Source organism: Ochotona curzoniae, unplaced genomic scaffold, assembly GCF_017591425.1.
Source record: "Ochotona curzoniae isolate NIBS_2020 unplaced genomic scaffold, NIBS_Ocur_1.0 contig_605, whole genome shotgun sequence".
NCBI classification, from domain to species: domain Eukaryota; kingdom Metazoa; phylum Chordata; class Mammalia; order Lagomorpha; family Ochotonidae; genus Ochotona; species Ochotona curzoniae.
Genome location: NW_024466491.1, coordinates 2,939,144 through 3,006,467, shown reverse-complemented (window position 1 = coordinate 3,006,467; position 67,324 = coordinate 2,939,144). Strand labels below are relative to the sequence as shown.

Sequence of the window (67,324 nt, the reverse complement as noted above, 5' to 3'; positions counted from 1 at the left end):
TCACGACCTGTCACGGAATCCATATGGAAAATTTGCCATCTGGCTCCCCAGTGCTGGTGGTAACTTTTTCTTTCTTTCTTTCTTTCTTTCTTTCTTTTCTTTCTTTCTTCCTTTCTTTCTTTCTTTCTTTCTTTCTTTCTTTCTTTCTTTCTTTCTTTCTTTCTTTCTTTTCTTTCTTTCTTTCTTTCTTTCTTTTTGAGTTCATTCTCTCTCTTTTTCTTAAAAAAAAAAAAAAGATGTGCTTATTTTTATTGGAAAGGCAAATATACAGAGAGGAGGAGAGACAGAGAGGAAAGTGTTCTGTCTGCTGGTTCACTCCCCAAGTAGCCACAACGGCCAGAGCTGAGCCGATCCGAAGCCAGGAACCAGAGGCTTCTTCCTCTGGGTCTCTGACATTGGTACAGGGTCCCAAAGCTTTGGGCTGTCCTCCACTGCTTTCCCAGGCCACAAGCAGGGAGCTGCACTGGAGGTGGAGCAGCCGGGACAAACCAGCGCCCGTATGGGATCTTGCCGCGTGCAAGGTGAGGACTTTAGCCGCTAGGCTACCGCGCTGTGCCAGGCCCAATTTGAGTTCTGTTAGTGTCAAAAAGTTTCTCATTGATCTCAAAGATAGAGAGATGAGGCTGGGCTCCAATCTGCCTGGTCACCCCTGCCAGCAGCCAAGGCTGGGCCAGGCAGAAGCCAGGAGCTCCATTTGGGTCTTTCCAGAATGGAAACATAAAGCTAGGGGCAACTCAAACCTAGGCACTTCTCCGTGACATGGTGTCAAACGGCCACTTAACCCGCTGGACGCAGCACCGTCTTTATGGAGGATTCAATCCGGATCAGAAATGCACTTTGCACTGCATGTTTTCCTGTTGGAACTCTCACCAGCTTTTGTCTTCCTGGACATTGGAATAGATTTTAAAAAATCATGTATTGTAAGGGTGTGCAAGAGAGAGCTCTTCCACCTTCTGGTTCATTCTTCAGATGGCTGCAACAGCCAGGGCTAGGGCATGCTCAATCCAGGTCTCTCCCACTTGGATGGCACAGGAGCCAGCTCCTGCTTTAAATCCCCCAGCGTGGGCATCAGCGGGAAGTTGGAATGAGGCTGGAACTGGTCTACCAGTACGGAGCACCAGGGTCCCCATTTGATGGCCCTCCAGGAACACAAGCACCCATCATTAAGTTCTTTTCATTTCTTTGTTTTTAATGCTGTTGTCACATGGTGGGGTATGCTGGGATGTCTCAGGGGATCGGAGCAGGTAGCCCGTGCTGCCTTCCCCAGAGACGGTGGCCGCTCCACTGGTCTCCTCCTGGCTCTCTGGAGGATTCAGTGAGCTGCTGGCTGCCAGGCTGCCCCCCCAGGCTGCCGGGCTAAGCCCCTCGGAGCAGCAGCATCTTTAGTCTCATCGGGTACAATTTCTTATCTTGTCACGGTCACGAGCGGCTCCAGGTGCGCCTGCCAGGGCGGGCTGGCTGTCCTGCGGCGGACTGGGGAATGGTGATACTGAGGGAGAGGGGAGGCTCGGGTTTCAGGAACACCTGGACCAGAGCTTTCCCACCCCAGCGAGTCTTAGGGATTGAGGACACAGCCTGCTTGTCCCCTCTCACGTGGTTCCCTGGCTGACCCACGACGCCTCAAGCAAGGAGCTGAGCTGATCTGAAGCCAGGGGTCAGGAGCTTTTTCTGGGTCTCCCACGCGGGTGCAGGGTCCCAAGGCTTTGAGAGCTAGTCTCATGTTTAGGGTATAGATTGGGCAAATGAAGTTGTTGCTTGTGATCCCCATCTCGGAGTGCTTGGGTTCAAGTCCCGGCTGCTCCACTTCCCATCCCCTACTCATGCGCCTGGAAAAGCAGTGGAGGATGCCCTGGGAACTTGGGCCCCTGCACCCATGTGGGAGACATATCAGTGTCGCTAGAGGTATGGGGGACCGGTAGGCCCTGGGTTCTGCTGCTGGGGTTCAGACGCGAGGCGTGCCTGGGGATCAGGGAAGACACCCCCCACCCAGCCAAGACAGGGGCTGGAGGGCAGTGGTAGTGATTCTGGATCAGGATGGGTTTAGGGTGAGGGAGCAGGAGGGGAGGGGGCTTCTCTGTGGTTCTGCAGAGGGGTGCAGGCGGGGGGGGGGTACTCCTCCTCAGCCATTTGAAGGAGTTCCCAGCCTCAGGGAGGGTCTGCGCGTTTGGCAGCCCTCGCAAATGTACGCTTCCAGGACATGAAATGAATGCATTGCTGAGGCCGTTAGATGCAAGGTCAGAAATACTTAAACGGAGGCACCAAATGTTTTTTTCTTCATCCAGAGAGAGGCCCAGCAGCCAGTGGCCCTCCCGTAACCATGGAGACCGAGCCAGCTGGGGGTGGGGACGCTGGTGACACAAATGGTGATTCTCTGGCTGGATTTTTCCAGCACGGGCTGCTGCTGCTCACCGCACCACAAGGCAGCCAGCGTGTGCGTGTGTGCGTGTGTGCGTGTGTGTGTGTGTTCATACACACACGTGTGTGTCTGTCGTCTGACCGGGAGGAAGAATACTCTAAGCAAGGGCAATGACAGGCATGTCTGGCTGTGTCCCAAGGCACGCGTGATCGCCTGTGTCACGGTGCACCTGCCTCCTGCCGCGGGGGGTGTGTGTGCGTGGACACGTGGCTGTCCCTGTGTGGCCATCATGTTTGACTCTGCGTGTGGTACCTGAACATGACAGCGTGTGTGGCAGTCTACACACATGTTTGTGCGTGCGTGTGTGTATCCCACACACGTTCTGTGCCTTTGGTGGCCAGGCGTGACCACGCCTGCGTGGTTGTAAATCCTTGAGGTCTTTGGTGCTTTATTTACTCATTTAAGGAGAGAGCTCATGCTGACGCTTTCTTTTTAAAAGATTTGTTTATTTTATTGGAAAGGCAGATTTACACAGAAAAGGAGAGACGGAAAGATCTTCCACCCGCTGGTTTGCTCCCCAAGCGGTCACAGTGGCCAGAGCTGAGCTGATCCGAAGCCAGGAGCCAGGGGCTTCTCTGGGTCTGCCACACGGATGCAGGCTCCCAAGGCTTTGGGCCGTCCTCCACTGCTTCCGCAGACCACAGGCAGGGAGCTGGGTGGAAAGTGGGGCTTCTGGGACATGAACTGGTGCTGGTATGGGATCCTGACACATGCAAGGCCTTTGAGCCACTAGACTACTACGCTGGGCCCATATTTACGCTTTCTTTCTCTCTGAAATTCCTACAACAGCCAGAGCTGGGCCAGAAAGCCAGGAGCCAGGAGCCAGGAGCTCTGTCTGGCTCTCCCACGAGGCTGACAGGGCCCCACACATCTGGGTCATCCCCTCCTACTTTCTGGGTGCTTTGCAGGGAGCTGGATTGGAAACAAACCTGCCAGGACTTGAATTGGCACTCCTGTTGACAGCTTAATCCTCTGTGCCACGGTAATGGGCCCTGATTTTTAAAATTATTATTATTATTTTTTTAAAGCAAAGTTTTGCCTGGCAACCTGGACAGATGCATCCCATCCCCCGGTAGGGCGGGTGGACAGGTGTCCTGCTGTGTTTGAGGAGGGGGGAGAGCAAGCAGGTGCAGGGATGGTAACAAGCAGGTGGCCGCCTGGTGACCCCGAAGGCGCCTGTGGGTGTGCAGCCCGCGTAGGCTCCAGGCTGCCCGGTGCACGTGAGGGGCTTGTCGGCACCGGCAAGCAAATGTAATCAAAGGCGTGCAGCCGCGGGGCTGGAGAGATAAGCCCTGGTGTCTGGCTCTGTGAACACCTGCCGGCACTGTGGGGGGTGGGCTCCCCAACCCCCTTCTCCCCACTCCCTGGGGCCAAGGGTGCCAAGCAGGCAGGGTGGGGAGGGAGACAGACGTGGGAGATGCAGAAAGAGAGAGATCTGGGCTGCAGAAGAGGGGATGAGACAGACATTCAACAGCGCAGGGTGATGGAGATTGCCAGAAACAAGTCAGACAGACCCCGGGAGCGGACAGGGAGATCAGAGGGGTGTGAGAAGGCCTGAGCATGGATACTCGAAGCTTCCATCCCAACACGGGGTCCTCAAGGTGCCAGGGTACCAGGGGGTACTGACAAGGGGTGACATGACAGAATGCTGGCGTGGTAGCACAGCACGTTGGGACCCTGTCTGTGACACCAGCATCCCATGTGGCCACTCGATCAAGTCTTGCCTACCGAATTTGTGATCCAGCTCCCAGCCAATGACCTGGGCAAGCAGGGGAAGATGGTCCCTGCACACATGTGAAAGACCCCCGTGGAGCACCTGGCTCCTGGCTTCAGCCTGGCCCAGCTCCAGCTCTTGGCACGCATTTAGGGGAATGAATCGATGAATGGAAGGTCTCTTTCTCTTTGCTTCTCAAATAACAGTTTTCTTTGGAAACCATGTATATGGCTCATTTTCATTTTGGCTTTTTTTTTTTCTAAAGATTTGTTTATTTCTATTGGAAAGGCAGATCTACAGAGAGAAGGAGAGACAGAAAGATCTTCCACCTGCTGGTTCACTCCCCAGGTGGCCTCAATGGCTGCTGGAGCTGAGCCCATCCAAAGCCAGGAGGTTTCTCTGGGTCTCCCACGTGGGTGCAGGGTCCCAAGGCTCTGGGCCGTCCTTTCCCAGGCCACGAGCAGGGAGTGGGATGGGAAGTGGGGCAGCTGGGACATGAACTGGTGCCCATATGGGATCCTCACGCTTACAAGGTGAGGATTTAGCCATTGAGCCATCACGCCATGCCTTTTTTAAAGTCATTCATTTACTTGGAAAACAGAATTGACAAGAGAGGTCTTCCATTCACTGGTTCACCCCCCGCCCATGGGCAAAGTAACTGGGGTGAAGCCAGGCCGAAGCCAGGAGCAAGAACTCCACTGGGGTCTCCCATGTGGGTGCCAGGGGCCTGAGTATCTGCTGCATTCTCACACACATTTGCAGGTGGCTGGATGGGAAGTGGAACAGCGGGACTTGAACCAGTGCTCCTGTGGGATGCTGGTGCCCCAAGCTGCACCTTTACATGCAGCGTGTACAACGCTGGCCTCAGGTCTGTGTCTACACTGGGTCACTGTGTGTGTATGTACTGCAGGTTCTGTCACTCTTCCCTGGCCCTGGGGTCTCCGAGGGCAAGCACCTATCAGGGAGAGGGGTGTGGGAGTGAGCCGAGACTGGGCACAGGGCAGGCTGGGGGTGGGGGATGCAGGCCGGATAAGCTGGGGGCTGCTGGCTGGCATCTCTGGGCTCCCTGCGCTGTGGGTGTGGGGTTTCTCTTGCTCCACGTGACACCTGCCACTCTTTGTCACAGCCCGGGACAACAGGGGAGCGTGACCACAGTCCCTGCCTCAGCCCATGATCCCTGCCCCCATCTGCCCGAGAAGGCCCGGCCAGTCCCACCGCAGAGTTCAGTGTCGACCTCCTGGCATAGGAAGGCACAGGGAGCCCCTTGGCTGGCCCCAGTGCCCAGGGCAGGGGACTCAGGGAGGGCTGGGGATGAGTCAAAGAGGGGAACGGGAGGACAGCCACCCAAGATGGCAGCGGTTAATCAGAGGGAGACAGGGGGAGAAGATGGGAGATCCCTAGTAGGGGCCACAGATAATCCTGGAGGGCTTCCAGGAGGTGTGGCTGACTTGCTCGCACCTTCTCCCATCCTGGTGTGGACCCAAGCGGCAGCAGCTTAGGAGGGTGGGAGATGTAGCCCAGTGAGACCCTGTGGATGAGGGAGAGGTGCAAGATCCTGTGAACGTGCGAATTGTCCAGGTCTCCCAGTTCAGGGGTGCCTGGGCACACGGCAGTGCAAGACAGGACCCTGCCCCCCCGGCTCTGGGCTTGATGGGGGGGTGACTCTTGGCCACAGCGCAGCCATGGTCCCCACGGTGACACCCTCCTTGTCCACAGGCAGCCTCATCTTCCCCTCCTCCTCTCTCGCCAGCAGCCCGGCGGGGCCCGTGCTGCCTCTAATTGGCTTGGTAGAGCTGAATGTTCTAGACTGGCGGAGCCCCCGCCTCCCTCCCCCCCACCCGGTTGCTGCAGCCACTGCCAGCCTAGATGCCGTCTTGTTGATGGTGGTGGTGGGGCAGCCATTGTCTGCAAGCAGCTTCCCCAGCCTGCCGCCCCTCCCCTGGCTCCACAGACAATCCTTTCCCCTCCTCCTCTTGCTCCTCCCTGTGACTTGGTCTCATTCGCCGCCGTGGCCAGTCCCTCTCTCTCTGTGGGTTCTCTGTGGGTCTCAGCCCCACTCCACTTCTGCCCAGGAGGTGCTGGCAGCCAGGCCAGGCCCCTCAGCTCTGGGAGCGATGCAGGCTGGTCTAAAGCCGAGAGCCGGGAGCTCCATCCGGGTCACCTACGTACGTGGCAGGGACCCAAGCCCTTGGGACCATCCCCTGCCACTTCCTAGGGCAGGCTTCAGCGTGAGCAGGGAGCTGGGACCAGGAGACAAGATCTGAACCCAGATCCCTGGTCCCCAAGGGCTTGGCGGGTGGGCCACGCCCTGCACTCCAGGGTCAATATTGCGGGTTCCTTACTCACGCCTGGCTCCAGCCAACTCAGGGCTTCCTGGGGACAGACCTAACAGCCCCCGCTAACCCCACACCTCATCATGCGCCTGCTGTGTGACTGAGGCCTCGTGGTGCTAGCCCATCCCTCCACCCACTGGACTTTGCATTATCCAAAATTCAGGAAGTGGCCTCATTGTGCAGGGAGCTGGTAGGCAGCAGAGGTAGGGAGGGCCCCCACATCCAATGCCCACCACGACCGGGGCTGAGCCAAGGCAAAGCTAGGAGTGCCATCCGGGTCTCCCATAGGAGAAGCAGGTGCCCAGGTTCTTGAGCCATCTTGCTGGGGGCTCTTCGTCTGTCCCTGGGGGCTGCTGGGGGCTGGAGGCTGAGGGTGTTGTGGAGCTGACATTTTCTTGGATTTTTTTTTTTCCAACACATGCTTCCCAGCCATTGCGCCCATGTTGTGGGGAGGAGCGTTTTTTTAGGCGTGGTGAGGACACCCACCCCACGGGGCCACATTCCACCTGGGGTGGCCCAGACTGTCCCAGCTCCCTGCTGCTGTGCAGGCTGGGAGGTGTGGGGTACCCCTTTGCAGGAAACACAACCCTCTAGTCTGGGATCCCTGCCAACTTCACCCCTATCCCGTCACCTACTTCCTTGCTCTCCTTTCTTCTCTCCGCTCCCTCCCCACGACCCCGGTTCAGAGCTCCAGGATGGAGTCCAAGCTTGGATGTGTGGAAGGAAGCCGGCAGGGACAGCTGGCCAGGGTCCAGGGGCCCATGTGTGCCCGGCTGCGCTCCTGCTGACCCCTGGCGGGCATTCGGAGCCACTGTTCCGGGGAGGCACCTGCTGGAAGCCACAGTGTCCTGTTAGGGGAGTTGGTCTAGAGGTGGGCCCCACAGGGCATGTTCTGGGCCTCCTGGCAGGATCTGAAGGACCCTGCTTTTAATAATATTCAGTGAGGGGCCCAGCATGGCAGCCTAGCAGCTAAAGTCCTCTCCTTGCATGTCCCGGAATCCCATACTGGTGCCGGTTTTAATCCCAGCAGTCCCGCTTCCCATCCAGCTCCCTGCCTGTGGCCTGGGAAAGCAGTGGAGGATGGCCCAAAGCCTTGAGACCCTGCACCCGCGTGGGAGACCCGGAGGAAGCTCCTGGTTCCTGGCTTTAGATCGGCTCAGCTCTGGCCACTGCAGCTACTTGGGGAATGAATCATCGGAGGAAAGATCTTCCTCTCTGTCTCTCCTCCTCTCTGTATATCTGACTTTCCAATAATGAGACCATGACGCAGGAAAGCGCAGGTTTTGGGGGCCTCCCCAAATGGAAGATTCTCCTCCTCCACCAGGAAGCCCACCTGGGCGGCTTTCATCTCCCTCTTTGGTCATAATAAAACATGGTGACACTCAGGGAGACGGTTTGAGAGTTGCGACAATTGCAGAGAGCGCCTGGGGGTGGCACGGGGCTGTGGAGAAGCTCTGGGAGGGCAGGGAGGGAGCTAGGGACAGCAGGGGCATGGCCTGTGCCTGGCCTCTGGGAGCGGGAGCAAGGCGGGGAGGGCAGGGAGGGAAGGGTGGACACCCCCGTGGGCCTCCGCCACCCCTGCTGTGGGGTACCATCTGCCTCCCACACCCTACCAGAGACTGCTAGAGCCCCAGGGTGGAGGTCAGGCGAGACCCCAGGCTGCCAGGTGGAGATGGGTCTGGAGCCCCCAGATTGCAACTGAGGGGCCCCAGCCCAGTTGCAGGAGGGAGGGATGGAAGTTGGGGTGTATGTGTGTGTTTGGGGGGGTGTGTGGCTCTGGGAGCTGACATTCTCTCCACCAAGGGGGACCAGTGGAGGCGGAAGCTGCTGGGAGGTCGTGGATGGAGCCAGTGACCAAGAAGGAGCGCGCACGACCTGGAGTGACTGCGTATGGGATTGTCCGTATCCGTGTATTTGTGATGCACAAGGGGGCCGCGGGCACTGGGACTGCTTGCTGTCTTTCTGCCTCTGTGCCTGAGCCCCTGGTGCAGCGACCACCGCCCTGGAGAGGCTGGGAAGAGAGGAGCAGAGAGGAGAGAAAGCCAAGCTTTGCTACAAAGAGCAACAGGTATGCCACACTGTGTTGGGCCTGCAGCCACAGGGGGCTGTGATCCCGGAGGGGTCTGGGGGTCAAGCCCAGCTGCCTCGGCTCCTGATTGCAACTCCCTGCTGGCTGCACCCTCCTCCGACACAGCAGCCACGGCCCAAGAGCGTGCATGCGTCCCTGCCACCCACCCCACATCAGGGAGACTCAGAGTCCCCAGCTCCACCTGGGGCTGGGTGGGAGATGGGCGTGGGCGCCGTCCGCCTGACTCTCAAATCAACATGTCAAAGAGAAAGATGAATGAATATTTGAGGAATAGTGGTCGCAGGTGTCATATCTGTCTCCTTCCGCCTCTCCAACTCTTACAGATACAAGAATCTTGAATTTTTTTTTTCCTTTCACGCACCGTGCCACAGCTGCAGCCAATGATACAGTTTAAAAAAAAAAAAAGATTTCATTTTTAAAATAGCTTATTTGGAGGTCGGAGAGAACGTGCCCCCGTGGATTCAGTCCCCAGAGGGCCGACGCTCGTGGACTTGGCTTTATTTTTTGCATGCAGCCCCCCCCCATGCTTAGCGGAAGTCCCATTGATTGACGGCAGCCGACCACGTGGCCATCACTAGTTGCCCAGCAACAAAGCCCGCCCCTCACGGGGAATACGTAGATCTGAGGTGAAGCCGCTTTTTATTGGTTTCCGTAGTGTAACGGTTGTGGCGTTCGCCTCACACGCGAAAGGTCCCCGGTTCGATCCCCCTGCGGAAACACTATTAAACGTGTCTCCACGTTTCCTTTTTCCTTTGAAACTATAAACACCCAGTTTTCCTTCCAATTTTGCATTTACTTCTCGTCTTTTTAGAAAAAAGGCAAATTTCAAGACACTACTGTAAAGTCCGGAATTGAAAAGCTGGTAAAGAGTAACATTTAAAAAATGTAAAAGGAAAAAAAAAACTATTGCAGAGGTTCTGCGTTGGCCGGGAATCGAACCCGGGTCAACTGCTTGGAAGGCAGCTATGCTAACCACTATACCACCAACGCCTCCTCTGCCGCCGGTTCTCCCAGCTCCCTGTATACAAGGCGGGCCTTTGGGCTGGGCGATACCAAGTGGCGCGGGGGTGTGTGGTTCTCCCTTGAGTCCTCCCTCCCACCGGAAGCCGTCGCCCGCGGGCCGGTCCACGCCGGCGCCCTCCCCCTCCCCCAGAGCCGTCGCGCTCCTTGGTTGGTCCCGACCTGCCTGCGTCCAATCCCGGGCAGCCGCCTGGGGCCGCTCGACTTCCGGGTCAAAGAGAGGTGGGAGAGAGAGAGAGAGAGAGAGGAGAGGAGGGAAGGGGGCGGCCTGGAGCTCCGGCGCGTCCCCTGTGTCCCTCCCCACACACACACCGTCCACGGCCGCTGGCCACGGGGCCTGCAGCCGCGAGCCTGAGGCGCCACGCCGGCCCCCGGACGCCCTGCGCAGCGCCCCGGTGAGCAGCGCCCGCCCTGCACCGGCCCCTCCCGCTGGCCTGCGCCCGGCCTGCACGCACCCCGACCCCCCTGTGCATGCACGCCTCCGGGGGGTCCCCCCTCCGAGCCCGTGCACCTCCGGAGGTGGGCTGAGCTGGGCTGGGGCTGGGGTGGAGACGAGCGCACCCGGAGGGACTCCCCCACACCCCGACTCCCCCCCCAGCTGCAAACCTGCACACTGTCCCCCTGTCCCAGGCAGCCCCCCGTCGTGTCTCCATAGGACACCCCCCCACACTTTGCAGAAAAAAAAAAAGATCCAAGGGCAACTCTCTGCACTCCCCTGCCCTCCAGGCACCCCCACTCCTCACCCCTTCCCAGAGCCCCACACCACCAGCCCTGGGTTGCAACGGAGCCTTTTAGGTGGCCCCGGCCTCGTTCTGCACCCCACCCACCCTCCATCCCTTGGGACCCCGTCTGCCTCCCCCGACCTCCACAGCCAGAACGCACCTGGCTGGCTCTCCAGGTGCTGGCAAGGGCGCCCAGGTGGTGCAGGCTTGTGTGGGTTAGACACGGGACCGGGCACCCCGGGTGGAGGTGCGGGGCCTGCAGCTGGCTTTGCAGGATGGTGGGGGGGCGGGATCCGGCTGTTGGCCGCCACACACACGCGCTTACTCCAACTGATGACACATTTGCCCCATGAAGGTTGGTGGTGGCCTCGCCCGCAGCCAGAATGATCGCTCTGTGCGGCTTCTAGGTCAGTGACGCTGGGGCGCCCCGGTGTAGCCCCCCCAGGGAAGTGGGTGGAGAAGCTGGGCAGGAAGTGGCATCCCCGGGGAGGGGGGAGGCATTGGGGGTCGTCACCCGGGAGGACCCTTTTCCCGGAACCTGCTGGAGGAGGCACTTCCTGTCTTGGGCTTCTGGGACGGAGTGCCGGGAAGGCTGTGGGAAGGACAGGGGGCCGGCGCTCAGTCCACGTGCCGTGGGGATCCTGGATTCCGTCCCATCCCAGCTGTTGCCAGCCCTGTCCCTCTCTTTGTGGGAGGGCCGTGGAGATGGCCCTGACCTCCGAGTTCATGGCAGGTGTGGGGCGTGAGTTCCGGGGCTGCCTTCTGTCACGGCATCCATGCCACAGCTGGGGTGGGTGGAGGTGGGTGGGGTATAAGCCAAGGTGAGGGTGGGTCTGGCATCTCCTCTCACCCTCACCCACTCTGCCCTTCTCAGTGACCCTGGAGAGTCCTGCACCCCATCATTGCCCCCATTGAAGCCCCAGGAGTCGGCACACGGGAAACACCTCGCTGAGGGGGGGCCCTGGGCTATACCACCGGTTCCTGGGGTGGGGAGGCGTGTCCTGGTCCTTGGGTTGTAGAAAAGGGGTGAACTCAATGGTTTGTCCCCCACATAACGAATGCAGGGATGGGTCATCCAGCCGGTAGGGTGTGAAATAGCTTCTTCAGCCCCACCCACCGCGCCCCAGGGCCGACCCCCTCCCCCTCTCCATCCCACTCTCCCGCCAACTGGGAATCCTCCCTTCTAGGGCGTGGCTGCTGTCCAGGTGACGGAGCGGGGTGACAGGCAGCAGCCATGGGGGTGATATGGTTGCAGGTTAGGCAGGAAAGGTCACCCCGGGAACCGAGCAGGGCAGGGCAGGGCCGCCCGGCAGGAGATCGACCCGGGCAAAGGCCAGGTGGTGGTGGTGGTGGTGGTGATGGTGAAGAGGGAGGAGGCCGGTGGGGCCGGAGGCCGTGGATGACGGTGAGGGAGAGGAGGTCGCCGAGGCTGCCACCAGGGCGCGACACTCTGGAGGTGTCTGTTAAGATGCTGCTCGCAGGGGCATGGCCCTTCACAACCCCGGTGCTGGAAGCCTTCCGGCTCTTGGGGATCACCAGAGGCTGGGAGGCAGGAAATGAGGGGGGGTCCAGGAGAGTTGGCTGGGCCGCGCCGCACCCCCAGACGCATCCCTGGCTCTCGCAGGCGCCCCCTCCCGAGGCCAGCAAGCGGTTCATGCGGAAGGTTAAGAAGCTACGACTGGACAAGAACAGCACAGGAAGTCGGAGGAGGTAAGGGGAGCCCTCCACTTGCCCCCATGTGGCATGGCCCAGGGCACGGGGTGGCCACTCCACCAGCCCGGGGGGTGCCGGGGGCTGGGTCGGCCTCTGGGACCCACCTGGCCACCAAGGGGTGTGGGGCAGCGTCCCTCGATCCACCCACTCCTGGCCAGGAGCACCCCAAGTTCCTTGATGTGGCCCAGAGACCACCGCAGGGCTGGCTGAGCAACCTGATGGCGCGCGTGGGTGTGGGGTCCTGTGGAGTGAGGCTGCAGTCCCCACAGCGGGGGTGACCCCAAGCCTTCTGCGGGCATGGTAGGGCTTCTTACCCACAGAGCCCAGCCCAGTGTATTTTGTTTTGGGGCCTGGCATCTCCATGGGAACCCAGGATGCCCAGCCCCCTCTGCTGTGAGCCAGGTGGCAGACGGACGGGGCCAGGTTTGCGGAATCATGCGACGCAGGGATGTGGCCGCCTCACCTGGGGTACCACGTCTCCTGCTGGCTGCCAAAGGCCTCAGGGCAAGGCTGGCCGTGAGAACTGAGGGAGGCCGCCCAGGGCACACAGCGCACCCAGTCTGAGGGTGGGTGGCCGCTGCCTGCAGGGATCCCGCCCTGCCTGGCTGTGGTCTGCTGTGGCACGTTGGCCTGACTTGGCAGCCCCGGGGTTGGCACGGGGGACCTTCTTGGTGGTCACTCCCTGTCTTGGCAGGACCGCTGAGTACCATCCGGTGTGCCCAGACCATAGGCTAGCCTGTAGCTTCCTGTTTCTGCCCCCCTGGCCACTCTGGCTGCCCCCCGCTACTTCTTACAGGCCCAGGCCTCCCGCCCACGCCGAGAGGCCTGTTTGCCACCAGAGCGTCCTGCCGATTGGCAGCAGGAGCGTGTAGGTGGATCAGGTTAAGTGCCTTGGAGTGGCTTTCCTGTCCCCAGCTGTGTAAACTCCTCACTCTGGCCGAGTACGGCAGGGCAGGTTGGCACTGGCTGAGCAGGGAATTGCTTCCTTGGGGCCACGTCCGTCCGTCCGTCCGTCCACCTGCTGGCCTGGCTGGGAGAGGTGCCCGCAGGGCCCGGGAGGGAGCTGAGAAATGTCTCGCCTGGTGGCTCAGCTCCTGGACCGCCTGTCAGCTTCTTGGCAGCTCTGCGGGGATCAGAGGCAAGGGACTCTGCTGGCTCCCTGCGGGGGTGGGGCACGCGTGCCGGGCGGGGCCGGGTGGCAAACTTCTGGGAAGGGGGGGGTGCCCGTAGGGCAGCGTGGATCTCAGCCTCTGGGTTCCATGCTGCCAGCCGTCTGCAAAGCTGTGTGGGTTCCCAGCGTCCAGGCGCCCCTGGGCCCTGCCCAGCTCTGCACAGGGTCAGGATACCCCACGTGGGACCATGGAAGGCCGGCCTGACCCCAGGGTCCTGAAAGTGTTGGGGACCCTGTGGGAGGGGAGCATGGGGCTGAGCCGGCCATCTCTCGTGCCCTCACAGGGCAACAAGGCCGGCCATACTTTCCCACCCCAGACCCCCACCCACCCCCCAGCCCCTGGCGTTTCCAGAACTGGGTCACTGGGGCCGTTGTGTTTAGATTTCCTTAAAGCAAATATTTGCCTGACCAGTTGAATCTGGTCAAGAAACGCTCTGGTGGCGCCGCTGGGAGCAGGGGGCCCGGCTGGGAACGGCTGCCCTCAGGGCCGCCTCCCGGGTGCATGGCCGATGGTGGCCAGGCCCCTGTTCCCGTCCCCCGGGGCCCCAGACAGGCTCTGTTGGCTCGGAGTGTCAGAAGTGGCCACGGCATCTCCTGGCTGCACCCCAGCCGCCAGGTGGGGTCTCTCCGAGCCTGTCTTTCTCCCCAGGGGTTGAGCGAGGGAGGCGCAGCCAGTGGGAGGGTCTGGGGACAGCATGGATTGACAGATGTCAGGGAGTAAGACCAGCTGTGCTGATCGGCTCCGCGAAGCAAGGGGCCAGCCAGCCAGCCAGTGTGCCAGCGGGAGTCCCAGTAGGTTGCGAGCCTGGCCAGTGTGTAATGGGTGATCAGAACAGAGCACGGAGGGGACAGTGGTGCTCCCAGGCCTTGTCCCGCATGGTTGGGGTCTGTCAGAGGTTCCCTGCCTCTCACCGGCTCCCCCCTGTTCCCCAGCTTCTCGCTGCGTTCCGACGGCGCTGAGAGGATGTCGGTGGGGGCCGAGCGGGTGGGCGCGGGCGACATGGACCCGGCGGCCGTGCGCTTCCAGGTGCCCAAGCACTCGTGGGACGGGCTACGTAACATCATCCACGGCAGCCGCAAGCACTCGGGCCTCGTCCTCAACAAAGCCCCCCACGACTTCCAGTTCGTGCAGAAGACGGACGAAGCCGGCCCCCACTCCCACCGTCTCTACTATCTAGGTGAGCGCGCAGCACCGCAGGGGCGGGTGGACGTGGTCGGTGGACGTGCGTCTGGGGCGACTGGTGCCACGCCCACATCCCCACCCACCCAGACCGAGACCAGCTAGCCGGAAAAGGCCCGGCCACCAGTGATGACAACCAGGGCGGGCGTGACAGGGCACAGGGCAGTCCCGCCCATCCGCGGTGCCGGGTGTGGACTTCAGGGCTGGGCACGTGTTGCCGCTGCTGGGAGCAGGGCCCACCCTGACTCATCTCCCCACCACGTGGCCCTGGCCGGGTGGGGCTGCACAGGCCCAGTGAGCGTCCAGGGCGGCTGGCTGCAAGCAGGAGCTGGCCGGGGAGCCAAGATCCGAGGAGGGGCGCCCCGATGGTGTAGCAGGCGCCGTGGGCACCATCAGGGCAGGGGTCCAGGGTGGGAGCCGGCCAGGCTGGCCCTTCCCGAGCAGTGTGCCTGGAGGTACTTGGCTGAAGCCGGGGGTCATCTGGGACTGTCCCTCCCCTTGTCCCCAGACCTGGCCCAGTGTCTGGGGTGGGCTGGGCTGGAGTAGGGGACCTTTGTGGGGCCCGAGCTGGGGCTCTTCACCCCGGAGGCTGCGGAGGGCTGGAATTGCCTTCCTGATCAGGATTCTACCCAGACGGAAGGGACACGCGTGGGGGCAAGCACAGGACTGCCACGGAGCAGCAAACAAGCACAGGAATATGATTTTCAAAGTCAAGTTGGTGTGTGTGGTGATGGCGGAGGCCTCGTGGTCCCCAGGCGCTGTTCTGTGCCAAATCTGGTCTGGCCGAGCTGGGCCCGAGGAGCCGCAGAGCCAGGGGGCCCCACCACCAGAGGACGTCCCAGGGCAGCACACAGTGGCCCTTCTTCCCTCTAGTTCCATGGCCTCCCGGTCTCTGCTGTGAGCAGCCTGAGGCCACCAACAACATTTAGTGTATTCCTGGCATGCTGCTGCAGCCATTGCCTCTGGAAAGTTCCAGAACATTCCATCACGCCAAGAAGAAACCCTGTGCTCTCGAACACGCCCGCCTTCTCAGCCCCGGACACCCCACTCCTCCGCCTCCCGTCTCTCTGCATGTTACCATCGCAGAATCACCCCCACGTGCCTCTGGGGTCACTGCTTGGGCGGCCCAGTCGTGTTAGCGTCTGACGAGGGGAGTGAGGGCGTGCTAAGCGGCCAGAGCACGTGTCCATAGGACCACAGCTGCCGAGCCGACGTTCCAAGGGCCAGGAGTGCTCAGGAGACAATGTGGTACCTGACCCGGGCACCTGTACAGCTGGTACAGCCTTGGCAACCCGGCATAGCAGCCACAACCAGGTTGCTGTGGTCATGTTGACCAACACCGAACGGCCTTGATCGTCCCCCAGTGTTGACCCCTGGGCAGCTTGTTCCTACACCCAGTGCCCAGGGACACCCAAGAGTCGGTCACATTCCACCTGCTGATGCGATGCTCACTGGCGTGGCCCACTGTGCCCGCTGCCATTGCCATCACCTGGCGGGGAGCAGCAGGTGTGGACAGCACAGCTGCCCAGGGCGGTTGCTGATGGTGTCAGATCGTCACGTGACGTCACCGGTGGCCCCCTGTAGAAAAAGATTCAGTCGGCAGCCCTCGGGCTAGTCGGTTCTGTCCCGCCGCCTCCAGGCCCACACGTGGGGACATGAACGGGCACTGGTGGCCCAGAGCGGGGGTGGGGGCCCGAGGGATGCCAGTCTGTGTCCTGCGGCGTCCAGGATGGCCCTGCCCCCTGGGGGGTACCGAGGCAAGAACGCTGCTTGCAGCCCTGGGTTCCTTGCAGCCTTCATTGGGTAAGGGACATGGAGAGCTGGGCCCCAAGACTTGGGGAGTGGGGCCCCCTGTTGCCCTCCTTCTGTGGCCTTGGGACCGTTTTCCCCCACAGCTTGCGACACATGACGGCCCAGGGTCACAGGATGTGCGTTGGGCTCAGGCTGTGGGTCCCTGGTTTTCTGGGGGCGCCCAGCAGCCTGTGGGACGACCTAGGAGCCAAGCCAAGGGAAGGCCCCGCCACACGGAGCCGCTCACGGCCATCCCCACAGCTACAGCCTTGCCCGTGTGTCCTGCAGGGATGCCCTACGGCAGCCGGGAGAACTCCCTCCTGTACTCCGAGATCCCTCGAAAGGTCCGGAAGGAGGCCCTGCTGTTGCTGTCCTGGAAACAGATGTTGGATCACTTCCAGGTGAGCCAGGCGCTCCCCGGGCAGGGCTAGGGGGCAAAGGCCGAGCTGCCCGGCCCTCCCCGCACACCCAGCATCCCCTACCCACTGCCACTGCCCGTGAGGCTCTGCCCATGGGTGTGTGATAAGGGCCTTAGCAGCAGCATCGGTGCCCTGTGTGCCAGGGCACCAGGGCTCAGCGCTTTAATGGGCACGGGCTAATGATTGATGAGTGGTCTTCCATGCTGCTGCGTCTCTGGCACTTTCTAGAAGTCGTGGCAAGAGACCCTCCATCTGCTGGTTCACTTCCCAGATGGCTGCAGTGGTTCCCGGCCAGGCGCCAGGAACTCCATCCCGGGCCGCCATGCGGACGGCAGGGGCCTGTGCGTTTGAGGCCTCCGTGCTACCCCCAGGGCCATGTGGTACCAGGAAGCTGGGATCAGGAGTGGGGCCAGGCACCTGATGCTTGGTCCTTTCTCGATCATGAAGGCCCCAGGGGCCGGGACGACATACCCTCAGTCCAACTATGCCACGTGAGCCCGCATGGCTGCCCCACCATGGGTTCGTGGATGGCACCCACCCCTGCCTTGGCAGAAAGCTCCAATGCCGGCAGCCCCCATCACAGAAGGTGCCAGGTAGAGGAGGTTCCCAGACAGTGATGGGGAGCAGGCATAACACGCCCCCCCCACCCCGGGATTCCCACTGTAGGGGAGGGAGGCCACCCCAGGCCTGAGGATGTGTGCGTAGGCACTGAGGCCCTGCCCGCGTGTGTCTGCAGGCCACGCCGCACCACGGGGTGTACTCGCGGGAGGAAGAGCTGCTGAGGGAGCGGAAGCGCCTGGGCGTCTTCGGCATCACCTCCTACGACTTCCACAGCGAGAGCGGCCTCTTCCTCTTCCAAGCCAGCAACAGCCTCTTCCACTGCCGCGATGGCGGCAAGAACGGCTTCATGGTGCGCCTGCCTGGGCGCTGCGGGGAGCTGGCGGGGGGCTGCGAGGGCGTGTGTGCGCGCGCAGCGCGGGCGAGGGGACCGGGCGTGATGGCGCGCGTGTGCGTGATGGCGCGCGTGTGCGCGCGCGCGCAGTGCCCCAAGCTGGCCTCTGCCTCCCCAGGTGTCTCCCATGAAGCCACTGGAAATCAAGACCCAGTGTTCGGGGCCACGCATGGACCCCAAGATCTGCCCTGCCGACCCCGCCTTCTTCTCCTTCATCAACAACAGCGACCTGTGGGTGGCCAACATTGAAACGGGAGAGGAGCGGCGACTCACCTTCTGCCACAGGGGTGAGCCCGGGGCGGGGCGGGGAGGGGGGTCGGCACCTCCCAGGTACCCCCACCGCGCTGCCCATCCGGGTGTGCCCGTGTTCTCCCTGGCTGTCCACACTCACCCGGCCACTGCTGGACCCCGACCTCAGCCCTCCCCACGACCTGGACTTCCTGTCTCCCCCGACTCCCGTGGGTGGGCGAGAGGCTGGCTGTGAGCCGCCCCTTCACTGTGACCACCCCCTCCACTGTGACCCCCCCATCCCCGTGCTCTGACCTGGTCCCAGGAGCCCACTCACCCCTCCTCCCACCCTGCCCTTTCCAGGCCTGTCCAATGTCCTGGATGACCCCAAGTCTGCAGGGGTGGCTACCTTCGTCATCCAGGAGGAGTTCGACCGTTTCACGGGATACTGGTGGTGCCCCACAGCCTCCTGGGAAGGTACAGCCCTGGCATTTCCTCCTTGGGGTTGACTCCTCAAACAGCAGCAACAGGCAGGAGCCAGGAGCTCCATCCAGGTTCCCCAAGGTGTGTGCCCGTCAGGGAGCTGTAGGCCCAAGCTGAGCCCGGCCGTTCCCATGGCGGATGCGGGGTGGACCCCTAGTGGCATCCCAACGGCAAGTGGGAAACCAGTAGCGCCAGCAGGAACGGTGCCTCTCGCCAGTTCTGGGGTGGCCGGAGGGCAGCCGGCCGAGCTGCCTGCACAGCTGCTGCAGATGCCCCCATCCGAGCCGCCATCCTCATGCACGCTGCTGGGTCGTGTAAGTCGTTGGGCGGTTTGCCACGCTGCCAGTCGGGCTCCAGCTTTCGAAGCCCTAGGACCTCCTGACCGTAGCCACGTGGCACCACAGCCGGGATGACCTCCCACATCTCCTCCGGGGTGCCCAGTCCTACACGCCACCCACTGGGGGACTGAACCCCAGAAATGGGATTTGCTCGGGGCTGGTGGGGAGTCAGGTGGCTCAGGGTCGGGCGTCCACAGTAGCACCCTCTGGTTGTTCATCGCGTCCGTGTGCTGAGCTCGTCTTCCCGCGCAGACCCTCCTAGCAGGTGGCTCGGGGTCTGTCTCAGTGACAACACCCCCCACCCCATCGTCTGGTGCAGCCATGTTCTTGAGTCCCAGGGTCGGCTCTTTGGAACCACAGGGCAAAACGCGGACCCCTTCTGCCCCGTGGTGGCACCTCCCAGGCTGTCCCCTGCTTGCGGCGGCTCTGTCCCCGTTCCTTGGACACAGGTCAGGGAACCAGGACCCAGAGGGGAGCCCGGACTGGTGGCAGGCTTAAGGGGCAGCAAGGGCCAGAGCCCAGGCCCTCCCTTTGGGGACGCAGTCGTGGTAGCACCAGAAAGGAGCAGAGTGAGGACAGGGCTTCCGGCCCACCTCCCAGGAGCCTGAGCAGTCCCCGCGCCCCCTGCCAGGTTCCGACGGCGTCAAGACGCTGCGGCTCCTGTACGAAGAAGTGGACGAGTCGGAGGTGGAGGTGATCCACGTGCCGTCGCCCGCCCTGGAGGAGAGGAAGACGGACTCATACCGCTACCCCAGGACAGGTGTGTGCCCGGGCGCGGCCCAGCCAAGCCGGGGGCCTCAGGAAGGCGTGGGGAAGGACAGAGCAGCGGGCCGCTTGTCGCCTGTGTCAGTACAACGCCCGGGTTGACGGAAGCCCAGCCTGCACACAGGAAGGCCCCCAGTCCTCGGCTCGAGGTGTTTTATTTTCACTTTATTGCAACAGTAGAGAGATGATCCCACGTGCTGTTTCGCTCCTCATATGCCCAACAGCAGCCAGGGTGATGTCAAATTCAGGTCCGGTGCCCAGAACACGGCCTGGCTCTCCCACGTGGCTGGGTGGCAGGATCCCAAGACTGCTGCCTCCCGGCGTGTGCGTCCCCAGCAAGCTTGGGTCTGAAGCTGAGCGGCCAGGGCCCAAGGTCAAGCCCTGTGCTGTCGAAAGTGGGCAGTTTAGCTGCTGCCCCAGGTGCCATCATGAGCCAGGGCAAGGTGTTGGCATTTAATGGGACGTACGTGTGCCCCCCTGTCTGTGCCCCCTGCCTCCTGGTCCTGACCTGCTCTGACACGCGGAGGCGCTATGAGCAAACTGGCTGGCTTTCTGGGTGCGCGGCCATCACAGCTCACGCTGGATGGGGGCGGGCTCTGCGCACCCATCCGCACATCTGCCGGACGAGCCCACAGGCACCGGCCTCCTGAGGGGTCCTGGCTTGGCCACGTCACCTCTAGACCCCCCCAGGACAAGATCTGCTCTTAGAGACAAAGCAGGCCTTGCGTGCCTGTTGAGTGTACCACCCCAGCTCCCCGTCAGAGCGCCTGCCTGTGGGGTTACGTGCCTAGGGCAACGCCTCTACTCCAGCTTCTCCCGCCGACCCCTGCTTCTCCCCTGGCCACCGTGCCTGTCCCTCCCTCCCCTGGGTGCCATCAGGCAGGCGGTGCCATCCAACCTGCTCTGGTTTCTGCAGGTAGCAAGAACCCCAAGATTGCCTTGAAGCTGGCTGAATTTCAGACCGACAGCGAGGGCAAGGTGAGGAGGGCCCAGGAAGCTTCCAGAAGCTTCTGGAACTTCCAGAAGCAATGGGGACGGGCCGTTTGGGCCAACTGTGGGATCTTTCCACGGCAGGTTCCTTTACAGCAAGTTCAGCATGCCAGCACCCCAGCACCCCAGCACCCCAGCACCCAGCGTCTGTCTCCCTTCTTTGAGCCTTGGGACTGCTTCTCCCAGGAGAACCCAACTTGGGACCTAGGATCCTGTCCTCGGATGGGCCATGTCCCACCCCAACACGAGTCAACTCCCTGGACCCTCCTGGGACAGGCAGGCTGCTAGAGCCTTCTGTGTCACCTCCGTGACATCAAATACTTGGGTTCTCCCCGCCCAGGAAGGCAGTGTCAGGGGCAGGGGCTGACATGGTGGTGCCATGCCAGCCCTGGGAACTCAGAGAAGCTGCAGCCTATTGGCTGTGCATTCCACCCCACCGTGGGGACAAGCGTAGACGGACGCTGCCGCCTTGGGCACTAGCTGGCCCTGACTTGTCCAATACCCCTTGCCCATCCATGGGCTTCTCCCTGGCTCACAGCAGGAGGGCGGCTTTCCCTATCTTGGGGGGGACATCAGGGGGTGTCCGTGTCTTCTGCAAGGACTCCTGTTGTCTTAGTGTGGGGTCTTCCCTAACCCATGTGGTCACCCTCATGGATCACCCCGTCCTCCGATCCTAGGATTTTAAGACTCGAAGGGTGTCAGGGACATAACATAGCCCACCTCCCACCAGCCTGGCCAGGCTGCGCGGGGCAGCCACGCTGAGATCCACCCCATTCTCTTCCTCCTCCTCCTCCTTAGATCATTTCAACGCAGGAGAAGGAGCTGGTGCAACCATTCAGCATGCTGTTTCCCCGGGTGGAATACATCGCCCGGGCCGGCTGGACCCGAGATGGCAAATAGTGAGTGTCTAGCTGCAGCAGCTGAGCCCTCGCGGTGGGCTGGGGCCGTGCCACCTGCTCCCGGGGACACAGACCAATGGCCTCAGGATATGGTAGCAAGCATCCCCGCACACCCGGGGCATCCCACCTGCAGCCTGCAACCTGGGCCCTCGTGGTGGGCCAACGCCATGCCACCTGCTCCCGGGGACACAGGCCGCTGTCCCCAGGACGTGGTAGCAAGGGGCATCGCCCCTGCATAAAGGGCTGGCGGAGGCTCCTTCATCAACTTCTCACACCTCCTGCCTCCAACCAGGGAGAAAAACCCCCTTTCACGTCTCCCCTAGCCAACCAGTCCCCGGCGGGCCAGTATGTAACCCACTGTGGGCTGTCAGAGGGTTTGCAGATGTGGGAATCCAAGGACAGTGTCCTCGCCTGTGAAAGCAATGTGAAATTCACACACTGGCATCCACAGGCACAGGGCCTGTTGTTGGCACGGCAGCCCACTGGCAGCCGAGAGCCGTGGCGGAGAACGCCGTGAGCTGTGTACCTCATGGCCGTGGAGCCGACCCCAGGGCACCGCCCACCACCCAGTTACACCTGAGAGGAGGGGTCCGGGGTGCCAGCCTGGGGAGCGTTTCCAGACTCGGCACTCCACGTGGGGTTCCCCTGGATACACATCCGTTTACACTGTCATGCGGTCATGTGTCCTTTGCATCCGGGGAGCGTAAGTTGAAGTTAGAAAGTTGTCCGTCCTGGGGCTGGCGTGCATCCCACGGGGCAGTGCCTGCTCCAGCTCCTGCTGTTGTCCACCCTGAGCCTGGCAGCTCAAGGCTCTGCCCGCCTCCTCTAGCGCCTGGGCCATGCTCCTGGACCGGCCCCAGCAGCGACTGCAGCTGGTGCTGCTACCCCCGGCGCTGTTCATCCCGACCCCGGAGAGCGAGGAGCAGCGGGCCGCGTTCGCCAGGGCCGTGCCCCGGGACGTCCAGCCTTACGTCGTGTACGAAGAAGTCACCAATGTTTGGATCAACGTAAGGGGGCCGGCCGGGTTCGTCCCGCATGGCACGGGACTGGGCTGCGTACCCCGCGCCTGCTCACGGCTCTGCTCTCTCCCGCCCCGCCCCGCAGGTGCACGACATCTTCTACCCCTTCTCGCAGCCTGAAGGCCAGGAGGAATTCTGCTTCCTCCGTGCCAACGAATGCAAGACTGGCTTCTGCCACCTCTACAAGGTCACAGCCCTCCTGAAGCCCCACGGCTATGACTGGGCTCAGCCCCTCCGGCCCAGTGAGGGTGAGCCAGGGCCAGTACAGCCCATAGGCCCTTTCTGCCTCACCCTTGGAGGCAGTGGGGGGGTCTTCCAGTGTGGGAGTGGAGAGCGGCCCCCCCCCAGCAGTGAGTGGGCTCTGGGGTGTAGGGGAGTGGGGGGGCAGGAAGTTCAGCAGGGGAGAGTCCCCAGGTGAGGGGCCTGCCTTCGGAACAGGGGGTCAGGCTTCTTCCTGTGCACACGTAGAACCCAAAAACGGGCAGCAAAGAGGTGCCCGTGACCGCTGCCAGAGGCCCTGGGGTGGGCCCGAGCCTGGCGGGGCAGAGGAGCAGCCAGGAGGCCCACGTGGCTGGAGGTGGGGGAGCCAGGGATGCAGGAGCAACAGGCATGACGGGACAGGACAGGCCGCCAAGGGACGGATTTGAGCTAACCCTGAAACAGGATGCTGTGCCCATGCTGTTGGGGCCCCAGCCAGGGGTGGCACGCTATCCCCGTGGGTGGGAGTGTGTGTGTGCCCTGCCAGCTGAGGCCACACCGTTTCACGGCGGAGTGGGCTGGCATTCAAGAGCATCAAGCAGTGTGGATACCCAGGAGGTGTCCGGCAGCCTGCTGCTCTGAGAAGCAGGCAGGAACTTAGGCGTTCACCCCAGAGTGGGCCACTCCCACCTAGGGATTTGGGCTACTTCTCCATGCATCCTCTGTCGGCAGCGCCCCAGTTCCCAGCTGCCCGGGCCTCCCACCACGAGCCTGCCACCAGTCGCACAGATTTGGGTCAGCAAGAGGGAATGGATGTTTTCCGCGTGCGGGGTCGGGCAGGCCTGAAGGCCACCCTGAGGGGTCCGTGGTGTGGGAGGGATCAGAGGCTGACGCAGGGGCCGCCTGTTCGGGGAGCTAGGTGACCGTGTGAGGAGCAGGCCCAGCCGAGCACATCCAGGCACGTATGCCCACAGGGAGTCACCAGGGCACCCTGAGGGCAGGAGCCGAGCAGAAAGGACTGCCGGGCATATGGCTCGACCCAGGTCTTAGGCCGGACCCGTCTGGACGTCAGCTGGTGAGGCATTCGGGCAGAGGTGACCAGCCACGGCCGCTACCGCTGCTGTCACTGTTGCTGGGACGTTGGCAGAGAGGTCGTGGAGCCAGCCCAGGCCCTCCTCGTCCGCTGTCCCACAGGCCTTGCCAACCCCGGCCTGGGCAGCAGATCACCTGGCTACCCCAAGGTCACGGGCCAGAAGGTAGCCTGGCTATCGGACATGCCATACACGTTATCTGTCATTCAGCTTTCTCTAAAATGAGCAGATTCCAGGAAAAAAAAAAGGCACCAGGCCTAATCTAGCAGGTCCCTGAGCCCCTCTGGGGACTGGGGACTCCATGCCACCGTGTGCCAGGTCCCCTGACCCTCCGTCTCTTTCCTTCCTTCCAGATGAATTCAAATGCCCCATAAAGGAGGAGGTGGCCCTGACCAGCGGCGAATGGGAGGTTTTGGCAAGGCACGGTTCCAAGGTACCAGAATTCCTGCAGCCCTTGCCACACGCACACGCACATGCAGGCAGACACATGCGCACACGTGCGCTCTGCATCCGGGAGCCCCCGGGCCAGCTGGAGATCAGGTGCAGGGGCTGGCCTGAGGCCCCCCGCCTTAGGTCGTCCCCTTCCCCGCTGGAATTCCTAGGGTCCCTCCCGCACCCTGGGAGAAGGGCGGCTCTGGTCACTACTCTCTCCGATGCGGGGTTATGGGGGGCTCAGGCGGCCCCTCCCCGACGTGGAGTGTGAATAAGATGTGACCACAGCCTCCTCGGCGAACGCTGCGTCTCACACGGGAGGCGGGGGTCCCTCACCCGGCTTGCTTCGTCCTTGCCTCCCAGCAAAACCTGCACATTCGTGGTCAGAAGTTACAGACAGCGAGGCAGCTGCCCTCGGCAGCCTTGAGGAAGATGTTGGGGGAGGCAGGGGAGCTGGCGGGAGGGACGACTGGGTCCTTCCCCGACATGCAGTCCAGTTGAAGCCGCTTGGCTCGGTGACCCTGGGAGGGCAAGGCGACCCTGTCCCAGCACCCCCACGTGTCCTGTGTCCCAGCAGCCCCAGGTCCAGGCATTCCTAGGACGTCTCCACTTGGCGTGTGCATCTGCAGCAGATTCCCTGTGCAGTGTGTCAGGGTCCGACTGCCACATGCACGGCAGGCAAGAGGAGTCCCGGGGAGACACCCAGGGCCTTGCTCACCTGCTGCGGGGTGTCACGCTGTATCTTAGGCTCACAGCTCTGTGCGGGAGCCGGGAAGGTCAAGGTCAGTCACGGGAAGGTTTATCGGTGGCCAGTGGACCCCAGCCCCCCGATGGCACACACACACACACACACACACACACACACACACACACACACACACACACACACACACACACACACACACACACACACACACACACACACACACACACACACACACACACACACACACACACACACACACACACACACACACACACACAGCCTGGCACTGGCTCACCCACGAGTTGGAGTGTGCAGTTCAACTTCTACCCTGAAGCCAAGAAGCGGGCAGAGATGGCATGTAGGAGAAATCCCGGATGAATAACGCTCCCTTTGTGCAACTGCCCAGCCCCAGGCCGCCTCTGAATGGACGCTGGCCGGGGACGAACTACTGCCAGGGTTAGGGTTAGGGTCCAGCGGCCCCCAAGTGCCTTGGCATTTATCCTAAGAATTGGATCATTCCAGATTGTTCCAGATAGCACTGTCCCCTCCTCTGAGCTTTGCCCCAGCCCACCAGTCAGCTCTGCCCTCCTCAAGGGGACCCCCAGTAGTCCCCCACTCCTCCATGCTCAGGCGTCCAGAGCGCAGTCCACGGCAGATCCCACGGGCCACCACAAGCCACCCGACTGGACTCGGCCTCGCTCTTCACTCTACTTTTTTTGAAGCCCACGGAAGGGCGAGGGGTCATGAGGCAGCTTGACCCCCTGAGCCGCCCTCCCCCCCCGCTGCCCCACTGCCCGCCTGCCCGCCATGAGCCTGCCATGGTCCTTGGCGCCTGCCCCTCTCCAGGGTCACTGGCCACCCCTTGAGTCCTTTCCGGTGATGACATGTCCACATTGGACTATTTCTCCTTTGGGCTTTGAGGGGTTCGGGACAGCCCATCTTGAGGCCAAAGGGGCACCCTAGGGAGTTTCCAAGGAGCCAAGCGCCTGTGTCAGGGGCGTGAACTGACCGACAGCCGCAGCAGGCCTGGGCACCCCTGTCCTCCCCTTGCCAAGGCCAGAGGTGCTCCTGGCGTTCCTGGTCCACCCCACGTGGGTGCAGGGGGTCAGTGGGCGGGCAGGGACAGTGTAGGCCTTGCGCGGGGCTGCCTCACGAGGGGCCCCGTGTACACCTGCAGATCTGGGTGAACGAGGAGACCAAGCTGGTGTACTTCCAAGGTACGAAGGACACGCCGCTGGAGCACCACCTGTACGTGGTCAGCTACGAGGCAGCCGGCGAGATCGTGCGCCTGACCACGCCCGGCTTCTCCCACAGTTGCTCCGTCAGCCAGGTGGGCCCCTCCCTGGCATGGGCAGGGCGGGGGGGGGGGGGGGGGGCAGGCGGTATTTTTTTGCAGAGCTCTGGGTGGCGTTTGGCCTCTGGGAACATTCCAGAAGAGGACAGTGCCCATCCCTGGGGCCGGCGCAGGTCTCTGTCAGCAGAATGGAGTGATGGGTGGGGCTTGAGGTCGTGTGTGTGTGTGTGTGTGTGTGTGTGTGTGTGTGGTGTGCACGGGTGTGCGTTCAGGGCTCGTGTAGGGATGGAGGGAGGTCAGGCCCTGCTGCTCAAGGCCCACCCCGCCCCGCCCACAGAACTTTGACATGTTCGTCAGCCATTACAGCAGCGTGAGCACACCGCCCTGTGTGCACGTGTATAAACTCAGCGGCCCCGACCACGACCCCCTGCACAAACAGCCCCGCTTCTGGGCCAGCATGATGGAGGCGGCCAGTGAGTAGCCGGGTCCCCGAGAGAGCAGGGAGGGAGGGAGGGAGGGCAGGGGGCGGTAGGTGTCATTGCCAAGCAGACTGGGCCAGCTCCCTGGGCAGATCGAAGCCCACCGTGGTGCTTGACCCTGGGGGTCCTGGCGGAGCAGCCCCAGTTGTTGAGGTGGAACAGGGCTATATCCCTGGAGGCCACGGGATGCCCGCCCCCTCCGGGTAGTGGGGCTGCGCGCTGCAAGCCGATGCCACCCACGCTGTGTAGACACAGCCGCTCTCTCTCCCGCAGGCTGCCCCCCAGATTACATACCCCCCGAAATCTTCCACTTCCACACGCGGTCGGACGTGCGGCTGTACGGGATGGTCTACAAGCCACACTCCGTGCAACCCGGCAGAAAGCATCCCACCGTGCTGTTTGTGTACGGGGGCCCGCAGGTGGGTGCCTGTCCTGTGGCCCCGTGTGCCAAGTCAGAGCCCGGAGGTCAGGCCTCCCTCCCCTGTGCCTGACCATGTCCGTTCGGTCTAACCGCCTGTGACCCTTACCCCGCAACGCGCACACACACACGACCCCCAGTCCCAGCCCTGTTCTCTCAGGCCCCTCTGGGTGGCCATTTCGGCCAAGGGCCCCAGGCCCGATCCCCTCCAGTCCGGCCTGGCTCACCAGCCCCCCCACTGCAGGTACAGCTGGTCAACAACTCCTTCAAAGGCATCAAGTACCTGCGACTGAACACGCTGGCATCGCTGGGCTATGCCGTGGTCGTCATCGATGGCAGGGGCTCATGCCAGCGGGGGCTACGCTTTGAAGGGGCCCTCAAAAACCAGATGGTAATGGCTGACACGACGTGCCAGGCGTCAGACGGGAGGGACGTGGGGTGCCCGGCACTCGGGGTTCAGGGAGGCGACCCTGAGCCAGGCTCTTGGGAGACACACGTCCCATCCGTGCCGCCTACACCCGGGAGAATGTGGTCTCTACACGCACCCCATGTTCAAGCCACAGCCACAAGGACTGCAAAAGGTCCAGTGGCTATGGGTGCTAGGCTGGCAGCGACGATGGTGAAGGCTGACCATCACAGCCTGGGCCGCTCAGAAGGAGCAGCAGTCTATTCTGCAAGCCCAGGGTGCCAAGGCGGTGCCAAGCCCCGGGCGCCCTCAGGGTCGTGGTTGGTGTCCATCGAGGGCTGTTCTCTACCTGCTTGCCAGGGCCTGCTGGCTGCCCCTATGTGGAGGACAAAATCCAGAAAAGGCCGCTGACCTGCCGAGCCCTGGAGCTGGCCTCATGCCCGCCCTGGGCCAGGGCTCGTGGTCGTGTCACTTGAGCCCCAGTCCGATGCAGGGCGCCTGCTGTCTCCCGGTTGTGACGGAGGGACCTTGGCTTTCTTGGCATTCCAGCCAAAAGGGGCCCTGGGTGGCGGTGAGGGGGCACTCAGGGAGAAGCCTTTACCACGAGGACTGAGCTGGGGCTGAAAGTGCCCGGCTTCTCCCCCAGGGCCAGGTGGAGATTGAAGACCAGGTGGAGGGCCTGCAGTTTGTGGCTGAAAAGTACGGCTTCATCGACCTCAGCCGCGTCGCCATCCACGGCTGGTCCTACGGAGGCTTTCTGTCCCTTATGGGGCTCATCCATAAGCCCCAGGTGTTCAAGGTGGGTCCGGCCTGCCCTGTCCCCTGGCCCCCGCTGCGCGCCCCCTGTCCTTCATCTGGCTCGTCCGTGAGTCCTAGTTGTTTAAGGTGCCCCCTGCCCCAGCCTGGCCCGGCCTCCCAGCCGCCCCCCACACCCGTCCTGGGGCCACTCGCAGCCCGCCCCCCTCGGGGAGGTGCCTGGGCAGGGGTCCTGCCACGTGGCTGTTTCTCCCTGCAGCAGCCCCCCGGGGCCGAGCCCCCCTCCTCATTGCCCGCCACCGCCGACCCCAGGATGACATCCGGCTGCACAAAACCCCACCGGCAGCTTTGTCTGGGAGGCTGAGCCTGGGACCCCGGCCTCGGATGGGCAGAGGTGGGGCATGCTGTGAGCGGCGTCGGGGGAGGGGCCCCCCAGGCCGGTGGCGCTTTGTCCGGGCACTGCGGGTCGTGGCCATGAGGAGGAAGAGGAGCAGGAAGGAGGTGGCCGGGCCCTCCGCTCTGGCAAGCACCTCCCTGCCCCCCACGACACCCTGTCCCCACGGGACACACGGTCTCAGAGCCCCCCTGTCCCACGCCACCCCCTCTCCACCTGCATGACCGCAGGCCAGGTCCCCCGGGGGTGGGGGCCCCGAGGACCTGATGTCCCGCATATCCTGCAGGTGGCGATCGCGGGTGCCCCCGTCACTGTGTGGATGGCATACGACACGGGGTACACGGAGCGCTACATGGACGTCCCAGAAAACAACCAGCACGGCTACGAGGCGGGCTCCGTGGCCCTACACGTGGAGAAGCTGCCCAATGAGTAAGGCACCGCCTGCCCCCAGCCCTCTGCTGCCTCCTGTCCCCTCCCAGTGTCTTCCCTCGCCCCCCCATCTCCACCTACTACACCCCCTGAGAGATACCCTGCCTTCCTGCCTGCCTGAATACGGCCCTACTTTCACACCCTTTGCCATATCCCAACCTCACACCCTTCATCCCAACTTTGTCTTCCAGACCCAACCGTCTGCTCATCCTCCATGGCTTCCTGGACGAAAATGTACATTTCTTCCACACAAATTTCCTTGTGTCCCAGCTGATCCGAGCCGGGAAACCTTACCAACTCCAGGTGGGTGCCCCTGGTGCCATAGGCCCCACCCCATGAGCCAGCACATCTGGGCCCCCCGCCGGTCTGGCCAGGCAGTAGGGAGAGCAGGGCTGCTTCTGCTGCACTTGTTGTTCCAGGCTGGGACTTCAGGTGTTCGCCCAGCTCCCCACTTCTCCCTGGGCTCCCAGTTCTTGAGCACCCTCTGCCTCATGCTCCTGTCCCCCCCCCCGCCCCTCTCCCCGAGCCTTGGGTGCTAGGGGCGCCATGTAGGGTGTGGGCCAGACCCTCCCCGGCTCACACCAGGACACCACTGCCTGCCACTGGATACCAAAAGCTGGGAGGAAGATCCCAAGGTGGCCTGAGGGAGTCAGCAGCCATAGGCTCAGATGGCTCCTGAGGGTGGGATTGTGGAGTTGAGTGAGGGGGGGAGCTTCCAGTGGGGGAGGAGCAGGGAGGCGGAGGCTTCAGGGGTAAGGAGGGGGGGCTCTGGTGGGGAGGTGGGGCCTGTGGCTGTGGGCGGGGCTTCCTGCCAAGGAAGTAGAAAGGGCTGCTTGGCTGGGTTTGGGGGAGGCCCTCAGCCACAAAGGTCAGGGTTCTAGGGAGGGTGGAGGCTCAATGGCGTTCACCCTTACCATTTTGAAAGAGGGGGTCCCTGGGGCTTCAGGACAGAGTCCACAGGTGGGAAAGAAGGGGGGCTTTGGGAGCGCCCTTCCTTCCAGCCCTGGCTCTGTCCTGCGGGGTGCATCCTGTGGGCTTTAAGCCATTGAACGGGGGTAGGGGTGCCAAGCTTCCCGGGACTGTGGGTGGGCAGGAGGGGACGAGAGCGGAGGCTGTAGTGGGCTTCTTGCCTGTCCCAACAGCCCCACTTTATGGTCAGACACAAGACCTGCACCCCTGCAGGGTGTCGCTTGAGTCAAGTCCTAAGGGTATAGCTGCCACTCTGGGCTTGACGGCCCTGTGGGTGATCGGAGGACCCAGAAACGCTGCACGAAGCCAGGGCTTGAGGCGCAAGAGCATAAGCCATGCGTGCAGTGTGGACATGTGGGCGTGGCCACTGGTAGACCCGAAGGCCCAGGGATGCAGGCTGCCACATCCCTGGTCCCTCACCCTTCATGGGTTTGAGAGAAGGAGGTTGTCGGTTTCCAGTTTAGTCTGGTACACGTGGGCAAGCCGTAGCTCTGTAAGCCTGGACATCCCCCCTGTTCCCCTATGGCTCATGCACTCCTAACCAACGGGGCAGGCCCAGGGGGTGGTCAAGCAGGTGGCAAAAGTGGGATTCGAACCCAGGGGAAGGGTGGCTAGCCTAACGGGGCGGGGGGGGGGCACAGCCTAAGCCACACCGCCCCCTCCACTCCACACAGATCTACCCCAATGAGAGACACAGTATTCGCTGCCCGGAGTCGGGTGAGCATTATGAGGTCACGTTGCTGCACTTCCTGCAAGAGTACCTGTGAGTGCGCGCCCGTGGCCTCCACCTCAGCCCGCCCACCCGCCTGGGGCCTCCACATAGAGCACAAGGGGCTGCAGCCACCACCGCCACCACCACCGCCACCAGGGACCGGGCGGATGGACTGAGAGAGCCGGCCCTTCCCACCGGCCGCCCGACAGCCCTGCAACCCGGAGGAGCCACCGCCTTCGCTGCCCCGAAGCCTTCCATCACCCGCCTGCAATCCGTTCCGCTTGCTGCTGCTGCTGCTGCTGCTGCTGCTCGGTGGTCGGTGACCGGCAGGGACAGCGGCCAAGTGGGGCCATGGGCGCCACCCCTTCCCTGTCCCCACCACCTTTCACCAGAAGAAGGCTGGAGCAGAAGATGCCTGAAGAACCCAGGCCCCTGGTCTGCCCCGTGGCCCCTCAGTGCCCCCCACAACCCGGCCCGCCGCCGTCCCCAGCTCGGAAGCATGCAATGATTGCCTGTCCCCGCCAGCCCCCCGACTTCAAGTGTGTGCTTTGCTTGCGGGGAGGGGGATATTTTAAGTAATTACTTTAAAGTAAGGGGGTGCCTCAGTTTAGAATCAGGGGCTGTGGTGGGACTCTGGCCCCCGAAGGCCCTGCGGGAGACAGCTGCAGACCAAGGCACCCGAGCTGCTGGGGCTCCCCCGTTCCCCCCCGCTCTGCCTGTCAGCAGCCACGGCCCCCAGCCCAGACCCCGGCCCCCCACACCTGCCCGTCCATGCCAGGGATTCCGGGGCTTGGGGGGGGCCTGAGGTCACTCCCACCTCAGAGCTGCTTTCCCTTCCCCCCCCCAAGAATTCAGGCAAAAAAAAAATTTAAGATTCCCCCCACCCCCCAAAAAAAACAAATCCTCTCTACATATCATGGAAAGAAAATATTTTTGTCGATTCTTATTCTTTTATAATTATGCGTGTATGAAATAGGACTCATTAAACGATTCCACATGGACAAACACTGCGCGCTGAATGCAGCACCTGCCGGCCGCCCCCGTGGATGCGGTCGGGTGGGTGGGCTGGCCCGGCAGAGGCTCGGTGGGGAGCTGAGGTCTGGCTCGCAGAAGGTGGGTGCCCCCAAGAGGACGACGGTCCCAGCCGCGACTCCACATCGCAGTGTCCACCCAGTTTGTCCCCCGGGCTGCTCCCCAGGGCCACCTCACTGGACTCCATCCGGATTTCCAGCACTTTTTTTTTTTTTCTGAAGGGGCCTATACTATTTGTACTTATTTTTGAACTATGCTGTTATACTTCCATGCGCTGTGGAATGAGGAAGTGAAGGCTCCTGCCTCAGGTTCTTGGTGTGGTGCAATCACACCCCGCACCACTTGAGGGCGCGCACAACACACAGCAGCCGTTCCTCCAGCTCCCCGCACCGAGCTGTCCTTCCTCCTGTACAACCGCTTTTCCAACGAACGCTGACTTTTTAAAAATCGATTTTTATTGCGCCCGGCGCATTACCCTGGTGGCTAAAGTCCGCGCCTTCCATGCACAGAGATCCCATATAGATGCTGCTTCAAGTCCCCGGTGCCTCACTTCCCACCCAGCTCCCTGCCTGTGGCCTGGGAAAGCAGTGGAGGACGGCCCACAGCCTTGGGACCCTGCACCCGCGTGGGAGACCCCGAAAAAGCTCCTGGCTCCTGGCTTCGGATCGGCTCCACGGCCACTTGCGGAATGAATCACCAGATCTTCTTCTCCGTATATCTGACTTTGCAATAAAAAATAAATCATTTCAAAAACATTTTTTTCTTGGAAAGGCAGATTCACAAAAAGGGTCTCCCGTGTGCTGGTTCACTCTTCCAATGGCTGCGAGAGCCGCACAGCTGTGCCAAACTGGAAGTCGGGGGCCCCGAACCGGCGCCCCTCTCGCGTCCCTCCGGTCACGGGCCGCGAACTCGCGACGCCGGCGTCCCGCGGACTTCCGGGCGCGCGGTCACGTGTGTCCCTCGCCGCGCCCCGTAGCCCCGTTCCCAAGATGGCGGCGCCCAGCGCGGGGCTCCCGCTGCTGCTGCTGCTGGCGGCGCTGAGCGCGGCGGGCGCCGTGTCCGAGCCCAGCACCGTGGCCTTCGACGTGCGGCCCGGCGGCGCGGTGCACTCGTTCGCCCAGAGCGTGGGGCCCGGGGTGCGTGCGGGGCGCGGGGTGCGTGCGGGGCGCGGGGTGCGTGCGGGGCCCGGGGTGCGTGGGGGGCGCGGGGTGCGTGCGGGGCCCGGGGTGCGTGCGGGGCGCGGGGTGCGTGCGGGGCGCGGGGTGCGTGCGGGGCCCGGGGTGCGTGGGGGGCGCGGGGTGCGTGCGGGGCCCGGGGTGCGTGCGGGGCCCGGGGTGCGTGCGGGGCGCGCAGGGAGCGGTGGGAGGGCGTGAGGGGCGGAGGGGGCTCCCCTCATGAGGGGGTGTCTGAGGAAGGGGCTCCCGTCCTTTCGGGGTGTCTGAGGAAGGGGCTCCCCTCATGACGGGGTGTCTGAGGAAGAGGCTCCCGTCCTTTTGGGGTGTCTGAGGAAGGGGCTCCCGTCGCTCTTAGGGTGTGTGAGGAAGGGGCTCCCCTCATGAGGGGGTGTCTGAGGAAAGGGCTCCTGTCCCTTTTGGGGATGTCTGAGGAAGAGGCTCCCTTCCCTTTCGGGGTGTCTGAGGAAGGGGCTCCCATTCCTTTTGGGGTGTCTGAGAAAGAGGCTCCCGTCGCTTTTAGGGTGTCTGAGAAAGGGGCAGGGGCTCTTGTCCCTGAGTGGGTGTCTGAGGAAGAGGTTCCCTTCCCTTTTGGGGTGTCTGAGGAAGGGGCTCCCGTCCTTTTGGGGTGTCTGGGGAAGGGGCTCCCTTCCCTTTCGGGGTGTCTGAGGAAGGGGCTCCCGTCCTTTTGGGGTGTCTGGGGAAGGGGCTCCCTTCCCTTTTGGGGTGTCTGAGGAAGGGGCTCCCGTCCCTTTTGGGGTGTCTGAGGAAGGGGCTCCCATCCCTTTGGGGGTGTCTGAGGAAGGGGTTCCCGTCGCTTTTAGGGTGTCTGAGGAAGGGGCTCCCTTCTGTTACCAGAAGTGCCCTGTGGGTTCTTTGCTCAGCTTAGTATCGAAAGAAAATGTCGGGAATCTCTTGCAAACAGAAAAGCTTATTTCTGAGGGTAGCAGGGAAGGGAAGAAGGGGAAGACCCCCGGAAAAGAAGCCGGGAAGTGGGGTGCGTCTCGCAAGAGGAGGGAGAGACAGCAGAGGTTTGGGGAAGGGGCTTGGGGTTTTAAGCCTTCCTTGGCCCCGCCTTGTGGGGCGGGGCGCCTGCAGCTGAGAGGCTCCCCATTGGTGGGCTCTTCATTAATTAGGAAATGGTTGGACAATGCTGGCGCCGCCCCCCTGAGGGTGTGGCCAAGACCTCAGTGGGCCTGAGGGTCTCACCTTCCTGAGGGGTGTCTGAGGGAGGGGCTCCCGTCCCTGAGGGGGTGTCTGAGGAAGGGGCTCCCGTCGCTTTTGGGGTGTCTGAGGAAAGGGCTCCTGTCCCTTTTGGGGATGTCTGAGGAAGAGGCTCCCTTCACTTTCGGGGTGTCTGAGGAAGGGGCTCCCCTCGCTTTTGGGGTGTCTGAGGAAGGGGCTCCCGTCCCTGTGGGGGTGTCTGAGGAAGGGGCTCCCGTCGCTTTTGGGGTGTCTGAGGAAGGGGCTCCAGTCGCTTTTGGGGTGTCTGAGGAAGGGGCTCCCCTCGCTTTCGGGGAGTCTGAGGAAGGGGCTCCCGTCCCTGTGGGGGTGTCTGGGGAAGGGGCTCCCTTCCTTTTCGGGGTGTCTGAGAAAGGGGCTCCCGTCCCTGTGGGGGTGTCTGAGGAAAGGGCTCCTGTCCCTTTTGGGGTGTCTGAGGAAAGGGCTCCTGTCCCTTTTGGGGATGTCTGAGGAAGAGGCTCCCTTCACTTTCGGGGTGTCTGAGGAAGGGGCTCCCGTCGCTTTTGGGGTGTCTGAGGAAGGGGCTCCCTTCCCTTTCAGGGTGTCTGAGGAAGGGGCTCCCATTCCTTTTGGGGTGTCTGAGGAAGGGGCTCCTGTCTCTTTGGGGGCGTCTTAGGAAAAGGCTCCCTTCCCTTTCGGGGTGTCTGAGGAAGAGGCTCCCGTCACTGAGGGGGTGTCTGAGAAAGGGGCTCCCCTCGCTTTTGGGGTGTCTGAGGAAGGGGCTCCCGTCCCTGTGGGGGTGTCTGGGGAAGGGGCTCCCTTCCTTTTCGGGGTGTCTGAGAAAGGGGCTCCCGTCGCTTTTAGGGTGTCTGAGAAAGGGACAGGGGCTCTTGTCCCTGAGTGGGTGTCTGAGGAAGAGGTTCCCTTCCCTTTCGGGGTGTCTGAGGAAGAGGCTCCCGTCACTGAGGGGGTGTCTGAGGAAGGGGCTCCTGTCGCTTTTGGGGTGTCCGAGGAAGAGGCTCCCGTCGCTTTTAGGGTGTCTGAGGAAGGGGCTCCTGTCGCTTTTGGGGTGTCTGAGGAAGGGGATCCGTCCTTTTGGGGTGTCTCAGGAAGGAGCTCCCGTCCTTTTGGGGTGTCTGAGGAAGAGGTTCCCGTCCTTTTGGGGTGTCTGAGGAAGGGGCTCCCGTCGCTTTTGGGGTGTCTGAGGAAGGGGCTCCCCTCATGACGGGGTGTCTGAGGAAGGGGCTCCCGTCCCTTTTGGGGGTGTCTTAGGAAGGGGCTCCCCTCATGACGGGGTGTCTGAGGAAGGGGCTCCCGTCGCTTTTGGGGTGTCTGAGGAAGGGGCTCCCCTCATGACGGGGTGTCTGAGGAAGGGGCTCCCGTCCCTTTTGGGGGTGTCTTAGGAAGGGGCTCCCCTCATGACGGGGTGTCTGAGGAAGGGGCTCCCGTCGCTTTTGGGGTGTCTGAGGAAGGGGCTCCCGTCCCTTTGGGGGTGTCTGAGGAAGGGGCTCCTGTCCTTTTGGGGGTGTCTGAGGCAGTGGCTCCCGTCCTTTTGGGGGTGTCTGAGGAAGGGGCTCCCGTCCTTTTGGGGTGTCTGAGGAAGGGGCTCCTGTCCTTTTGGGGGTGTCTGAGGCAGTGGCTCCCGTCCTTTTGGGGGTGTCTGAGGAAGGGGCTCCCGTCCCTTTTGGGGTGTCTGAGGAAAGGGCTCCTGTCCCTTTTGGGGATGTCTGAGGAAGAGGCTCCCTTCACTTTCGGGGTGTCTGAGAAAGGGGCTCAGTCGCTTTTGGGGTGTCTGAGAAAGGGGCTCCTGTCTCTTTGGGGGCGTCTTAGGAAAAGGCTCCCTTCCCTTTCGGGGTGTCTGAGGAAGGGGCTCCCGTCGCTTTTAGGGTGTCTGAGGAAGGGGCAGGGGCTCTTGTCCCTGAGTGGGTGTCTGAGGAAGAGGTTCCCTTCTCTTTTGGGGGTGTCTGAGGAAGAGGCTCCCGTCACTGAGGGGGTGTCTGAGGAAGGGGCTCCCATCCTTTTGGGGTGTCTGAGGAAGGGGCTCCCGTCCTTTTGGGGTGTCTGAGGAAGGAGCTCCCGTCCTTTTGGGGTGTCTGAGGAAGAGGTTCCCGTCCTTTTGGGGTGTCTGAGGCAGTGGCTCCCGTCCTTTTGGGGTGTCTGAGGAAGGGGCTCCTGTTCCTTTTGGGGGTGTCTGAGGAAGGGGCTCCCGTCCTTTTGGGGTGTCTCAGGAAGGAGCTTCCGTCCTTTTGGGGTGTCTCAGGAAGGAGCTCCCGTCCTTTTGGGGTGTCTGAGGAGGGGGCTCCCGTCCTTTTGGGGTGTCTGGGGAAGGGGCTCCCGTCCCCGAGAGCACGGGCCCCGGGAGGGTCGGGGGGACGGGATCTGAGGGGCCGCGGGGTGCGGGAGGCTGAGGGCACCCCGGCTCCTGGGCCGTGGCGAGGGCGGCTTTTGGGGTGAGGGAGGGCTCTGGGGGTGCGGTCAGGGTCGGGGGGGCCGTGGGGTTTGTGATGGCGGTTTGGGGGGCGGTGCTTGCGGGCGGGTGTAGACGTCCTTGGGGTCACAGCCGGTTCTCCCCTGCCCGCAGGACAGGTACACCTGCACCTTCACCTACGCATCCCAGGGTGGCACCAACGAGGTGAGGGCATGGCGGGGGGCTGCCGCCGCCCCCCTGGAGCACCCCGTCAGGGCGCGGTTGTTGGGGGGGTGCTGCCCTGCCTCCCGCTCCCATCCCACGGGGTCCCCGAGCCAGCACCACTTCTAGAATATTCGTGTGTGTGTGTGTGTGTGTGTGTGTGTGTGTGTTGGGCTGAGAGAGATCTCCCCACCGCTGGCTCACCCCACAAATGCCCGCCTCCCTCATGAGGTGCCACGCTGGTCCCCCTGCCGGGCACAGGGACCTGGGGCAGGCGGGTCGCCCCGGGAGTGGCAGGCTAACCCCCTGCCTGTCGTGTCCCCGCAGCAATGGCAGATGAGCCTGGGGACCAGCGAGGACCACCAGCATTTCACCTGCACCATCTGGAGGTATCGACTCCATCTCCGACGCCCCCAAACCCGCCAGGGACCCCGCCGGCCAGCTGCCTCACCCCAGAACCCGCCACGGTGCAGTGGGCTCAGGGTTTCCTGGTGCAAGGCCAGCACTGAGGACCCCCTGGTCCTTCTGGTGGGCACCCGCATCCTCACAGCCTCACCCCTGCCTGCCTTGGGCACAGTGCCTACCTTGGGCACAGTGCCTACCTTGGGCACAGCTGAGCTCGTGAGGGGTCTGCCCCGAGATGCCCATATCCCGTGGGTACTCGAGCCGCAGGGTCCACCCTGGTGCCACACAGGCATTTTGGGACAAGCCAATACATGGGGGGTCCTGGGACTCCCTCGCAGCACGTGGAAGGCAGCGGGCACCGACCGGGTGCCCTCCCGGGCCCCGGCTTGCCCACCTGCCACTCCAGCACCCCCTTTGCCCCGCAGGCCCCAGGGCAAGTCCTACCTGTACTTCACCCAGTTCAAGGCCGAGGTGCAGGGCGCCGAGATTGAATACGGCATGGCCTACGTGAGTGGCAGCCTTGGGGGGCTGAGGGGTCCTGGGGGGGTACACAGCCACTGCACTCCTGGAGGGGACTCGGGTACCTGGGGAGGAGGCGGGATGGCGCCGTGCAGGTGCCTGGGCCTGGAGGTGGTACCCGGGGGGGATGCCAGGGTCCCCTCGTGGCAGAGGAGCCCGACGTGGGAGGCAGCGGCGAGGGCGCACGGCCAGGGGGTCCCGGGACCCACGTCACCCACGCACCCACGCACCCACGCTGGAGCCCCGGCCGTGGCCAAGTGAGCCATGACGGTGGGAGCTCGCGCTCTCTCTGCCTTCCAAAGAAACAAGTCCACATTGAACGTTTTTGGGGGGAAGCCGCGTATCTGCAGGGTGTCTGTAAAAAGTTGGTGGAAGTGCCCGTCACAGACGGGCAGGTTGCTGACCTGCAGCATTTCTGGTCCCGCAAGTGTCTTTGAGGCAGAGTGACAGAAAGGAAATAGATCCTCCCGCTGGCATGTCGCTCCCCACGTGGTCCCTGCAGCAGGGGGGCTGGCAGGGGCACGCGGCCCGTCCCGACTGCTCATCTGACCGCAGGTGGCATCCCGCGAGGGTGGCGGGGACCCCGATGGCGGGCTCACGCCACAGCTCCCACCCCACACCTCCGTTAACCCCGCTTTCCCGCAAGCTTCCTGAGGTCCCCACCTCCCCGCGCGCTCCCCGCGCTGCCCCTGCCACCTGCAGCTGGCGAGGGCACAGGGCAGCCCGGTGACCGCCCGGCCGTGTCTCCTTCCAGTCTAAAGCCGCCTTTGAGCGCGAGAGCGACGTCCCCCTGAAAAGCGAGGAGTTTGAGGTGACCAAGACGTCAGGTGGGTCCTGAGATCTGGCAGGTGGCAGCCCCGTGCCAGCGGACCCAGCCCTGCGTGGGGGGCAGCACGGGCTGGAGGAGGCCCTGCACTCGCTCAGCCCAGGGGGGCTCAGGGCCCCCCGTTGTGGTCCCCTCGGCCCCGGAGCTCTAGTGGGGGAGCATTCCAGCTCCCGGCCCCTGGGGATAGAGTGGGTGCCGGGGCAGTGGGGGACAGGGCGGGGTCCCCAAGGCCTGACGGGGTGTGTGTCCTGTGTCCTGCAGTGGCCCACAGACCCGGGGCGTTTAAGGCCGAGCTGTCCAAGCTGGTGATTGTGGCCAAGGCGGCGCGCAGCGAGCTGTGAGCGGCAGCCCAGCCCCGGCCGAGGGCACCCCAACACCCGCTCCTGGACGGCCGCCCCGCGTCCCCCTAATGCCACCGCCACGGGGACCACCAGCCTGCCAGGACCCGTGGCCAAGCCCAGCGCCCCTGCCCGAGGCCCCCCGGGCCACTTTGTTAAACCACCCAGGGACCTCCTTTCCAGGGGACTGGAAAGAGAGGAAATGTTTTCATATTTAAAAGAAATAAAACGATGAATAAGCACCAGCAACGGACTGGGCCCTTCCGACCAAGCGTGGGGGGACAGGGCTCCCCCATCCGACCGCGCTGTCCTGTTGGAAGCGCCCCTGCGGCCCCGTCATGGCCATGGCCACGTGCCAGCTGGGCCCACGCCGTGTCCACGCTCCCCTCCCTCGGTCTGGGTCACAACCTGGTGACCTTAAAACAAGTGCCCACAGGCAGACATACGGTAACAGACCCCAGAAGGGCGTGGGTCTCCCCGGCGGGTCACTCCCTGGGGCAGCTTTACAAGGTGCTGCAAGCTGGAGGAACATTCTAGAACCAAGAGCAACTAGAACACGGTGTCAACAAGGGCCAGCGTGCGGGTGCCCTAAGGAAAGTCTGGAAAAGCTTGCACCCCCCCCCAGGACGGGACCCAGGACTGCGGGGTGACAGGGAGCTGCCCACAGCAGCCGTGCCACGCCGCTGCCCGCCCGAGAGCCGTTGGCCCAGGGGTGCGGGGTGTTTACACGCAAAGTCTGACCCCCTGGCACCAGCTCACTCCATGCAGGGCGTCCCTCCCACGCGGCAGGCCGCGGGAACCCCGAACCCCCGGGCCATTACTGCTGCCCGCAGTCACAGGGCGCCAGCGCCAGGAGCTGGAGCTGGTCTCCCACCCAGGCACTGGGGGTCTTCACACCCCCTGGATCAGACATCTGCTCCCCCAACCCACCCACCCAGCAACGGGATGCCAGCACGCATCCATATTGCAGAATTAAACCTCAAATGCCCCGCCAGGCTCCACCAGCCAGTGGCCTTCAAGACGCGCTGATTGGGAACGAGAGCCTGGCTCCCTCCCAGTGTGGCTCACTCAGCCACAGTGGCCAGCCCTGCCAGGACAAAGCCAGGAGCTTGTTCCAGGTCTCCTTTAGGGGTGCGGGGTCCCACACACTGGGGCCATCTTCCACAGCTTTTGCCAAGGCACATCGGCAGGGAGCTGGACGGGAAGTGGAGCAGCTGGGATTCAAACCAGCGCCCCGTGGGATGGCGGTGTTGGCAGGTGGTGGGTTTACGCACTACGCCACAGTGCTGGTGCCCACATCTCTTTTATTGCCACAGTCATACAAAAGGACTTCGGTATTTTTAATAAACGTGAAAGGCAGCGAGAAACTTCCTTATGATGGCTCCCTCCCCATGTGTCTACTATCGGGCTGGGCCAGGGCCACGCCGGGAGCTTCTTCCGGGTCCCCCACTCGGGTGCAGGGTCCCGAGGCTCTGGGCCGTCCTCCACTGCTTGCCCAGGCCACAGGCAGGGAGCTGGGTGGGAAGTGGAGCAGCCCGGATACAAACTGACACGTGCAAGGCAAGGACTTTAGGCACTAGGCTACCTCGCCAGGCCCCACAGCAGTCATCTTAATGGGATGTGATATGCAGGTATCTCCAAGGGAGGCTCATCCCACCACATTACAATTGGCCCGCCCCCCAAAAAAAACTGCTCTTCAAACTCCACTTTGTCCACTGAGTGCCCTCCTGCGTGGCTTCCGGCTTGCATGAGTTGGGGAGGGTGCTGCTTTCTCTGGGGAACCGCCCCCTCTTCTCCCACTGCCAGGTCTGCATGCCATCTCCGTGTCGGTCCAGGTTCCGGCCATCTGTGCTTGACCCAAGACAGACAGAGCCCTCTGAAGGGTGGCCCAGTGGTGGGCACTGCGGGATCTCCCTTTCGTGGAGATAGTGCCAAGAGAGCTGAGGGAGGCAGTGCAGGCCCAGCCAGCCAAAGCCCAGCTCTGCCCTGGGGTTGGAACTGCCACCCTCGGGACTGGCCTGTGCCCTGCCACGCTCCCCCATGCCCCGCAGACTCCCAAAACAACCTTTGGGACCTGCGGCCCGATTTTGCAACCTTCAGCAAACAACAGCTCGGATGCACCCCCGGCTCCCACCCCCTGGCAGGCCGGGGAGCGGCTGCAGAGGAAGGGATGGGTGGGGCAAAAGTCCCTGAAACCATTTGGTGTAGAGTCATGATGATATCCACGCGTGGGAATGAGCTTCACCCTGCACGCAGGGGCTAAGTGTTGGGGTCAGCCGCCTGCTGGCCCCAGGGTTCAAGTCCGGCCCTGGTGACCGCGCCCCGGACAGGGGGTGGCAGGTGGCTCGGGGTTCCTGCAGCCGCCCACGTGAGAGGCCCAGATGGTGCTCGGTTTCCTGGCGAGGGCCGCGTGGAGGCGCAGCAGGCGCGCAAGCTCACTCTGCCTCTCCAAAAACAAAAAAAGTCATGTCCGTCTCAGAAAACCTAGGGCTCGCAGCAGTTCAGTTGCATTTTCCCAATAAGTCTCCCGGGGGGTGCGCATGCACCCAGCCCTGACTCGGGGTTCTGGGGTGCAGCAGCCCCAGGCAGTGCGGGGTGTGGGCATCGTCAGGATCTCACACATCCCCTGCCACTGCCCCCCACGCCAGGCCGGGGCGTGCAGCGTCCCCCACAGTCAGATACCGTCCTGGTCCAGCAAGCGGCCAAGGGCATCGCAGATGCGGCGCAGGTGCGAGTGGTAGGGTTCGGCCGGCCCGTAGAGCGCGGCCAGGAAGTCGCCGTCGGCCAGGTGGCGGAAGGCATGCTGGATGCGGCCGTGCGACTTGGCCGTGAGGTGCGGCCCGGCCGCCTGCAGCAGCAGGTCCCGACAGTCGAGCAGGCCCGAGGCCAGCACGCGGCGGTCGAAGGTGAAGTCCACCTGCTGGAAGCTGATGGCGGTGAGCGCCAGGCTGCGCGCCTTCTGCCGGAAGCGCCTCAGCAGCGCCAGCTCGTCGGCCGCCAGCTGCCCGGCCCGCAGCAGCACGGCCAGCTTCACGGCCACCTTGACCAAGTTCTTGATCACCTTCTGAGCCTCCTTGCGGCTGCGCGTGAACTCCTTGGTGGCGCGGTACAGCTCGTCCAGCACCTCGCCGCTCGCCTCGTCCAGGAGCGCCGTGGCCATGCTCTTAGAGGCCATCTTGCTCAGAAGTTTCTTCTGCGTCTGCAGGGCCAGGTTGCGGGCGCTGAAGGTGTCCATGGCCCTGCTGGGAAAGAGGGGGGGACATAGGAGCTTAACCCAGTAAGTCCCGGGCCATCCTGCAGCCGACCAAGAGGGGGGCTGCCAGCCCGGGCGGTCCGAGGTCCCCCTGAGTGTCCACTAAAGTGCATGGGAAAAAGGACTCCGCGTACCCAGGCTCCAGATACACAGACTGAGGCCAGGGGAGGAAGAGGCCTCTGTCCCTGGTGGAGGGTCCTTCCTCGCCCGTTCAGAACTGTGTGGCCTCCTCGGCGAGGGTCGGGAGCAATGGGTACAGGGACTGGGTGGCTTCCCCGGACTCCATTCAAGGCCAGCAGGAAAAGGAGGCGGTGCCATGCCTGGTCCTCTAAGCCACCCCCAGATGTGCACACACACACACCTGGGCGGCCAGCTGTCCGCCTCCAGCCTCCCACGCTGCCCCTACCCTCCCCCCCGACCCATTGTTCTGCCACCACGCACGATGACCGCTGTCCCCTGGGGAGTAGGCCGAGAACCAAAATAAATGCTAGCTTCCTTCCTGCAGGGCTGGTGTGGCCGCCAGGGCCGGGGCCTTCCCAGGCCTGCACGCTCCGGGTCTCTGCTGGCCTGGCCACCTAGCCTCGCTGACCACAACAGTGGACTAAGGCTATGGGGACTTGGCCTGAACACTCACACAGTCACTCAACAAACATGAGTAGGCATGAGCTGTAGGGCAAGCACACGCCCCTTTCTCCTTAAAAGTTATTTGAGAGCCCCCACACAGCCCTGCAGTGGAATCCACCTGGCCCCTGTGCTTGTTTACATTGCTACTGATGGGAAAGAGAGAGGAGAGAGCGAGCTCCCTGCTGCTGACTCACTCCCCAAATGGCCACAACAGCTGGGCTGGGTGAGGCCAAAAAGCAAGAGAAAGAGCCAGGAGCTCCTTCCCACGTTGGCGCAGGGGTAGGGGTCGGGGAGATTCTAGAACAGTCACACTGTGTCCTGAACCAGATCCACAGAGACAGGAAAGATCGAGGTCAGAGGTTACACACAGCCGGCCAGGTGTGGCCTGACCCATAGCCTGGCGGCGATGATGCCCCCCCGCCGCCCACTTCAGCGAACAGATCCCCCCAAATTCCAGCTCCAGGCTAACAGGCACTCTGGGAGGCAGCAGGTGCTGGCTCAAGTCTTTGGGGCCCTGGTACCCATGTGAGAGACCCGGATGGAGCTCCGGGCTCTGACCTGGCCCAGCCACTGATACTGTGGTCCTGTGGAGAGGGAACCAGCAGATGGGCGCACCCCCCTTGCCCTCTCTCTCGTCCCTCTGCTTTTCAAATACAATAAAATGTAAATAAATAAATGCTTTTAAAAAAATACATAGCAGGGCTTGGCACAGTAGCCTAGTGACTAAAGTCCTTGCCTTGCATGCGCCAGGATCCCATAGGGGCACCAGTTCATGTCCCAGCTGCTCCACTTCCCATCCAGCTCCCTGCCTGTGGCCTGGGAAAGCAGTGGAGGACGGCCCAAAGCCTTGGGACCCTGCACCCGCGTGGGGGAGACCCAGAAGAGGCTTCTGGCTCCTGGCTTCGGATCAGCTCAGCTCAGTGGCCGTTGCGGTCACTTGGGGAGTGAATCATGGGATGGAAGATCTTTCTGTCTCTCCTCCTCTCTGTATATCTGACTACCAATAAAAATTATATATATATACATACATATATTAATAAAAATCTAAAGGAAACCTCCAGATTTCCAAAATGCACCTGCCCACGCAGGGAGGAGGAGGCTGCAGCCCCCATCCCGGGGCGGGGGCACCCAGGTCCTCCTGGAAGCCTGCCCCACCCCGGGATAAGCCCCACACCTCTGGCAGGGAGGGAGGCGGGCAAGTTTTTCCCTCGAAATTGGGGCATGTGGACTTTTGCCCTCTGCCACCCCCACCCCACTTCATCGTGTTGGGACACATGAGCCCTGAAAAGTAGATGCAATATCAACTTTGAACTTTAGAACCTGCTGTTCACACCGCCACTGCGCTGGCCATACTGCGGCCAGTGGCTGATTCCGTGTCCCCTACAGAGGTCTAGAGCCCCACACCTGGGGTGAGGTGGGAGGGGTCCCACATGGCATACAGGCCACCTGCTAGGTCCCCCAGTGTCACGCGGGACCCCAGGAGCGGAGTGGACATCCAGGAAAAGAACGTGGCTCTGTGGGAACCACCCCAGGCAGCTCCACCCCCTCATCATGAATTATCCATGTCCCACACCACATCCCTGAATAATTGATGGCCTCCCTGGGCTGCCTGCCCAGGCCAGAGCCCACCGAGGCCAGGGTCCCAGGGGCTCCCAGTGGCCTGCTCCCCAATCCCTGGCCCCCCACACACCACAGCTGCCCCTGCACCCAGCCCTCAGGGGCGCAGGACTTGTGCACGGCCTAAGAGAGGGAGCGCTCTGGGGGCGCGAGGCATGGAGCTGCCACTGCAGTCGCATGCCCCAGGGTACCCAGGGAACCCAGAAAGCAGGCGGGTCAGGCCACCTGCTGGGCTTGGGGGGAGGTCATAAAATGAATGTCAGGGGACCCCCGGCCTGGCCCTCTGTAGCCAAAACATGAGCAAAAGGTTTGAAGGGGCCTGTGGGATATGGGTGCCTCTGCAACGTGTCCAGGCTGCACCCCGTGGACGGGTTCTCCCCTCCAGCAGCCAGAGGGCTCCTGGGCTCCCAAACTTCCCCTTCTCCCCACAAAGATCCACAAAGCCACACGGGCCCCCTCCTTGCCCTGGCTCTCCTGGTTCCCCCCAGGATTCCAAAGAACTTTCCTGCCATTGCAGCCTGACGCGTCACCTCCTCCTCTGACGTCTGCCATCCATCTCTCCCCCATGCCCTCCCGCACCCCATAATCTTCATGCACTAACCCCCTTAGGGTCATGACACCTACGTACCCCCAGCATGCACAGGCCCCGCACCCCTGCTTGCGTCTCAGCTACTTCCCTACAGGGGGCTGGGCGTGCACCCCGGCAGCCTGAGCCCATCCTGAACATCGCCGGTTTCCATGACAACATGGGGCTGTGTCCCTCTTGCGCACCCCTTGGATAAATAGGGACATTCGGCAGTCCTAGCTTCAGACAGAGAAACTTGGGGTGACTCAAAGGAATGAGAGAGTACCTGGCTTGCCTGGGGGCCCATGCAGGGACCTGCCCAACTGGTCCTATGACCCGGGGGAGGGGGGGCTTCCCACACCCCTGCTCCTCCAGCCCCAGGGCCCAGCACTCACCCAGCACCAGCATCCCACCACCACGATGGCCTGTTTGGCTCTGGACCGCAGTGGTTCTTTGTTCCACGTTGCCATAGCTACAGCGTCCCGCCAGGCCCCTCCTCCGCCCCTCCCAGCCCACGCAGGCAGGCAGGCAGGCTAGACAGTATGTTTCCTTTTAAACTTGGCGCCTTGCACACCTGCTCAGGTGGCACAGGGCCCAGCAGGTAGAGTCATGGGGACTGGGCTGGGCCCGCGGGGCCTGCAGGCAGCAGCAGCAGGCAGAGAAGCACGGCTCTGCCCCCATTTTACAGATAAACTTATCTGAGGTTAGAGGGGCAGGTGCCAGGTTCCACCACCCAGGAGTGTCTGAGCTCACCACCCACCCAGTAGCGCCTTGGGGTGCTCAGCCTATAACAGCCTCCGCTGTGCCACACACACACACACACACACACATGCACCCTACCCTGTCACCCAGGACTGCTCATGCCAGGGGCTGCCCACTCGGGTCCTGCCTCCAACTCCACCCCCACGGCCAGGGGAGAAGGCCACGAGACAAGAGTTCAGGGTCAGGGATACCTGCCAATTACCATGGCGGCGACAGACCCAGTTCACAGCTTGTAAAAGTGAGGCCTCGGGCTCATGTCTGGGCGGGCACTGGTGTGGCTCCCCTTCCATGTTAGAACTGCCCTCATAGGTCTTGTTCCATGAGAGAAGGGGTTCCCTGCCACGGAAGGGTTAGGGGGAGACTGGTGTCTCCCCTTCCACGGGAGAGGGGGGGTCCCCCACCACGGATGGGACTGTCCTGTGGCTCCCAGCTCTGTCCACGGGAGAGGGGGATCCCTCTGTCCACGGGAGAGAGGGGGTCCATCACCACGGAGGGGACTGTCCTGTGGCTCCCAGCTCTGTCCACGGGAGAGGGGGATCCCTCTGTCCACGGGAGAGGGGGGGTCCATCACCACGGAGGGGACTGTCTTGTGGCTCCCGGCTCTGTCCACGGGCCGGGCTGGCAAGGGCCCCTCAGACCTGCGCCGTGTCCCTGTACCCCCATGCAAGCAAGGCGGGGACTGAGGCAAGCCAAGGTTTGCATGCAGTGGGTGGGGGGTCCCTCAGCCCGCCCCGGGGATACGCCCTGGGATGGGGTGCGCCACCCCCGCCCGCTCACCGGCACGCTGAGGCTCTCCTGGGTTCGGGGTTCGGGGTTCGGTGCAGCCTCCTCCGTGGGGACCCCGGGTCAGCAGCCGCCGCCGCAGAGCAACTTAGCACAGGGAGCTCGGAGCAGGGCGGAGCCGGCGGCCAGACCACGCCCCTCGTGGACACGCCCATCCGATGGAAGCCCCGCCCAATCCTCCTGAAGAGCCCGAGCGGGGCGAGCAAGCCGGCCACGCCTCCCTATGGCCACGCCCTCTCTCAGGAAGGTCACTCCCCGTCCTTCTGAAGTGAAGGGGCGGGGCGGGCAACTCGGCCACGCCTCCCTGGACCACGCCCCATTTACGGGTAGCCACGCCCCGTCCTCCAAAGGATCCCCGAGCTGGACAGGGGGCGGGGAAGAAGGCGGGCCGAACTCTCCGGCTCAGCCAATGGCAGAGCGGGCGATGTACAAAGAGACCAATGGGAAGCCGAGGATGGGCGTGGAGCAGCGAGGGGGCGGGGCCCGGCGGCTGTAGGGTGTTTTCCTCCGGAATCCGGGAAGGGCAGGATGTAGGGGGTGCTCAGCTCATGCCTATGCACTGGACGGGCCCCTCTCCCTCCTCTTCCTCCTCGCCGGATTTGGTTTTCCCCACCTGGATGCAGCACTTAGGAGGGGAGCTTGTAGTGCACGGGCAGCTCCTGGGGACCTGCGCCCCAGAATCACGTGGAGTCCCCCCATCCCAAAAGGCCCGGCTTGCCCTGGGATGCAGAGTTGAGGATGAATGGAGGGGGCAGGGAGGTACCAGGCTACCCCCCACTCCTCCAGGCCTGGCGTGGCGTGGACTTCCGTGGGAAGGAGCCGTGCAAGAGGGGCAGGGCGGGCAGGGCGTCCCGATTGACTCCAGGAGGGAGGATGCAGCTGTGCGCCCTGGGAACGGAACCCTGCAGCGGCTCCCCCGCCACCCCACTTCCTGTGGGGCCCCAGGCCTCGGGCCCCGGGAGGCCACCTGGCTGCTTGGGAATGCTGGGACAGACCCTGACATGCACCTCCCCTAGGGGAACAAACAGGGGAGCCATCCTGTCCCCTAGTGGGCATGAGCTGGCCACAAGGTCCCATTTCACAGATGGCACTGTGGAGGTCCAGAAGAACAAGCTCTCCAGCCCATAGGCGGCCGGGCTGGGACTGGAGGTGCCCCTGAAGTCTGCAGGGCTCTGGACTCCCCCGTGCACACGGGAGCCAGGATTGGGGTTCACCCAGGCAGGTGTGCACAGTGGAGGGAGAGAGGCCAGAGGGTGCATCCTTGTTTAGAGCTCTTCGCCCAGGCGGGCGCTGGACTTGGTGTCCACCTAGAGTTGGGGAAGCTGGTGGCTGAGGCCTGGGTTTGGGGGAGCCGGGAATTGGGGGGCCAGGAGGAAGAGAGGAGGCGCCGATTCGGGCCAGGGCCGGCAGAGGGCGAGCTCTCCCCACAGCCCGGGGCCGGCCGAGCTTTCACTTCCTGGGAATGTCACCCTCGACTGGGCCAGTGGGGTGAGGTGGGGTTCCTCCAGGCCCTGCACCCCAAGTCCTGGCTTCTTATTGAGCAGGGGCTGTGTGAGTCGACACTGCACAGTGTGACCCCCAGTGGGTACCCTAAGTGAGGATGGGTGGGGGGCTACACCTCCTGGAGCCCCTCCTCCTGGGGAGTCAGCCTTGGGTCGGAGGGAGCCCAAGGAAGCTCTTTCTCCCCTCCCCACTTACCATGTAGCAGGCAGCACGTGCAGAGCCATGGGGCGCTCGTGTCTCTGACTAGGGGAGTTTCTCGGGGTGTCTCTTGGGAGAACCCCACCTTCTGGATATTTCTGCAGTGTGGGTTACTCCAAATAGATGTCATACAAACAAAAAACAAAATAATAAATGTCAGAAACAGAGCTAGGAGTTGGCCCCAGAGCAAGCAGCCCAGCGACACCTCTCCCCCCCCGCGGCAACGCAGAGCTCAGGCGCCGCGGTTATTTGTGCTGCTGTCCTCACAACCCAGCCACCTGTCCCCCTCCGTGCTGGGTGACCGCGTCCACTGGGCAGCGCTACTGCAGACCACCCCCTGATCCCACCACCCCAGGAGGGGTCCCGGCCAGCCAGTGGGTGACAGATGGAGCTGAGCCTGCATATGCCCTCCACAGGCATGCATGTTGCATGTCCCTAGCAGGGGACACGTGTGCACCCTCCCTCAGACCCCCCACTCCGGGGCCCAGGGACCCACCTTCACCCCACAGCTTGCTCTGGTTCTGTCGCTGGCTCTGCTCCAGCCAGCCGTGTGGCCTGGCCATCTCTCCACCATGACCAGCACCAGCCCCCAACACAGCACAAGGGTTCCAGCCCCGGATTAGCTTTCCCGCCTGCCCACAGGGCTGTGCTCCCAGCAAGTCTCGCCTCTCTGGCCCAGGCCTCTAGTTTTTCCTCTGGGAAGTGGACGCAGGGCACGCAGGGCACACAGGGCTGCAAAGCTATCCTGACTCATTTGCAAGCAGGCCAACAAATTTTTTTTGTTTTGTTTTTTTTTTTTAATTTTTTTGGAGGGCCCAGCGCTGTGGCCTACCGGCTAAAGTCCTCGCCTTAAACGCACTGGGATCCCATATGGGTACAAGTTCTAATCCCGGCAGTTCTGCTTCCCATCCAGCTCCCTGCTTGTGGCCTGGAAAAGCAGTGGAGGACAGCCCAAAGCCTTGGGACCCTGCACCCGCATGGGAGACCTGGAAAGAACTCCTGGCTCCTGGCTTCAGATCGGCTTAGTTCTGGCCATTGTGGTCACTTGGGAAGTGAATCATGGAATGGAAGATCTTGCTCTCTGTCTCTCCTCCTCTCTCTATATATCTGACTTTGCAATAAAAATAAATAAATCTTTTTTAAAAAATTTTTATTGAAAAGGTAGATTTACAGGTGATGGCTCAAGTCCTTGGGCCCGAGCACCCACATGGGAGGCGTGGCTGGAGTTCCCTGCTCCTGGCTAAAGCCTGGCTCTGTCCTGGCTTGTTGGAACGCAAGGAAGCCAGGCTTTGCACATACCACCTGGGGACATTAGTTTTCTTAGACCACCTTGTGGGGCAGGGTGGGGAGGGCGTAACGTGCAAAGAAAAGCCAGGGAGATGAGGCGGGAGGGCCGGCCATCTGTCACAGTCAGTTGCCCAAGCTGCCTATGGACTCCCCGCCCCAGCCCTGGGAACGGAGCCCAGACCATGCCCGTCATAGGCGCTACAGCCCACTTCCTGCCACCCTCTCTCTCCGTCCCCCATACATACCAGAAGCTGTACCTGTACCCATTTGTTCAGACTAAGCCCAGGTATCCCGTGCTCTGGCATCCTGCATCCCCACACTGCCCCAGGCTTCTCCTGCCCTAGGACCAGGGACCTGCCCTGGGTCCTTGGATTGGGGTTATTCTGGGGCCGAGGGCATCTTGCAAAGCCTCGACTGGGGCAGCTGTACAACAAGCTTGAGCCTGCATGGGGCAGCTTAGGCTGGGGGAAGGGAACGGAGAGGGTGAAGAGAGAAGGGGCTAGGGGGTGGAGACACAGCCCCATCCCCTGTAACCCAGTCCCTCTCAGAAGTGACCTCTCACAGCGGCCCCTGGAGAGCTAGCAGCCCAGGATCCCTGCACCGACGACCCAGCCTCGCAGGCAGGCACTCATCCCCTCCTGCAGGGCTGGGGCCCTGGCCGCACCTGCCAGGCAGCATCTTGTATCTAGCCTTGACCGAGTCCCGCCTGCTGCTCCCCTTTGCAATCAGCTCCCTGTTAATGTGCCTGGGAAAGCAAGTCGAGGATGGGCTCAATATTTGGGCCCCTGTACCCCCATGGGAGACCTGGACGGAGCTTAGGGCTCCTACCTTTGGCCATTTCCGAAGTGAACCAGTAGATGGAAGATTTCTCTCGCTGTTCTTCTGTCATGAGCTGCTGGGTGCTTACTGGGAGGAGGGGGGCAAACAGGGGCCGTGCCGGGAAAGGCTGGGGGTCCACACGCGGAGCCGCTGGCTGCCTGGCCGCTGGGCACCAGCGGCTGCAGGACCCTGGCTCTTGGCCCGCCTCGGCCCGCCCATAGCGGCATTCATTAAAGCGGGGCTATTACTTAGCTGCTGCCGCCAGTTGTAATTGACCGCCCGCCGTCCCCAAGGACTTTGCTCCTGAGCTCAGCAGCTGGGTCTGGTCCAGCTGCTGTGATGGTGGGAGGAGAGCCGGCTCTGAGAAACACAGGCCTCCTAGCTCCACCTCCCCACCTCCTCCAAACTCACCTCCCCAGGGTGGAGCCTCCCCCCGCTGACCTGCCGGCCCCCCACCCCAGGGCTGTGCAGGCACCTGCAATGCTGGATGCTTGTGTGCTGGCTCTCGCAGGCAGGCAAGCTCACAGTGCACATGTACAGGCCGGAAAGCAGGCACCGACTCAGTTGTCCCATCTGCGGAATGGGCTCATCAGTCATATATCACTAAGCAATGCTTGTTTTCACACCAGTGGTGAGCGCAGATGGGAAGTGACACATGACTTGGGGCAGTGGTGACATTGCTGTGGTTATCACCTGCTGAGCCATCAGTCCTGGGGACTCACAGCATGGGCAGGCAAGGGGCACAGTGGTTAAGACTCCCTTTGTCCACGTCTTACAGGGTAGCCCTCAAATCCTTGGGCCCCTCTACCTATTGTGGGAGACTTGGAGGAAGCTCTTGGCTTCAGCCCAGCCCATTGCGGCCATTCGAGGGATGAATCAGCAGGTGGCAGATCTCTCTCTCTGTGTCTCTCCTCTCTCTACAACTCTGCCTTTTAAATAAAATCCTTATTTAAAGAATGAAAGGTCCTGGGATCCGGCGCAGTAGCATAGAGCCTAAAGTCCCCGCCTTGCATTGCCAGGATCCGATAGGGGCACCGGTTCGTGTCCCAGCTGCCCTGCTTCCCATCCAGCTCCCTGCCTGTGACCTGGGAAAGTAGTGGAGAACGGCCCAAAGCCTTGGGTCCCTGCACCAGTGTGGGAGACCTGGAATAGGCTGCTGGCTCCTGGCTTCGAGTTGGCTCAGCTCGAGCCATCACGGTCACCTGGGGAGTGAACCAGTGACTGGAAGATCTTCCTCTCTCTCTCCTCTCTATAAACCTGACTTTCCAATAATAATTTTAAAAATGGATGGGGCTCTACTCGGACCTGAGGCGGCCGCAGTGGGCTCTGTGACTGTCCAGGGATTGCTGGAAGCTTTGAGAACTGGACCTGACCATCCTAATTATGTTCCAGTAAAAAAAAAGTGCATTTAGCCCCATGCCTGGCCCAGGCGTCTGGACCATCCTGGCTCCTAGGAGCCCCGCTGCCCGGCCCCATGACTGCCCAAGGACTGCCCCATCTTCTGCCCGCACCCTGTCCACACCGGCAAGCTCCTGAAGGTCACCTCTAAATCAGGTCGTGTGCTTTGTGCTCCCGGGGCTGCCCACCTCTCCCTAGAGGTCCAGCCACTTCCTGGAGGCCCCGCCCACTACCTGCAAGCTCCTCCCTTCCCATGAAGTCAGGTCCCTGCCTGCAGGTCCCTCAACCCCCTAGAAGTCCTGCCTCTCCACCAGGGAGATCTTGTCTGATCCAACACTGGTTGGGACCTCAATGCCCAGGCCAGCTCCAGGCATCCCTCCATCCAACCACCCACCCATCCAACCACCCCTCCATCCACCCACCCACACCCTCACACTCCCCTGGCAGCAGGCTGAAGCTGCTAAGTTCCCTCCAAGTCGCCCTTCTCCAGCTGCCACCCGACACTTTCCCGGGGCCCCTTCTGCCCCTGGTCTACCCTCCCCACCCCAAGGGAACAGCGCGGGCCTCTGTGTATGAGTGCTCGGGCGCCAGCGTTGCTCAGAGACAGGGGAGAGCAGGCAGCGGTGCCCGCCCCCTGCCTGCAGACCCCTGCCCGCCCAGCCCGGGACCCCAGGCTTGGGACAATGAGAGCTGCAGCACTTGCAGGGCCCTGCAGGGCCTGGGAACCGGGGCTGCTGGGAGAGGCGGGGACTGCGGTGGGGGGTGGTAGCGAGGACTTGAAGCCGGAGGGGGCTTGTTCAAGGGGGAGTGGGTGTCTTGGGGGAGGGAAGGAGGTAGCTTCACCAACACCTGCCCGCTGCCCCTTGCCAAAACCCCCAGTCTCAGAAACCGGGGTTGTCCCTCCCCTGCCGGCTCGTGCCTGGGAACAGGTGTGCGGTTCTCAGCACCGGGTAAGGGAGAAGATCCCTTTCGGAAGTAAAGGCACAGGCTCTGTCCCCACCGCTATAAATATGGGCACAGCTGCCTGATGGCGGGGGTCGGGGGGGTGCGAGAATTAGGGGAGCAGGGCTACCCTGTGTTAGCACGGGATAAGCAAGGCCCCCTCCAGTGACCTCATAGGTAGCCCACCCTGGCTCCGGGGACGTCCCGGGGGGGGGGTGGCTAGGAGGAGGACCATCCCCGAAGTCCCACTCCTGAGTCCCCTCCTCAAGGACTGCTCCTCCTTGGCTGTGGGGTTCCAGCTCAACTCCAACTACAGCAGCACCCCCAGATTTGTCCTACCGGATGCCCTGTCCCCGTCCCAGAAGCCATGGTCATGCACAGCCTCTTCAAGTCCATGGGAGGAACGGGGTTTAGCACCTGCTCCCACCCAGGAGCCCGGCTGTCCCCTGCGATGAAGTGTTACCCTCACCCCTTTGTCCACAAAGTCGCAGGATGCAGTATTTAAGGGGTAACCCCCTGTGTGGGTGACATAGAGAGAGGTAGTACTTCCCAGTGGGGTTCACGGGCCGTGAAAGAATGTGATCAAGAGAGAGCAGTGTGGGACGGGGGCACACGGGCAGCTATAGAGGGTGGCCAGGGAGCTGGGGGGGCCTTGGAGGAAAGGCCATGGAAGCTGAGCTCCCAGGAGGGCATCCTGGGGCAGCAGGCAGAGGCCAGGGCCAGCTGTGCGGCATGGCTGTTGGCTGAGTGACCCGGAAAAGCGGCCATTCCTTCCCAGACCTTCGCGAGCTGCATTAGCCCAGGGCTCAGCTGGGGCCAGGACGGAGTTTAGGGAGCTTGGAGGGGCTGGCCTGGGGCTCCTGTCAGGGTGGCAGAGGGGGCAGCTGGTGGTCCCCCTGCTGGAGGCGGGGCCTGCCCACCAGTTGTCATCCCTCCAGGCCTGTTCCGGGCACCTGGTGCGACGTTTCCCAAGGATGTCATAGAGAGAGGCCTGCGGAAGTGCAGCTGCCAGCGCGGCTTAACCCTGGAGCCGGGGTGCCGGGCCCTCAGAGCCCCGACGCCGGTCCCCTTGACCCCTGCGAGAGGCCTGGCGTGGAGCCCAGCTGGGGCTGCAGGCTCTGGCATTACCCGGCTGGGCAGCCGTGGGAAAGTCAAACAACACCTCTGGTCACTGTCCGCTGCTCCCGCGGCCCATCCACCGTGTTTGTGGGGTCGGCTAACACTGCTGAGCCCATTTCACAGGTGGGAATACTAAGCCTCAGCCACAGCCATAGGACATAATGGGCTAGATCCCTGGGAAGAGACAGGCTATACTCAGGATCACACAGCCATGGGAGGGGACGTACCATAAAGACCCATGTGGGTTCAGGATACACACGTGGGTGTGTGGCGGGTGCCCGCCACCAAGCAGCCACGCACAGGAACCATGGTTCATTTGGCAATTCTAGAATTGAAGTGCCAGCCTCTTTGCACGTGTTACCGAGGCAGTGGCTGCCGGCCGTGGCACTGGGCGGCACATGCTTGAAAGCCATCCAGCAGGACTGGGAGCCCTAGTGGGCAGGCCTGCTGGGCAGCCCAGCGGGGGACACTGCTCCTGTCTGTGTCCCGGGCCAGTGACGGGGTCAGCCCCGGACGTTCCTGCTGGACGTCTGTAGGCACAGGACAAGAACCTAGTGATGGTTTGATAATAAGGATCATTAGCTAGCTTCTTAAAAAAAAAAAAAAAGGTTCCCGGCTCCCGGCTTCGGATCGGCGCAGCACCAGCCATTGCGGTCTCTTGGGGAGTGAATCATTGGACGGAAGATCTTCCTCTCTGTCCTCCTCTCTGTATATCTGACTTTGTAATAATAAATAAATAAATCTTAAAAAGAAAAAAAGGTTGCCACACATCTGCTTGACAATGTTCCCTGTTCATCTTCATGGAGCAGATAGGGGAACTGAGGCCCGCCCCTCCCCAGCCTCCCTCCATGCCAGCGCCCAGGTCAAGCTCACTGCCCCCTGTTCCCCGCCTCCTCCAGCCTTAAGAATCAGGCAGAAGCGGCTGCGGGCACCTGCGCAGCTCCTGCTGCAGCCAGAACCAGGTCAGGCCGGCGGCATAGGGACATCAAAGGGAATCTATAAATACAGCTGCTGGAGGAAAGCAGATGCGCCCGGCCAGGGCTGCCTTCTCGCCTTCTCGCCCATTCCAGATCTTTCCTGGTTGGGTGCTTGCCCATGCTGACTGACCCCAGCCCCACGGACCACCGCTTTGGGAAGTTACAGAGGTGGGCAGGGCCCTCCAGCCCGCTCTCCCTTCTGCTGATCAAGCAGGCATACATCTGGAACGATGGCTGATGGCGGGCGGCCCCCTTGGTCCTGGGGCAGCCAGGAGGCAGGCCACGAGATGACAAAAAGTTCCTGCTTTCTTGTGGGGAGTTTTTTTTTTTTTTCCCGTGGGGTGAGGGCGTTTCTGAATCTGTGTTGGGTTCTGACGAGTGGGCAGGGCTAAGACATGGCTGTTTTCATGTTTATCAATGGGCAGGAGGCAGTCCTGGGGGCCTTCCTGGAGGAGGACCTCGAGAAGAATTAGGGGGAGATGTTGCCAGTTCTCCAAAAACACCTGCCATGTGCCAAGGCCAAGGCCACCAACAACCCAGAACCAAGATTTCTTCACCAGCTGCTCCTTGCCAGTGGGCACCTGAGCGGAAAGCTGCCTTCACCATCAAGACCCGGGAATAAATCAGACAGCTGACAAGGCACCCGGGGCCCCTCACCTCTGCCCGATGGCCTGTACCCCCTGCTTGTTCCCCGAGAGGACACTGACCATCCCCTGCAGCCTCAGTCTCCCCAGCTGTGCACAGGGTGGGTGGGCAGCTGGTCATTCACATGGGGAAGCCCCCAGCCCCCTTGGCACTGATCCCCCTTTCCTCTTGCCTGGGCTGGGGGACCTGAAAAATCCTATGCTAATGAATACAGATTTTTATGTAAATCTAGCCTTGGGGTGGATCTCTCTGCCCCCTCTACCTCCTCTTCCTGGTAGGCCTCCAGGATTTGGCCAAAAATGCAAATCTGGATTGTAAGGATGTGGGTGGGTGGGTCCGGGTGGGGATCGGGGTCTGGGTGGGGGTGACGGAGTGGCACAGACAGCAGGAGGCAGGCAGGGAAGGGGAAAGAGACAAGGAGGGGGCAGGAGGGTGCTGTGGGGGGAGCTGGGAGGGGACCCTGCAGCCTTGGGCCAAGCTCAGAGCAGAGCAGGGGGTCACAGAGACAGCTCACGGCCTTGATGAAGCCCTGTTCCTCCTCCCCTCCCTCCCTGGCTGTGCCCCTGTGCCCAGCTCGGCTGGCACCTGCCCCAGGGCCTCCTCTCCACTTCTGCCTCCAAGTCCGGAGTGGCAAGAGAACCCCTCCCTCCCTAATAAGCTCATCCTTGGGAGGCAGCCAGAAGGTTACCCACAGGGGTAAGAGTTCGAGTCCTGGCAGCTCCACTTCTCCTCCAGCCCCCTGCTTGTGGCCTGGGAAAATAGCAGCAAGGCCCCAAGTGCTTGGGTTCCTGCACCTGCGTGGGAGACCCGGATGGAGCTCCTGGCTCCTGGCTCCTGCCTTCATCCTGAGCCGCCCCTGACTGTTGAGGTCCTTTAGGGAGCGACCCAGTGGGTGGGAGATTCCATCACAGAACCTTTCAGATAAATACTTTTTTTTTAAAAGAGCCCAATTTCCCACTTCTGCTTTGGGTCACTGCTGCGTCCCCTGCTCCATCAAGCAGTCTAAGGGACACAGGACAGAGGTCAGCCAGGGTCAGGACGCATGCCCAGGACTCGGGGTGCTTAGCTCAGCCTCCGGGGTGGGAGATGGGGCTGGGTGAGGCTCCCGAGTGGGTGTGAAGGGATGATGTGAACACCCCCGCCCGACACACACACACCTCACCCTGAGCCCTGCACACGATGGCGTCAGTGTGAGTGTGCTGCTGGCCCTGGTGGCAATGACACACCGCCCCAGCTGAGGTCATTCACACGGCCGCCCTGGCCCACTTCTTTTCCCTCGGCAGTCTCGATTTTTCTAAGTTGTGAGAAAACACACACTACTCAGATTCACCAGCTGGGGCCACCGCTCGGTGGCACAGGGACCCGTCCCCAGGACTGGACAGTCCCAAGCTCTGGAATCTTCTCCTTCCCCGAGCCTGGTGCTCTGAACCCCTCATACACACTGCAAACGCCCCCACCCCAAGCCCTGGCACACCCCTACACACACACACACACATACACGCCTGGGTCTTCCTGGGAGTAGGTGTGTCCTGTGCCGTGTGGCTGCAGGCGGCCCACTTCCCTTCCTGTTCCTGCCTGGGTAATATTCCACTGCCTCTTCAGGAGCCCACAGTCTAGCAGACACTTGAGCGGGTTTTGTTTTTGTTTTTTTCTTCAGCAGTAGGCAATTTCATCTAGGTGAACCCCAAGAATGTGGGGTGGGGGGGCGCTGTATGTGTTTGTGTCTCTCTCCATGAGGGCCTGTGACATCCCAGATTCCCCCAAAAAGGACAAAAAAATAGGGTACCCTCTCTGACCCCAGACCCACAGGTGAGGACGATGCTCTGGGGTCCCCAGTTCTGAGCCAGGCTGCCTTTCAACACTGCCACACCTCCTGTTGCCCACCCCATTTCCAGGAAGCACGCAGGGTGGGTGCCCTGTGTTCCCCTGTTCCGGGGGAGCCACAGCTCCGTGCCAGGGGTCTCCCCTGCCCATGGGCTTCCCCGGGTGTACCCTGGGGTGGTGGTTGTTGGTGGTGGTGGGGTGGTTCACTTGTACCCCCTCTGCGCGCAGAGCTGGGCCCTGCAGGGGCAAGGGGCGCAAGAGCAGGAGCCGGAGTCAGGGTCCTCCTCCCTCCCTGCACCCTGCACCGCTCCCGGGGGGCTCGGGCCGCCGCTGTGGCCGCCGCGGGACCAGCTGGGCCGAGGTGGCCGCGCATCTGCCGCCAGAGCAGCTGTCGCGCTGAGGGGGAAGGGGGGCAGGTGGCGGGGGACACTTGGGGCCGTCCGGGGAGAATCGCGCGTCTGCGAGGCCCAGCTGCTGGCTCCAGCTAAGGGGACATCCCGAAGCCACTGGGACCCCCGGCCCGAAGCCACTGCGCCACCCACCCCCCCACGTGCCTCCCGAGGAGGAGGGGGCGTCCGAAAGGCCCTGACGTCACTCGCCGCACCCGGCCAATCAGCGACGCCCTTCTGCAGCCCCCAGGGAATTCCCTGGTTGGAGCTTGGGGGGCTTGGAAAGGGGAGGAAGAGAACGGAGCGACCACTGCTCTCCCCTGCTCTGACCCCCACCCTGCACCATCAACTTGGGGACCTCTCATGCAAGAGGGCCCCGCTGGGGAGGTCAGGGCAGGCCTTGTGCAGGAGCAGAGGGGGCACGGACACAGGCGACCCCCAATGCCCTGCCTGCCAGGCTCCAGCCGGGCCCAGAGAGGGGCAGGTGGCGGCAGGGGGCTGCACAGCGGAAGCCGGGCGCACACCCACCGGTGATGGGCCCATGATGGGGTGAAGGTGATGACAAACTCAAGGCACAGCCCATGTCAGGGACCTCCGAAACCATGCTAGGGGAGGGTCTCCCTTGGACCCCGGGCCGCAGTCGCACGGCTGGCCGCAGCCAGGGTGCAGCCAGGGTGCGCTGGGAAGAAGGTGTCGGTGGCTGCTGGGCGCCTGCAAAACCTGCCCTGGATTAGAGCTGGTGAGGGTCTGATGCGAGCGCAGGGCGTCCAGCCCACCCCCCTCCCCAACTCACACACACACACACACACACTCCCTATCCAGGGCTGAGGAAACTCAGCCCACGAGGTGACAAAGCCTTTGCGTAGAGCCCCCTACCCACACTCCGCCCCAGGCGACGGGTCTGGGGGTCAAGCGTCAGACAGCAGGGAGCCTGGCGGGTGCAGGGAGCAGCCGGCCTGACCTTGGCTGGGAGCACAGCCTGAACGCCCCATTCATTCACAGAACTTGTCTCAGCAGCTGAGCCGGGGGTGGGGGCAGGGCTTCCCTGGGGTTGGGGGGGGCTTTGTCCCTGGGCCTAAAGTGCCCTCCCCACCCGCCCCTGCTCCAAGGCTGTGCAAAACCAGCGGCTTTTCCCTGCCCTCCCCCTCCACACTCCCTCTTCCTGTCCCCCTGCTTGCTGCCCAGGCCAGGCCAGGTCAGGGGAGCCTGCTACTAGTTAAGTAGCTTGTCTTATAGCAGCACTGGGTACACAGCAGGCACTTCATAAATGCTGGTGGCAGGAATGGGGCAGCAGAGGCTGCAGATGGGGAGGGGGGGTATGTTGGGCAGAGCACAGGGGGCTGGTAAGGGAGGGCGGGTCTCCTTGCTTTTTTGTCTCTCTCAAGGGGGGCAGGATGAGGGACAGTGGGGCCTTGGCCACAAGCAGGTGGATGATTTGCCTGGGACCGACAGGAAAGGGCCACACCACAACCAGGAAGGCCAGGGCCACCCACATCCTCCACCAAGGGGGGGTCACCAGGCTTGAACCCCCACCCCGGGGTGGTGGGGGGGGGGAGGACCTGGAAATTCTGGCTCCCCGTCCAGCTGCTCAGGGGTGAGGGGATGGGACCCCCCAAGCCCCATCCCAGCTCCGGTTCAGGCCAGCACTGAGCCTGAAAACACCATGGCTGGGGTGAAGGACACAGGAGCACGCACTGCATACACACAGGGGACAGGCACTCAGAGTCCCGTGCGCGCCCCCCTCCCAGGGTTACGGGGACAATGGCGCTGTGGACCTGAGGGTCCCTGAGCAGGGAGGGAGCAGGAGGAGGGACTGGGAGATGTCCGCGTGGGTCTGCCCACTTTCACCAGCTCTTCCAATTCCCTCTCACCCGGCTGACCTTGCGCGGAATCCCACCCTACCTACACCGGGTGTTGTGGATTGAATAACAGATCGCAGGTGGAAAATGGAACCACGAGGAATCCCAGCCCGCGTGAATCCCATCACCACTCTGGGTTCGACCTGAATCGAAGTTGAAACGGTCCCCCCCGCCCCCCGCTAAACCCCAACCATCTAGACAAAAGCGGGGTGACCCTGTCGGGTCGCCTCCCTCCCCGTTACAACACCACCACACCAAGCGCCACCCACTCCGGCTCCGCTCTGCAGCTCCGCCGCTCCGGGCCGGGTTTTGCGCGGTTCCAGCCCGGCTTTTGGGGGCTGGGGGGGCCGCCGAGGAAGGTGGTGGGGGGGGCGGAGGTGGCGGAGCCGCGAGTCGCAGCGGCGGCCGCGGCGGGCGGAGGAGATGCGGCCGCGGCGCGCCCCCGGTCCGGCCGCCGCGCAGCGCTCCCCCCGGAGCCGACGCCAGCGCGCGGGGGGCCGGGGCTGAGCGCCCCCCACCCCCAGCGCAGCGCCGCGGGACCCGGGGCGGGGAAGATCGCGTCCTCCCTCCCCTCCTCCACCGCTTCCCCTCCAACCCCAGCCAGCCCGGGATGCCCGGCTGAGCCGGCCGGGCCGGGACAGGTGCGCGCACGGACCCCCCCCCAACCCCTCCTCCGCCCGCGCCCTCCGCCTCCGCGCCGCCCTCCCGCGCACTCGCGGCCGCCGCGGCTCCGAGGTAAGCACCCCGGGGCGTCCGGAGAGGGGGTTGGGGGAGGCACGCGGATGGGGTGTCGAGGGGCTGGGGAGCCGGGGCGTGCGCTCCGGGAGGTGGCGGGGGGGGGGAGGGATGTTGGCCCTGCTGCTGCTGCTGCTGCTGCTGCTGCTGGTGGGAGGACCTTGGATTTGTGGCGGCCGGGGTCTTGGGGGGGCGGGGAAGCGCAGGAACTCGAGGAGCTGTCAGCCACGCAACTGGGGAGGCGGCCAGAATGGGGGGGGGGGGGGGGCCGCCGGATGCAGCGATTGCGCTGGGTGGGGGGAGGTCCAGGAGCATCGCTTGCAAGGGGCTGGGCTCCGTCGGGCCTGGGGCGCACGCAGCCCCAGGCTGGGTGATGGGGGTGGCCCAGGGTTCGGGCATGCTGGCGGGGGGCCTGCGTGTACGGCCAAGCACCGGCCTCGGCTCGGAGGCGGCTCCGCAGCGAGGGGAGGTTTTTGTGGGGGGGCCCGTAGGAGGCACAATGGTGAGGCTGGCGACAGCAGCGGCGGCGCCGCGGGGAGCTGGATGGGGGCCCAGGTGGGGGCCTGCAGGCTGCAGGGGTCCGGGAACGGTGGTGTGGGGGGGGGCGGGGTCCCGGGAGCCAAGTGGAGGGCGCCCGGGGCCCGGGCTGGGGGTCCCGACGCCCGCAGGCCCCTCCGCTCGGGCGCTGCCCCTTGGGCGCCCCGGAGCGCCCCCGCAGCCTGATGCCCGCCGCCCTGCAAGAAGCCGAGTCCGTGCTGGGCCTCCGGGAGGGACCGCAGCAGGGGACAGGGCCAGCCAGCCTGATGCCCTGGCTGGCTTGGGGGCCTAGGAGTTCCGGGGGTCCCCCAAGTATTGATAAAGGGACAAAGAAAACGCCTTTCTCCAAGCGCGCTGGGTGGGGGGTGCCGGGGTGGCCCCCTCCTGCGGGTGCTGATTGGTTCCTGACTGGAGCTCATGTGGTCCCCCTGTCCTGCGCTCCACTCCCAACCCCCAACCCTCAGAGTTCAGGGCTCCTCCCTTACTGAACCCCAACTCCTGCTACTGGCTGGAAGCTGCTGTGAGGCCCTTTGCAAGGATCCTGGGGTTTGTAGAGGGGCTGGGGGGCTTTCACCCCACTGTGGCCCTCTCTGGCTGACCCCTGGAGCTGTGACCCCCCCCATAGCAGGCAGGCCCTGGGGCCTGGAAGGGTGAGGGGGAGGCCTGGGGCCTTGCAGCTCAGGCCTGAGGGTGGGCATTTGGAGTTAAGGAAAAGACAGCAAGGCGATTGTCAGCCGGGGTGAGGGGGCTGAAGAGGGGGGCTGGTCAGACCCCTACCCCATATTCCAAACTCCGCATATGAGTTCTAAAATGAAAATCCGGTTCCTCTCCTCCGGTTCAGCTCCACTAGCTCTCCAGCCCCGCCCCCACCCCAGCTCCTTCCCCACCTGCCTTCTTTCCTCTGAGCGTTTTTTGTGGGTATCCCATGGCTTCCAGCTCTCTTTTAAGGGGTATGCCAAGGTATGGGGTGTATAAGCTAGACGGTACAAGATGGGGAGTCTCGGGACCCCCACTCCCCCACTCTCGCTCACTCCTTCCTTTCTTACTCAGAGCTGGTGGGGAAACTGAGGTATGGAGAGTTAGTAGAGTGAGGGAAGGAAGGAAGGCCGGGCCCCGCTGGACGGGGACCTCCACCTGAAGGGCAGTGGGCTGTGTGGCCCTAGGCAGGCCCCTCGCCCTCTCTGAGCCGCAGCTTCCCAGGGCAAGGGCAGGGAGCTCGAGGGGGGGAGCTGACTCCGCTCCGGGGTCTGGGTTGGGATCCTCGGCACAGCTGGGCACCTGTCCCTTGTCACTCGTTCCGAGGTGTGTCCCACCGCGGCCTTGAGCCTACCACGGCCCCGTTGAGCACGGAGCACATTGTCCATGGTACCCACAACTCCCTGGGGCCCGGGCTGGAGATGGAACTCACACTGCCCTTGGCAAGGTGACCATGACGTCAGTGGGCAGGACAGGTGAGCCGGGTGCCCCCCAGGGACACAGGGCTGTGTCGGTCATTGCTGTCTCCCAGGAAAGAGGCTGCCCTGAACTGACCCCGGGGTGCGGCCATGTCCTGTGTGCCCCGTCCAAGGCCAGCGTCTCGGGGAAGGGGGTGCTGACTTCAGTAGGGGCACAAACATCGCAGGCTAGTGGGTCAGGTTTGCTCAGAGCACAGAGGGCTGCCTGCACGAGGCTGGCAGTGCTTGAAGGGCAGGAAGGGGCTTGCCAGGAGGCAGCGGGCTTGGGGAGTGCAGGCATTGCCAAATCAGGGGTGATCGCCTTGGTGACGTGTACTGGGGGGCAACCCCAAGGGACTGGGCTATTTTAAGAGCCCCAAGAGGAGAGGTAGGTAGTGACCAAGCTGGGTGGGGAGCTTTTTCCAAACCCTAGGGGAGCCATGGGGGGCTCAAGACAAGGGGACAGACCTGGAGTGGCTACAGGTGAGGGGAGCCCCAGGAGCCAGGTGGGCTGGGCGTCTCAGACAGCAGGCTGAGAAGCCTGCACCCGAACATGGGCCAGGTCCCCAGGGCTCCCCGAATGGATTTTGGCACCTCAGCCGGCATGGACAGTGGCTTTCCTGGGTGTCTCTGGCGTCGTTACGTCCCTCATTCTCGGGCTCAGGGCAGGCGACCCTCGGAGTCACCCCACTTCCGTGCCATTCCCCACTCCTTCACTCAGAGATTCTAAGGCTTGGGGAGCATCTGTGCCCCCCCATGCCTTCCCCAGCACCTCTATGTTCAACAGTGACAGCGGCTTAGCTCCAGATGGGGCTCAGAGGATCCGGGGCCACCCAAGACCCTCCAGGGAGACACAGAGCAAAGAGTTATGGGAGCCTGGGAGCCCCTCAGACAGCCCTGTGGCCGGGGGACTCCCTCTCGCTCCTGCGTCTTGGTACCCAACTCCGATGTCCCCAGGATGCAAAAACAGCTGACCAGAGGGCAAACTGGGAGGGATGTCCAGGACTACGTTTCCCAGGATGCACCTTGGCCCAGCGATGCCAACCCCTCTCACCTACAAGGTGGTCACAGAGTGGGCCAGTCGGCGAGTGTTCCTGCTGGCCATGCCCCATGCTAGACAAGCCCGGGACCCCAGTTCTGGTGTCCTGCCCACCCTCAACAGGCTTTGGTTTTCGCTACGTGGCTGGGATTGGATGAGGCTAAGGGTGCCAAGCATCACCTGCTGTCTTACGGAGAAGGGGAAAGGACATTGTAGCCAGGGCCGTGATGGGCATGTAGGAGTTCCCCCATCGGGGCTGGAGGGCTGCCACCTGCTTTACAGACACTCGGATGGGTAGTGCCTTTCTTCTGGAGGGTCCCCACCCCTCTGTGTCCCAGAGGTGGCCACAGCAGGTATGTGCGTGTACTGGGTGCCAAGCCCGAGTCTTCCCATCCTTGGCCTGGGCTGCTGTCAGGGTGGGTGGCCAGGAAGTAGCCTCCTGCGGTCGCGTGTCCTTGGAAGGCCCGGCTGGTGCTTGAAGGGCTGATCAGGGGTATGTGTGCAGGGGTGGAGATCTTATAATCCCCCACTATGTGCTGGGTGCTGGAAATACGGCAGCGAGCACCCATGGCCCCGGTTGGACCAGTTGCCTGCAAAGATGGGAGAGGAGGGGTGGGGCGTGGCGATGCCAGAGTCTCCCTCTGCCACCCCACCGGACCCCCAGTGCCAGCAGCGGCCCAGGAGATCGGGTGACGCAGCTGAGGGCTGCTCAGGCCTTCCCCTACCAGGGCAGGGAGGTGGGGATCAGGATAGGTGTCGTTGAGATGGGTGACAACTGAGTGGGGACCTGGAAGACGAGCAGGTGCAGGTCCTGGAGACACGGCCTCGCTGGCCAGCTGCAGGAGGACCCCGAGGAGAGATCTTGCCTCCTCCAAGGAGACCTCCGTGAGTGAGGTGGGGACAGGGCGGGGGGCATGGAGCTCACACAGATCCCCCTCCCAAGGTTGGGGTGGTGGGGGGCACAGCTGGGTTCTGACTCAGGTGTTCTCAGGCGCCCCCTGGCGTATGGTCTAGGGGTGGGCAGTGCAGGGGGGAAGGGGGCGCGCAGGAGTGTGGAGGAGGGTGACCCCTGGAACTTGGTGACAGGTGGGAGGAAGGGCAGAGCGCCACCTTGTGGCCGGGGCACCCTGGGCTGGGCTCAGATTCCAGCCAGGCTGGCAGTCGGCTCCCCTTGCCCATTCTGAGTCTCAGCTCCCCTGAGGATCTACCTGGTGGAAGGAAGGAGGCTTGGCTGGGGCGAGAACCACCCGTCCTTCCCAAACGCACTGAAACCTCACCCAGCAACCCCCTGCCCAAATGCCAACGGTTCCCGCCATTCCTAAGCCTGAGTCACCACTGCCTGTGGTCCCTGTGACCCCACGGCCGGCCCCTTGGGGACCCACTTCCCGCCTTTGTCTTATTGAGTTCCTTTTCCAAGGTTTTCCGTTCCCAGCAGGGCCTGGCTGTCTTCCTGGCCCAGCCCCTCCCTCCGGCGGGGGGGGGGGGTGTCTCCTTCCCAGCCTGTCATTTGCAAGGGGCGATCCCCTCCCCCTCCTCCTGCCGCCCCCCCCAAGACAGGGGCAGCTGGGAAGAACCCTGGATGGTGGAGGGCAGGGGATGGCGGGCTTCCGCAAGCAGGTCCCTCCACCCCGCCCTGCACACACACCGACTCGCAGCGAGGGACACAGCCCACAGCCTTCCAGGAGCACCCCTCCCCCGGCAGGCCCAGCGGCCCCCACTTGATGTTGTTCCTGTCGCCTGCTCCCAGGGAGTGGCTTGGGGCCAGCGTGGTGGACAGTGGACAGTGGGCGAGCAGTGACTGCCATCAGCTGTGGGGCCCAGGTCTCCCAGCTGCACCCTTCTATGCTGTGTGGCCTCAGCCAGGTGGCACATCCTCTCTGCTGGAGATGCTGCTGTGGGCGTGGGGTGGGTTGTCAGCCTCTGAGTTCTTCAGTGCCCTGGGCTGCTTCCCCACTGGGGCACGGACAGAACCCCCTGGGACAACCCCTGCTTCCAGGGAAGCTGAGGGTCTCACCTTGTCTGGTGGAGTAAAGGAGCCCAGAGAGGGGAAGGGACCAGCCTGGGGCTGCACAGCAGACAGGACCAGGTGTTAAGCACCTACTGTGTGCTGCCCACTGGGTCCACGATGCGGGTGGCCATGCCCCGGCCACTGACAGTGGGGGTGAAGTACTGAGGCTTGAAGACTGCAGGGGGGATGGGGGGGTCAGGAACAAGGCCGATGATCTCAGGAGCAAGGAACTGACGGACAGGTGGCAGGTGTGGGGGCCCTGCACCCCCAAAGCTAGGGTCCCTTCTGCCCATTCCTAGACAGCCCTGAGCCAGGCTGGGCCGGCGTGGGGGCCGCCACGGCAGCTGGACGAGGCAGCTGTAAGCAGAGCTGGTAACCGGACCTCGTTGTTGCAGGGGCAGCCCCGGAAGGCAGGCGGCCACTCGATCCCCCCGAGGGACAGCAGCCCTGGAGCCCCAATCCTGGGGCGGTGGGGGGTACCTGCTGTGGAACTGGAGCCCGGATCCTGCCTCCCCCCCCACCTCGTGGTCATGGCCCTGAGCTGGGCAGGGGAATGCAGGTCCCTCACCCTAGAACAGAGAGGCTCAGGCAGGGGACACCCCGTGACAGGTCCCACCCCTAGGCTATGGCTCCAAAGCCCCCCCTCCTCCTCCACACCCCCACCCTGCTGCAGTGTCCCCCCCAATTCTCTCCCTATTTGTGACCCAGGAACTTGGTCCCTGCTCTTCCCCCCTCCCCACCCTGGGGAGTGTTGTGCATACAGTTGGCGCCCAACCATTGCTCCTGGAACAAGTGAACAAATAATATCGAAGTGGGATAAGGCAGGAGTGAAGCAGAACTGGATAGGAGATACAGCTGGGGGTGGTTGCACAGAACTGGGTCAGTAACTGAAGGTAATCCAGGAAGGCTTCCTGGAGGGGCAGCCAGGCTCAGGCTCGACAGGCGAGCTGCTGCACTGCGGTGGCCAGGATGTCAGTGGTGGTGGCCACAGGGGTTCCCCCTCCCCTAATGCTGAAGACAGAACCCAGCTGGAGCAAAGACAAAACCCGCGTGAGAGAGGCTGGGTGCAGACTTGCGTTTGGTGTGGGGCAGGGTACTCCGGAGCCTTGGCGGGTGTGAGCCGGGGTGCCCAGCGGAGGAGTTACCTGGCAGTGGGCGTGAGAAGCGAAGCGGGAGGGACAGGGTGGAGTAGGGGTGCTGGGGGGGCTCCAGTGCCAACAGGCTTGGTCTCTGGAAGCAAAGACGACTCGAGGTGAACCTGTTAGGGCACAGGGGCCGCGGGGCAGGGGGAGGCTGGGGGAAGGCATCGTGCGAGGCGGTGGCGGGTCAGACCCTCTAGCACCAACCCGGACTATAACAGCAACAGCAATGACAGCAGTAACAGTAAGGTGGCAAAGGATTGGTTTACTTAGCAGAAGGCACAATAGCAAGGAGACACAGAGAGAGATCGTCCGTTTGCTAGCTCACTCCCCAGATGACCATAATGGCTAACATGGGGCCAGGTCGGAGCCAGGAGCCCCATCCCATACAAGTTCAGGGGTCCAAACAGTGTGTGAGCAGGGGGCTAGATGAGAAGTGGAGCAGCCAGGACTTGAACCGGTGTCCGTATAGGATGCTGGCGCTGCACGAGCTGCACTCCCACCCACCACGTGTATTGCTGTTGTCCCCCCGGGGTGGGGGTCAGGTATGGGACCCTCTGGCCACTGTCACCCGTCGCTCTGAGGACGCCAAGGGTTCAGGGAGCAGAGCTGGGCTCTGGGGGAGGAATGCGGGAGGACAGACGGGACCCGCAGGGAACGGCATGGTCTGTGGGGACCTGAAGCTGAGAAGCAGCTGAGGGCGTTAAGTAATAATAGAAGCCCCTCCATGCAAGGGCCCTGGGGCGCGAACCCAGCCTGGTGCGGGAGGGGCTGGGGGTTCCGCTGTGCCCTCTGGTGTCCACAGCGGGGGGGGACGGACCCAGGTCAGCCGCGGGGACCCCCAGGTCTGACCTGACAAGGCTTCAGCAAAAGTTTTGATGCTTCTAGAGCTTCCAAGTTGATCCTGAAATATATACAGAGGTGTGTGGGCCACCGCACCCCCACTTCTACAGCCGGGCGGGTTCTGACAGGGGGACAGGGCTGGAGTCATCCCAGGGCAGCACCCAGGGGTGGAGCTGGCCTTGGCCATGGGAACCAGAGGCCCAAGGACCCAGGCCGGGGGCGGGGGGAGCACTCTGGGCTGGGGGCTGCAGGGCCAGCACTCCTCCGAGTCCCTGGCAATGCCCCCTGCTCCTCCCAGGGCCTCCAACACAGGCATGCACACACACACGGGTGCCCCCCTGCTCCCTGCCACTTGACGCCTGCGGCCAGGTGCCCAGCAGCCCCGGGCTGGCAGGTG

At 62.9% G+C, this 67,324-nt stretch overlaps 3 protein-coding genes and 1 non-coding gene across 12 annotated transcripts; 2 read left to right on the top strand and 2 right to left on the bottom strand.

Annotated features, from left to right (window-relative positions):
* Positions 1-9,470: 9,470 nt before the first annotated feature.
* On the bottom strand, positions 9,471-9,542 carry TRNAG-UCC. The gene has a single exon. It is a non-coding gene; the product is annotated as a tRNA-Gly (tRNA).
* Positions 9,543-9,820: 278 nt separating this feature from the next.
* On the top strand, positions 9,821-31,531 carry DPP9 (dipeptidyl peptidase 9). Of its 9 annotated transcripts, XM_040990658.1 has the most exons (22): positions 9,821-9,967; positions 10,650-10,701; positions 11,919-12,004; positions 14,112-14,356; positions 16,438-16,550; positions 17,305-17,478; positions 17,639-17,807; positions 18,112-18,225; positions 19,201-19,329; positions 20,251-20,312; positions 21,123-21,223; positions 22,053-22,230; positions 22,328-22,490; positions 23,885-23,964; positions 25,847-25,999; positions 26,301-26,436; positions 26,716-26,861; positions 27,105-27,251; positions 27,913-28,065; positions 28,703-28,845; positions 29,037-29,148; positions 30,489-31,531. In XM_040990658.1, the coding sequence occupies exons 3-22, from the start codon at positions 11,949-11,951 to the stop codon at positions 30,579-30,581; spliced, it is 2,667 nt and encodes an 888-aa protein (XP_040846592.1). In that variant the 5' UTR covers positions 9,821-9,967; positions 10,650-10,701; positions 11,919-11,948; the 3' UTR covers positions 30,582-31,531. The 9 variants fall into 9 exon arrangements, with proteins under 9 accessions (XP_040846592.1, XP_040846588.1, XP_040846587.1 ...); XM_040990654.1 differs by lacking the exons at positions 9,821-9,967; positions 10,650-10,701 and having other exon boundaries at positions 11,099-12,004; positions 17,639-17,771; positions 18,109-18,225; XM_040990653.1 differs by lacking the exons at positions 9,821-9,967; positions 10,650-10,701 and having other exon boundaries at positions 11,099-12,004; positions 25,871-25,999.
* Positions 31,532-32,547: 1,016 nt separating this feature from the next.
* On the top strand, positions 32,548-38,874 carry MYDGF (myeloid derived growth factor). The gene is made up of 6 exons (XM_040990331.1): positions 32,548-32,694; positions 36,494-36,544; positions 36,869-36,930; positions 37,372-37,453; positions 38,220-38,292; positions 38,553-38,874. The coding sequence occupies exons 1-6, from the start codon at positions 32,548-32,550 to the stop codon at positions 38,630-38,632; spliced, it is 495 nt and encodes a 164-aa protein (XP_040846265.1). The 3' UTR covers positions 38,633-38,874.
* A 1,951-nt stretch (positions 38,875-40,825) lies between these two features.
* On the bottom strand, positions 40,826-41,864 carry TNFAIP8L1 (TNF alpha induced protein 8 like 1). The gene has a single exon (XM_040990329.1). It carries the CDS (start codon positions 41,862-41,864, stop codon positions 41,304-41,306), a length of 561 nt encoding a protein of 186 aa, XP_040846263.1. The 3' UTR covers positions 40,826-41,303.
* Between the last annotated feature and the right edge of the window lie 25,460 nt (positions 41,865-67,324).

Excerpts from the sequence above, each read along its gene's own strand:
- DPP9 (XM_040990650.1), top strand. The coding sequence starts at position 11,529 with ATGGGGGTGATATGGTTGCAGGTTAGGCAGGAAAGGTCACCCCGGGAA. Across the intron at positions 19,330-20,250 it reads ATACCGCTACCCCAGGACAG|GTAGCAAGAACCCCAAGATT; the intron begins GTGTGTGCCCGG and ends TGGTTTCTGCAG. Across the intron at positions 28,066-28,702 it reads ATAAGCCCCAGGTGTTCAAG|GTGGCGATCGCGGGTGCCCC; the intron begins GTGGGTCCGGCC and ends CATATCCTGCAG.
- TNFAIP8L1 (XM_040990329.1), bottom strand. The coding sequence starts at position 41,864 with ATGGACACCTTCAGCGCCCGCAACCTGGCCCTGCAGACGCAGAAGAAA.
- MYDGF (XM_040990331.1), top strand. The coding sequence starts at position 32,548 with ATGGCGGCGCCCAGCGCGGGGCTCCCGCTGCTGCTGCTGCTGGCGGCG. Across the intron at positions 32,695-36,493 it reads CCCAGAGCGTGGGGCCCGGG|GACAGGTACACCTGCACCTT; the intron begins GTGCGTGCGGGG and ends CCCTGCCCGCAG. Across the intron at positions 36,545-36,868 it reads CCCAGGGTGGCACCAACGAG|CAATGGCAGATGAGCCTGGG; the intron begins GTGAGGGCATGG and ends GTGTCCCCGCAG.